Raw genomic sequence first — 72089 nt, 5'->3', positions numbered from 1 at the left:
CTGAACTGTATATAAACTGTGCCGAAACCCTTCTCTTCTTACCTCAGGGGATGTGCTTACTGGTTGAGACTCCTTATTCTGTTAGTGTCATACCCTAAATAAAAGAGGCTCGGAAAGTTTCTAAGTCGGCTGGCCTTTTGGTTCCCGGAAAGGAGCTCCTTCCTCAGCTCGAGTTGTCCGCTCGGGTACACTGTCTAGAACACCGACCCAGGTTTTGAACATAGAATAACGTGACTTCATGTCGGATCCCTAGTAGGAACGTTTATTTGCATCATGTGCATTTGACTTAGGGGACTCAACACAGGGGTTGGGTCCGTCTAGGACAAGCAACCTGAAAATAATAGACCATCTTATGGCATCCTATGTGCTACATGTTGTATTTATTCAAGGGTGAATGGGTCATTTGGCGGACCAATGATATTTGCGGACAAATGACACTCTTTATCATGCTGATCACGTTAAATAAGAAAGTTGCACGATTTTTTTTAGATAAGCATGCTATTATATTAATTAAGCACATGGGGAACATTGTGGAATTCAAGAAGCCTTGGTATTCCACATGTCCCCCACGCTTCATTTTTGGGAAAAGGCACATGGGGAACATTTGTGGAATCCAAGAAGTCTTGGAATTCCCTATGTCCCCCATGCTTCACATGTTGGGAAAAGCGCATGGGGAACATTTGCGAAATCCAAGATGTCTTGGAAATCCTTATGTTTCTCATGCCACATTTTTGAAAATAATAATAAATATAAAAAAATAAAAATACATATAAAAACAAAGCATGAAAATTCAAAAGATTTTGTATGTCTTCATCATTTTCCACGGATTAAAAAAAACGTGAAAAAATGAGAAAATAACTGTGTAGAGATATAACTACTTATTTTTATAAGAAAAAAAAAATGAATGTCCGAGTAGTATCGAAACTCTGCCGAAATTTTGAGAAAATGAAAAAAATGTCTTATTAGTTTGTTATATTAAAAGCAAAGGAAAAATAGAGAGAAAAAATCATCATTGTTCTGTCAAAAAATATAGAAAAGAAAATAGTTTGTTTTGCCATGAAAATGAAAATGAAAAAGAGTCTGGTTTTTAAAATGTTTTATTTTATTTTATTTTGTTTGTCTATGAAAATGCCAAAAATAAAATAAAAAGAGTCGGGCGTTGAACATGATTTTATTATTTGTTCTAAAATAAATATATATATAATCCAAAAAAAATTCAAAAATATTTTGATTCTTCTTTAAAAATTCAAGCATTTCTTTTATTAAAGGTAAAAATTCCAAAAAAAAACATTTTCTTTTTCTTTAGAATAGGAAAAACAAATGAAAAAAGAAGGAATGTTTTTTACGTTAGTTAGTTTGTTTGTTATGAATGAAAAATAATAGTTTGTTTGTTTGTTATATATATAAAAAAAAAGAATAGAAAATGGAAAAGGGTCTTCTCAAAAATAGTTTATTTGCCCGAACTACGCGGGTTTGATTCTCACCGGATGTGAGATACGTAGGAAACCCTCATCGGGTCCAACCCCCCTTTTGCTAAAAAGCCAAAAACAAATAATAATAAAAAAAACATGTCAAGATTTTTTCATAAATAAGTCGGGTGATGTCCAACTTCCCCTTTTACAAAAAAAAATATAGCAAAAATATATATGTCAAATTTCATAAAGAAGTCGGGTGACGCTGTTTTATCAAGACATAGCCGAATGTTCCCGAAAGGGACGCCGGAAGGCTGACTTTGCATAAACAGCCACTTTTGGGTCATTTTTAAGACTTGGTCCAGTTGACCCCCACAGCCTAAAAATCTTCGTCCCCGAGACGTTGAAAGGCCGTGTTTGCAATATTGACTTTTCTAATTTGAAAAACGATAAAAAAGAGTTATAAATAAGTCAGGTGATGCTGTTTTGTCATAAATAGCCGAATGTTCCCGAAAGGGACGCCGGAAGGCTGACCTGGCATAAACAGCCACCTTTGGGTCATTTTGAGATATGGACCCACACAGCCTTAAAAATCTTCGTCCCCGAGGCGCTGAAGGGCCGTGTTTGCAACACCAAGTTTTATTGTAATTTGAAAAAAAGAGTAGGCGGTCAGGTGAATACCATTCAAATTTTGTCATAATAAGCCGAGCCAGCTTCGGCCGCGTCTTAAATCGTTCTTGCTGAAATAGCCTTAGAGTATCTTTCAGTTGTCGAAAGGTTATTTTCGTAAAAGAATGGACAAGTTTGTAAGGCGTCATAAAATAATCCTCCTCGGCCTCAAAATTCATGTGAAAGTTGGAAAGGGCCACGTTTGCAAAAACAACCATTTGGTTAAAATTAGCAAATGGAGGAAGGAAGTTGGCCATTTGTTTTTGAAGTTTGTAAACCTTTTGATTAAAATAGGCGGGTTGTTTGATTTTCAAGTTTGTAGGTCATCTTTAAACCTTTGAAACCCAGTTTGTTTTAATATGAAAAGTGAAAAGAAAAAATGTTCATTATTGTTTATCTTTTATTAGTCCGAACTACGCAAGGTCTGATTCATGCAGGGTCATGATACGTAGGCAATCTCCATAAGATTCGACCACGAAAAAAAAATGAAAAAGAGAAAAAAAAAGTAAAAAGGAAAAAAAAAGGTAAAAAAATAATAATAAATAAATAAATATATATATATATATTGATAATAATAAGGACCGACTGAGTCCATTCTAACATATTTGGTTTTGAATTGTGAAGAAAGTTGAGGTGGTCGGTTTGTGCCTCAAAGAAAAATGACAACTAACGTTGAAGCTGTTACAAGTGCTCCAGAGACTTAGAGTCGGAGGGTTCCTCGTCATGAGTCACAATTTGCGACACAACAAGAGCAGTACCACTCTCCTGAGTACCACTCGTACTCGTTTGATCTTGCTGCAAAAACTGAGAAGCCTGCCCGAAAGATGGTACAGGAAGAAATGACCCAAAGAGTGAAAAGCTTAGAACAATGTTTGGAAAACATGCAAGGGTTGGCAGGCCAAAAGAGTGTTGCCTTCAAAGATCTATGTATGTTCCCCGATGTCCACTTGCCTCCTGGTTTCAAGACTCCCAAATTTGAAAAGTACGATGGACATGGAGATCCCATAGCCCACCTGAAAAGGTATTGCAATCAACTGAGAGGTGCGGGAAGAAATGAAGAATTGTTGATGGCTTATTTTTTGGAAAGCCTTACGGGAGTAGCCTCCGAATGGTTTATGGATCAAGACACGTCTCGCTGGTATGTCTGGGATGACATGGCACAGGCCTTTGTCAGACAATTCTAATACAACATCGACATTCCCTCAGACCGCATTTCCCTTTCAAACCTGAAGAAGAAACCAAGTGAAAGTTTCAGGGAATATGCCATAAAATGGAGAGAGCAAGCAGCTCGAGTTAAGCCACCCATGGATGACCACGAGCTAATTACTGTCTTCCTTTAAGCGCAAGAGCCAGATTACTTTCAAAACATGGTGTCCGCAGTTGGCAAAACCTTCTCGGAAGCAATCAAAATTGGAGAAATGGTAGAGAATGGTCTTAAGACAGGCAAAATTATAAGTCAAGTTGTTCTTAAAGCCGCAACTCAGGCTGTCCGGGTTGAGTCAGATAATCTTAGCGACATAAATGAGGAGATTGAAGAAATCATGATGACATCAGGGTCTAGAAGAGGTCCCAGGAGAACATCTCGAAAGTATGAGCAGCCTCCTCAGATTTTCTATGGCTCCCCTGAGCAGTATTATCCACCTCAGGACACTTAATACTCTGTCGCTCCACCTCAGTATGTTGTCCATCCACCAAAACACCCCAGGAGGTGAGCACGAGCATCACAAAATCTCCAGAAGTCTCCACAAAATTTTCAGGTGCCCTATAACCCACAGTCAAGCCAGTGGTATAAAGGGGAACAAAGGTTGAAAGATAATTTTACACCAATAGGAGAGTCCTATGAAAGCTTATTTGAGAAATTAAAGAATCATGACATGATTGCACATATTCCTCCAAATCGTGTGGACCCACGTGCAAGAAGCTTTGACCCTTCTAAAAGGTGTGAATACCATTCCAACGCCCAGGGGCACAATGTTGAAAGCTGTCGGGATTTGAAAAGAGAAATAGAAAGAATGATCCAAGAAGGGTGGATTGTGATCAATAACAGTGACATGGAGCACTCGAACCCTATCGAGAACTTGTTGACAGAGGGTGACGATGTTGAAGCGGGTAATGGTCTTGGCAGTATTGATGCAAAGCTCAGTGGCTAAGATGCCAATTTTTGATAAAGTGGGAGGACGCTTCGTCCCTTGGTCAGCAAGAGAGAAGTTGTGGTGGCTTATTTTGTGGTCATTTCTGTTGTTCGGATTATTAGGGTTATAATTCGGATTTTGTCTTGTGTCAAACTTTTTTATCTTTCCGTTTTTTCATAGTGGTTGTTTAAATTTTGTCCAGTTTGTTTCAGGATTTTGTTCTGGTTTGTTTTGTTTGTTTTGTTATTCAAACCATTTCACCGGTCTAATGCAAAATCCGGTCTTATATCATATCTAGTCATCTTTTGTTTAGTCCTTTTATCATTTTTGTTCAGTGCCGATTCTAGTGACATGACATGCGCACACAGTTTGGGCCTAACCTTAAAAGTTAATCATAAAACCCTGGAATGGCGATCAGACCATTTAAAGGAAATAAAGACGGTTTGAGATTATTCAGAGCCCGAGTCATATGGAACTGGGGCAAGTTAAACGCAAAGAAAACCGTTAAAAGGCAAAGATTCGCCAAATTGGCATGAGGGTCGTTCAGAATAATGAGAATGGGAGTGTCGCCCAACGGTGCTTTAGAAGTGACAAATGAACAAACAGATGTTGAATATAATTGTCAAGTCCAGCACCATCAGAAGAGACTACAAATTTAATAATGTTATCTCCTTAAACTCGGGTGCACATTTATGTGACCCAAATCCAAATCTCAACGGAATCGAAATGTGTCTCTAATCACGGGTATATTGATTATGGCGTGACCCGAAATGCATTTCCATGACGTTGCAAATTCTTTAATAATAAATGAGACGAGCCTCGACAAACAAATGTACAAGTCGCGGGGCCCTCTAAATGTATATATTAAAATACTTAGAATTCGAGGACAGGCCGTTTAGCGAATTTTACAGGCCTTCCCCAAAATAACAAGACGCTAGTTGCTTTAGGCGCGCCTTTAATAATTTATTCTCCTTAACTCGGGTGTACATTTGTGTGACCCAAATCCAAATCCCAACCGAGTCGAGATATGTCAACAACCACGTGTGCATTGATGTAACGTGGTTCGAGATATGTTTCCACGATGTTGCAATTCTCGTAAGATAATAACAATAATAATGAAAGCAGTAAAAAGTTAAAATTTGCACATAAGTTCATATTTGAGTAAAAATCAGATTAATCAAGCCGAATATAACAGTTGAGCGACCGTGCTAGAACCACAGAACTCGGGAATGCCTAACACCTTCTCCCGGGTTAACAGAATTCCTTATCCGGATTTCTGGTACGCAGACTGTAATATGGAGTCATTTTTTTCCTCGATTCGGGATTAAAATTGGTGACTTGGGACACCCTAAATCTCCCAAGTGGCGACTCTGAAATAAATGAACCAATCTCGTTTCGATTGTCCTTTAATTGGAAAAACTCCCTTGTACCCACGCGGGTGTGTAAAAAGGAGGTGTGACATATACAACCAACTTCCCATAGCCACAAAAGACATACAACTCAAGTCGTGTTCTAAACCGTCATAACTCTTTCGGGACCTATTTACACATAATCAAAACCATCAGAATCAAATACCTCCAAATCAATCAAATTATGAAGGCTGTTAAGTCTGCACGTACAACCACGAAACACTTGTATTGCCTTACCATACTGAAGGAACCGATCATTTTCTTAACTATGTTGATCCAAACCACTACTAGGTTGACTCAGTTTCTTCTGATTTCTTCTTGACTTGCCTTTAGAATCAATACCTCTATTCAATCACATAACGGATCTCAATCAACACTCATCCCGAGTGACCCAAATCACGAGACCACATCGTTTCAATATCCATAATCCATTTCATACCCTCATCATGCAGTCTATAGTAAGTCCAACTGATATATCTAGGCTGATTAGATCTTCTGCGAATCCAAAGTTGTTTCTCCTATTTTTCTAACATTGCACCGCAAACCCATTGATAACATAAAAATGCTTCAAGTACCCTTGACACTCTACTGCAAAACTCAATTCTCAGCCACATAACAAACCTAAAAATCCTTAAGTACCACACCTAAAATCTTGAATCCACTAGAACCATTATTAAGAGTCGCCCACTCTAGTCCAATCCCGATTATTTAAACAAACAACTAGTGCTTCATTAGCACATGAGCACTTCAGTGAAGCAATTGGTGAAATAGTTTGGGTCTTGAAATAGTTCGAGCTCAACAGATTTGGTGATTTGGTTCTTAACGGCGATATACCATCAACATTAATGGAAATTTTACAAGCCTTCTTGTCCACAGATTCTATGCCTTTAAACAATTCAATTCTCTGTTTTCTTTTTGTTGGCCTTAAAGAATGAAGATTTGAGGCTATCGACAAAATTAATTGTTGAATTATTTCTTTTTGTGCATAATTTAGATTGTTATATTGGGTGGAATTGAGGGTTTTGACCTTTTGTAAGTGGGAAGAATAGAGTAGAAAGAAGTGGTTAAATAGAGGAAAAAACTATGAAGAGTGGCAAGAAGTAACTTGTCACCATGTGAGAATTTTGTGAACTTTTAAGAGTGAAAATGATGATGGTGGGTGAAAGACAGAGAGCTCGGAATGTGGAGAGAGGAGAGAAAGGTGTGGGATTCTTTTCTTCTCTTTTTTTCCTTTTGAGAAAAAGAAATTGATTTGAAATTTTTATAAACAATATTTTTTTTTGTAAAAGTAAATTATGATATGGATATTACTTATCCAGTGGATCTGATGTGTCCTCCGTATCAAGGAGAGTGAACAATGCACAAGGTTGGATATGTTTAAAATACAATTTTGATCGAGTTCACATTTCTAAATGAAACTTCGTGGAATACGTAGACTAAACTAAAGAAAGTACAAGTATCTCTCCGGTTATTCTGCCTTTTATTAAACTCATTGTCTGACTAAATAGGTTTACACGAATTAAAATTGTATGGCAATTGTGAGAAACATTTGTCACTACTTTTTTCTTTTGTTTCAAAATTTTCCTCCATTTGTTTGATTTGCGAGAATGCCCGTTTTTCCACTTTAAGTTATATTACTTGTATTAACATAAAATAAGTTGTATTCCACTTGCGAGAATGATCTCTTATAATTGGGAGAGACTTAGAATAATCTTTTAAATATATTTTGAGAAGCTTATTTTTTAAAGTTGTTAAATAGTGCATGTTTAGTCTCCGTACAATATTAACAAACTCTGACTATTAGATTTAACGTGAACCATGAAATAAAAATGACTACTAGTGTCCGTTAAAGGTAACAACATCCAATCAACAAAAAAGAAGAGCAGCAAGTCTATTTTAAACTAGCGGACCAATGATTGGAAAACAGATCATCATACAAATCTGAACTGACAAATAGTATCCTGCCCAAAAGTATTATAATCATCTAACAGAAATGCCATTGCATGGGATGCGCCTGTAAGGGGAGCAGCAAATAATCGGGTAAGATTGCTTTTTAGAACTTCTGATCACATGCTCAAAGATTCTTCGTGCTAACATTCATGGCCAGTTCATCGATGACTGGTAAAGAATTTCTTTCCAGCTCAAACATCCAAATCTAAGGAAAATAAACATAGTACCTTGGAGAAAATTCTACCAAAATTATCCAAATGCATAACACCAACATCCACAACTTGGAACAGAAGAAATTTCAGATCAAACAAATTAGAGGGAAAAGAGAGATTTACTGAACAGAACAATGAATTCAGAATATATTTTGCTTCCTATCTATGAAGCTGAAAATAAAGTACAATGTTATTCTTGCATACAATCTCTAACTCAGTAAAGAAAAAGTACAAGAGACTAAGCTGCAGAAAGCGGTATTGGCTTCACAGCACTTCTAATTCTCCGGTATGCAGTCCTAACTCTCTCCTTGAGACCTTCATTTTCACATTCAACATCACCAGTTTGTTTATCAAGATTAGCCACATTCCCATCAACATTTATTACCAGCTTACCGTCGTTCCCAAATTTCACGTCACCAAACAGAGAAACAAGGAGTGCATGGACTATTTTCTCAGCTTTCTTGGCATCTTCCTCCTCGTTCATCAACGTTTCCGACTCAACTGATACTTTAGGCATCTCCCTGCTGGCATTCAAAACCAATGCCACGATGGAGTCAGATACCATGTCACTAATTGGATCTGCTGTGCAAAGATGATTCTCTGACTCCTGCTTCACTGTCACTCGCTCATGCACTCGCAAACTTGGAACACCAGATTCCTCATCTGTCGAGGACTCTACACTTTCATAGATTTGCTTAAGCCTGTGTTGTATAACGGCGAAAGCACCTGAATATGGGATAGTAATTCTCTGTGTGACATTTGCAGTGGATAGCTGAGAAAAGACATGGAGATCATCAGATGCCATGATCTGGTAAGTGAAACCTTTCTTTACAAGTAAACCACTGACAATTTCACCCACTTCAGGGGTCTTTTCAGCCAGATTTCCAACAGTTTTAGCCATTTTCTCAGAGTTGAAGTGCATTTCAACTGATTGACAGTTCTTGGGCGTAATTATTTTAGTATTTCCATCAGCAAAGAGGGAGGTAAGTTTCTGCTTGAGCCTTCCCATCTCATTAGCCTCTCCATGGACTAGAATTATGTTGGGAGGCATCAGTTCTTTCAAGAAGGTACTAGTCTGAGCATAATCCGTGTGAGCTGATTATGAAATATAATGAACCTGCATATTAAGTGGAGCACTCAAGCCATTTTGTAAGGTGACTTCCTTCGGTTCATTGATGATAGTCTTAGCCAAGGTCCCTTCCACCACATACCCAGGTATAACACAAGCATTTTTCTTGTCAGAGCACCATTTATTGAACAGCTGCCTTGACAAACCACTTTGAAGACTACCTGGGCTTGCCATCACAACACATGGTTTGTTGTCTGTAAAATCTTCAATACTGTTCAGGGAAGAAATATGTTTGAAATTGAATGGATCTGAGCTGGCAAACTGATTGCGGATCCTTTCATTCATGGAATTGATGTAAGCCTGATAGACAGCCATACACTTTCTTGCAAGTGGAGAAGCATAATATATGGGGAAATTAGCAAGTTCAGGATGGTTAGACCAATATTCCTCCAGGATGAGGAGAAGTTCCTGTGCACGTCCCAAGGCGAAAGCAGGAATCAGCACCCGACCGCCCTTGCATGAGTGTTGAGTGTATCACATCAGTGAAAAGCTTCTCTCTTATCTGACGTGGCATATGGAGTTGAACACCATAAGTTGATTCTATAATGCAAATATCTGGAGAAAATTCTGGGGTCTCAGCAGCACGGAGATGCCTGTCTTCTTCACGGGAGTAGTCTCCTGTATAGAGAACTCGAACACCAGCAATATCAACCATAAACATGGCAGCACCAAGGACAAGACCGGCAGTATAACACCAAAAGTGAATGTCATTTACTTCCATAGTCTGATGGAAGTCGACAACCTACAGAACAAGTTTTCACATGTCAAATAACCCTAGCCATATATGTTTGCTAAATCTTTTAAAAAGAAGAGAAAAGGCATAAATTGCCCGTTAAACTTGTCCAAAAAAGTCATTTACACACCCACACTTTACAGGTGATCTAATACCCCACTATTCTAATTTGAAGTGAATTTATTTGCCCCTAAGATATTACAACCAGATCCAGTCCGAAACTCTGGCAGGTTGCTTTTTTCACATTTGTTTTCCATTTTTCTTCTTTTTCAAAAGAACACCTCCCCCAACCAAAAAAATTTCACCCGATCATATCCTTCACTTCTTCCTTCCATCATCTCTTTCTCCCTTTCTACACTAAACATCACAGACCTACGACCTCTCCTGCAAAATCTTCTTCCTTGGATGACAAGCGAGAGTAGGAACAGTTCACAAGAATGAAAAGAGAAAAAACAACAACTACTAGACAGAGAGAAAACAAAAATCAGAGTATTCAAGAAAAAAATTCTAGCAAGTTTAAATTAAATTCCGGTTAAGTTTGAGAGAAAATTTTCAAGCTATTGACTTTATCAGTCGTATGGGTTTTTTTGGGAGATGGGTGGTCCAAGAACTTAGTCCATATTTCTCAAATTTTCATTGATTTTATGGTGTGAATCAGAACAGTTTTGGGTTGATTAATTTTAATGTAAAAGTTTCAAAATCTTAAATATAGTTGTGGAAACAACTTCTTGCAAAATGCACGATAAGACTGCGTACAATAGACCCTTGTGGTCCTGCCCTTCCCCGAATCCCGCGCATAGCGGGAGCTTAGTGCACCGAGTTGCCCTTTTTTACTGAAAAATCTTAATTATTAGGATAATAATTAAACGACTATTTTGTCTAATGTGAACTCTTTTTGAAAGGTTAAAAAAGGCGAACGACATTTTACTAAGGTCTTTCATGCTTTTAATATAACTAGTCTTATGGTACGCGCTTTGCGCGTGTATTTATGTCAAGGGGTACATAAAACCACATAATGTAAAAATAAAAATTTTAAAAGGGTAAGTTGTTTAAAATAATGAATGTTAATCTCATTTATCTAACTCAATCGGAAAAAAACTTGTGGCACAAAAGTCCTTAGATGCCATATTATTGTGCTTTTAAAATTCTTATTTTTTACCCAATGCCGGAAACAAATAAATCACAAAAATATTTTTCAAATAAATAAAATTAAAAGTTAAATCTTTTGGTATATTAGAGATTTGGAAATAAAGAGATTGCCCTGTAGATCATAGAAAAAATTTATAGGTAATGATGCAAAGTTTAAATTTGACTAATGTTGCGTTAATATTTTACCAAAGTATTTTATATATAAAATATATAGGGAGCTACCAAGTGTTGAAATGAAAGTGAAAAGAAAAAAATTAATACCAATAATTCAATTTAGAATGCATTTTATCTACTATTGTTTTATTATTATTGTTTTAAATTTATATTTTTACCAATTTGACTTTTAGTACTATAGAATAAATATTTGATTTATTTTTTATACCGTTCATTACCAATGCTCTTTTTATAAAAACATATTTATGTAGTCAAAGAGTTTATCAACTTGAAATAATATTTACCTATATAATTAATTTGGAAATAAATTTCATTGGATACTTTTAATTGATAATTAGTTAATTAATTTAGACATTAATTATTTGTTTTCAACTTAAAAGGAATGATTTTTTTGTTTATTCAAATTCATATTAGCTCATCTAAGCTTTAAATATTAAAATATAACAATAATTTTGTCCAAGCATTTATAACTTGGAAAATTCCTTTTACCCTTTGAAATTTAATAACAAAGTTAAATTTAGTTAGATATTTTTAATGTTATAATTTAAGTACCTAAAGGTTTGAGTTTGTACATTATTCAAATAAAAAAATGTAATAGTTAAAATTACAGTTAATTTAATAGTATTAAAATAATAATTTGTAATATAAATTTATCTTCAAAGGATTAAAATATTGATCATTTTTGCTATAATTCAAATTAGGAAAAATTAAATAACCAAATTTCAACGGATGTTCTATTTTGTCTAGTGTAAAATATATTTTTAAAGGAAGAACCATAGAGTATCCCTTTAAAATATATTTTGACATTAAAGGTGAAGAAAGAGAAAGAAAAACCAACAAAGGTGATTTAACAAAAATGCTTAGATTAATTTGTTAAGATAGCCACAAAGATTTTTTTTTGTGCTTATACTTTTTTAGTTTTCGTTGGCCTCTTTGCTTTTATATGAACCACTTAAAAATTATTTTTTTGAGAATTTGTGAATATTATGAGAATCAAAAATTTTATTTATCTATAACTTAACGTGAAAGGAGTTGTGAGATGTTATTATTTAGCCCAATAGAAAATTTCGAGGTAAAATCTTACGCAATCTCAAATTCTTAAATCTTAGGAATTTTACATAGATCAAATAAGTAAACTTTAATTAAAAAAATTTATTTGACTTCAAAATCCTAAATATTAGAAAAATAATTGATTACAATATTGTCCAATGTGAACTTTATTTTTAAAGGGCAAAAAAGGCGAACAATATTTTGCTAAGGGTCTTCGTGTTTTTAATATAGTATAGATATAGATTACTTGTGCACCCGCCAATTGTCTCTACAGTGCGTTCAAGTCCTTTGACATGCATATTAACTGATGACCATTTGTTTAGCTGTTTCTTTTTTATCCTGAATTTTTTTGGTCCCTTTCCTTTTTATCTTACTCTAAATGCTTGCACTAACTTGCTCTAATGCTTTGCAATTTTCACTTAGATCATGCTGCCTCCCTTCCTTATTTCCTCGAAAAGGTTTGTTTAGGGGTTCAAAATCTTTTTTACTTGCAACTGTTTAGTACTTCTTTTGTTGATTCATATTAGCTCCTTTTATTTTCAGACTACATTTAAAGGGCGTGTATTTATGACTCATGCAACAAAGGCCATATACAAGTTGCTTTTGTCAAATTATGTTAAAGTGAGCAAAGTCTCGGTTGAAGATATGTTATTTGATGAACATGATATTATTCACTCCATGGACAAAATTGAGGTTCGTTTTTCAACATCCCATGATTGATCTCCAAGCAGTGTCTGATTAGTCGTCATGCAGACGTTTATGAAATTGATTCATCATCATGAAGGCATACCATCACTTTGCATGGGGTTGTTGTATACTTGTAATCTTGTATTTATCCCATAGAATTATACGTTATGGAAATGAAATTGTTATTATTATTGGTGACAATCATGTCATCATGCTGACATTTATGCACCGAAGAAACATCTTTTACCTACTCTGGTATAAGGTTTCACATTGTGTTAAGTACTTTTGGAACAGTGGTATCACAGTCCAACTTACTTGTGGCTATCTGATATATGAAGCATGCCCTTGATATTTTAGAGGAGATTGAGATTATGGAACCAAATGCTAAGTTATTTCTAGGATAAGGGAGCATTTAACAGATCTTGGATGCTGCAGGAGGTTTTGTTGATCAGCCAAATTATCTCTCATCATATGGTTCGATGATATTAGCTAGGATACTAAGTTCCTACAGGATCATCGTAATAGTTATTGTTGCATGCATTTTAATGGTGCATGGACTTGTATACGAAGATTGAGGACATACTAAGATTCAGTTTCTTGCTTATATATGGAATATTGCATCACAGAGCCCCGGACTGACTTGTAGGTATGCTAACTTAAAACGAGAAGTTGAGCCTGAACCTTCATAGATTATAGGTTATTGATGGATGCTCACCTAACAGGAGATCATCATTCAGATATTATATTTTAGGTATGTATCAAAAAGGGGGGAGAAACTGTCTTAATGGGATTTAACCTACCTTATCAAAAAAAATAACTGTCTTAATGGGAGAAATCCCTTTTAAGTATGGTATAGTTACCAATCTCTCAAAAAATAAGAATGATATAGTTACTAATCTCTCAAAAAATAACTTTTTCCTAAAAAAAAGTATGGTATAGTTACTGAGTCAAGTGTAGAGGTTGATTATAAGGATATACATTGATTTCATATTAGCTTTTGTGGTTAAAGTAGTTGGCAGAGGAGGTGAAGTTTAGGACAGCGATGCAGATGAAGCTGATTTAAGATAGTCAAATTGCAGTGCATATTGCTTTTAAGCCAATATTCTCATCTGCAAGAAAATACAGTTTCAATGTATCTCTTCATTATTTTTGTTAGCTTACTTAGTTGGCAGATATACTCCCAAGCTCTCAGTATATGCTCTTCAGGTCATTTTAGAAGGTATTATGTTTGGTGTTCTTTATAGTTTTATGCCAAATCTGTCGAGAGATATTTACTTTTACACGCATGAGGTCTATAATTAAAATGCAAGAGATCTTTGCAGGGTTATTTTCTTCTATTCAAATTGTAAAAGGTTATGTTGAACCGTTTCCTATGTTCAACACCTAGAATGTTAGAAATACTTGTTAGTAATTATGATACTTCCCTTTATTTCATGTACCCTAGATTCCTATATGAGGAGCTCTTTCATATGCGGTTTCTTTACTAATTCAATGGTAGCTTCTCTTTTTCTCATGTAATTAAACATTTTGACATGAAAATAAGTTCAAATGAAGCAACAGGTTCGAACCGTGCCCCAAACAAAAGTTTGGTATTTAAGTGGGGGAGTAGAGGGGTGGGCCCATCATCCACTTAGCTTCAAACCGTGCACCGCTGACCTCGAGAATTTCTCAATTATCAAAAGAAAGTTTGAAATGAATCAATATAAAAACCAATTTGCTAAAGTATTAAATTGTGGTGGAATAGGTGTCGTGGAGGTAGGATTGGGGTGGAGGTGAGGTGTTAGTGGTGGGAAGGTATGGTGGGAGGAGTAGAGTATAGCTAATTGGGGGATGCGATGGAAACATTAACACAAAAAAGTTTCCTTGGCCTATGAACTGGAATATGGAATCAAGGCATGATTTCTTCACCAAGAATGTAGGATTCTGATTGTGTTGTTTGATCTCTTTTGACTATAAGGGGCCGTGCAGTGGAAATTTAAATCTTTTGGACTCTTTTGGTTTCCTTTTGTTTAATTGTCCCAAAGAGTGTTAAATGCAACTTAGAATTAAATGTTTCTTAGAGAAGCAATTGATGATAGATTGTGCTTTTCATTTAGCTAAGAGAGTTTCAGACCTTTGTGTGTATTGCAGCGTCTGGGTTCCATGAAATGAATTAAATTAATCTTCTTACTGATTATCAAAAAATTAATGTTTTCACTGAAAAAATGGATAGATTGTGCCTTAAATATGCCATCATGCCACATTGGACATCAGAGCTAAAATTAAGAATTTGATCAATAAAAAATAAATTATTTTTTTAACATTGAAAAAAAATAATTAATTATTTGAATTAACTAATTAGCAAAAGAATCCAATTCTATTCTTTCCCAAATTCATAAAAGTAAATTCATTTTCAAGTTTGACCCAAATTTTAGAGACCATAAATTTGTTTCCATATGAACAAATCGGTTATATATAATAAAGTATTAAGAGTTAACTTGGTTAAAATTTGCAAACTTGAAGAAATGAGGATGAAATAGTAAAAGATAAAATGTATAAAACTAAAAGCTTACTACAGAGTTAATATTGAAACCTTTGAGGGAAAATAAATTGAGAAGGCATAAGATTCAACTTCAATTTATGTTACTTGACAATATTTTAAGAATCGTAATACAAGTATAGCAACCCTATTTTTATCTTCTCGAATAAACTTTAAAATAGCCTTTTAAGAAAAATTTCATTACAACCCTTAAATGTTCAAGGATTAAGTCTTTGCTAAAACTAAAAAGGAAGTATGATAAACAGTGAAATTAAGCTAATAAAATTGTAAAACTAGCACAAAATTTCAAATAAATATATTAAATGATGATGGAGGACTTCCATGAGACATGGTTTTTTCTTTTATTACAACAACAACAACAACAGACCCGGTGTCCATTGGGGTCTGGGAGGGTAAAGCATACACAAACCTTACCCCTACCTTCTTAAGGTAGAGAGGGTACATAGGATTAGCATTCATCAATTTCAGGAGCTTATGCTTTTATTTTATAAAATAATACTTACGTGATTTTTTAAGAAAATTAATCCATTGCGGTGGAGTACACGCACAACGCACGTACACTAAGACTAGTTCACTGAAAATTAGAACCACATAGAATAGATAATAAGATGAACTAGATTAGTCCACTCTCATAATCCTAGTAGAGGCAAAATACCAGGTGATTTCTCACCATCTATGAACAATGTTACCTAGTACCTGTACCAATGAAAGGTAGCGGGGATTATCTAGTAAAGCTTTTTTGCTCTGAACATTGGCCACTTTGCTTCTAATAACTCGTCAATGGCTCTTTGAAGCATTGGTCCCCTATCTGGACCATTCTAACAATGATGAGCTAGTCCATTGACGACTTCAAACCAATTGAAGTTTGTGCACTTCCAAACATGTGAGTACAATCACAAAAAAGAAATCTTCTTTTTCAACTTCTAAGTATGTAATCACGATAATAAAAAATATGAAAGTCAGCGCAGAGAACGATATAAAAAATTATCTCCTTTGTCCCATTTTATGTTTGAACCTTAAATGAGCAGAACAATAAAGAATTGGAAAATAGCACCTTTGGTCTTTATGTTATCACTTAATTCCAACTTTAGTCCTTGTGATATTAGATGAAGCACATTTAACCTTTAATTAAACAATACGAGGGTTTTTGTTCCCTTCACCAAAGTAACTTAAAAAAACAAGTTAAACAACTGACAGTAGCTACTAAGAGATGCAATTTGGATATTATTGGTACGATTTTCAGCAACAAAACCTCACAAAAGAATAACTTAATTCTAACATTTTAATTTGCATAGTCTCCCAGCAAAGAAACCCTTTTCCTCCCATCTTCCATTTGGATTCAATGAAAGATTAGGTTTTTTAGTTGGTTAATGGCAGTGCCTTTTTTTCCTGACTCCTCTTATATAAGAAGATCCGTGAAAAGCTCTACCAAGAACACATAGAATCACCCAAACATAAGAGCCGATAATATTAATTCTACTTAGTTGTGCATCTTCTTTCGTCTTTATAATTTGTTTTTCTTCTTGCGTTGAAACTTAACCACTCTTCTTGTGGAGCCTTTAGCAACATGAACTTGATAAAGAATCAAATCAATATACAATCAAATAGGCTCCACCATGAATTTAGCTCAGATGAGCTTTGCATCCGTTTAAGCAATAGAACACATTGGGAGAAGAAGTACTGCACTGCAATACCTATTCAATTTATTGCCACTTAATATCAATCTGACTAACCCACTACTTAGCTAAATGGACGCATGGATAAAAAACTTAAAACCAAGCTGAAATTTTTTAAATGTCTGAATTGCGCTTCTTAATATTTAGCTGTCAGTTTGTTTTTCAAATTCCATTAGTGAAGGGACCAAAAACACTCACATTATTTAATTAAAGGTTAAATGTGCTTCGTTTAATATCACAAGGACTAGAACTGAAACAATAACACAAGGACCAAAACTGCTATTTTCCCATAAAGAATTAACACTCAACATTCAAAATCATCCACCAAGAGGAAAACAATAAACAAAAGAAAAAGTTTAAGAAGCCAGTCATGTAATAAAGCTGGAAAAAGAAAATAGAAAGAAAAAAAATAACTTGTGCTGAGATGCTGTATTGAGACACAATCTTTCAAACAATAAAATGAACATTACAGAACTAAGGCACAGAAAACTTACTGGGTAATGAGAAGAACGTCAATGGTTGAAGGATCAATTTCATCAAAATACGGCAAAGCAGCCATGCCTGGGTAAGCTGGATGAATGCCACAGTCAAACTGCCAAAAAACATCAAATGTAATTAATCGAGTTCAGAACTTGTGGCCCAAAAAAAAGATCTTGAAGAAGAATGACAAAGACGTGTAGCCTACCAAGACTGTTTTCCCTTTGAAAGACATGTAAACACAGGACCGCCCCACTTCATTTCCAGCCCCTAAAGGAGTGATAATGAGTTTATCTCCTTCTCTGTTAACTGCAGAACTAGGTCTCTTCAAAGTTGACTGTGGTTGTCCAGTAGATGCCATTCTTGCATCCAAAGAACATATAAAGTCAAATTATGAAAACACTAATTTTCATGCAACAGTTAAATAATCATTTAGATTCATTATGACCAAAACCATAAAAGTCAGTAGAATTCATCTAGTACGCGTCAATCCTAAATTAGTTGACAGCTATAGGAGTCCTCGAATATCCATTCATGCTCTATTCAACATAGTTTGAGGAATTTTAAGCTGACTGCCAACCTACTTCAAAACCTACTTAGGGTCCATTTATCATATTGTGTGGTTCATGAAAAGAAAAGATCAATTAAAATAGGCGCTGAAAGAATTCTACTCAGTAAAATTGAAAACGAAACCCTGAACATACACAATCACGAAAAAGGCAATGTTTTGGGGGTAATTTTTACCAATGTCGTCAAAAAAAAAAAAGGCAAGCGGGAAGAATGCTGAATCAATCAAAAACTTTAATATTAGGTGCAAAAAAAAAATTGAACTCCAATAAGAACAAAGATTCAAGAGAGAATTAGAGTTAGGAACCTGAACCCTAAGTCCTGAACTGAAGACTGAAGATGCTTACAAGGTCTATTCGAGAACTGAACTCCTCTTTGAAAATTTATTTTCTAGAAATATGATATCTCGTGATTTAATCTCAGTAACACTTTAATCCTCTAATTCACTGATGACACATACTCTTTGGAGTATTTTAAATATCTTATAAAGATACATTTCTTGCCTTTTGGACCTAATTTACCAAACTTGCTAAAAAAATCCTTAACATATGCAGCACAACCCCAAGGTCATAAATTATTTAAGTTTGGTTATAACCAGTTCAAAGCTCATAAGGAGTGAAAGAAACTAATTTAGAAGGCACTTTGTTCAATATGTAGGCTGCAGTCAATAACGCATCTCCCCAAAAGGAGATAAGTAAATTTTCTTGCGCCATCATGGATCTTATCATGTCCAATAGTGTTTTACTTCTCCCTTCTTCTACACCATTTTGTTGAGGTGTGCAAGGCATAGTTAACTGTCTGGAGATTCCCTTTTCGTTACACAATTTTCAATTCTTTTGATAGATATTCACGCCTTCTTTCGGTTCTTAGGTCTTAGATTCTTTTGTCTAATTGATTCTCAACTTTATTTAAATATTTCTTAAAGCATTCAAGTGCTTCGTATTTATGAGAAATCAAATAGACATAACTAAAGCGCGTGAAATCGTCAATAAACTTAATGAAATACAAAGCATCGGACCTAGCTCTCACATTTATTGGACCACAGATATCAGAATGAATTAATTACAATAAAAAATTAGCTCTCTTAACCTTTCCAAACAGTTTGTGTGTAATTTTTCCAGCAAAATAATTTTCACAAGTTGGCATTTCAATTTTAGATAAAGAACCTAAATGGCCTTCCTTAGCTAATCTATCCATTCAATCATGTCCTATCTGACCTAATTTTGCATGTTATGTAACGACATTAACACCATTCTTACTAGAATAACATGTCATAACACAACAGTCAACATAATAGTTATACGTAGAAAGATTAAAATCTAACACAATAAAACCATCATAGCGATGTCCAAAACCATAAAAATATTTTCTAGAGTAATTCTAACACCATTGCGACTAAAGTTCATATTGAAATCAAAATCTAGAAGAATAGACACAGAGACTAAGTTTTGTCAAATCTTTGGAACATATAAGACTTCATGCAACATCAAAGATCGACCACCATGCATGTCCATCTACAAGGGCATATCCCTTTGGCTCAAGCTTTGCAATATTTCCCACATGTACATGCCTTGAACCAGGTGAAACTCGACGAAACTCTATAAATGTTTCTCTATCACGGCTCACATGATCGGTAGCTCCTAAGTCAACAATCCACAAATTATAAGATTCAGTTAATAAAACAGTGCTAGAAACATATATAGCATTTATAGATGCGTTTTGAAATACTATCTTTTTCGACTCAATGTACTCACGCCCCAGAACTTGGAAATTGTGGCACTTCATCTTGCTCCTGTCTTTCTTCTAGTAGAATTGCTCTTTCTTGGGATTTAGCTTGTTTCTTTTCTTGGAGGATCCATCTCCATCTTCTTACCCTTTCCATTATTTTCTAGTTTTTCTTACGCTTGAAGCTTGAATTCTTTGTACCACTTGATTCTGCCACAAAGGCACTAGGTACAACTTTAACAGCACCAAGTCGCTCGTCTTAAGCTCCACGTGACGAGCATCATCATCAAAAAATTTTATCTTGTCGTTGTAGGTCAAGTTAACCTTCACATGTTCCCAATTATTGGGAAAAGACCAAATTACTGCCTGAACCTGCTCCTCATCGTAGATAACATGACCAATATTTTTTAGTTGAACAATCGTATTCGACATCACCTTTAGATGTTGCTTGACACTATGATCATGACACTTTTTGTATGTGTCGCATTGGATTGTCATTTTTCGAAGGCGAGTCACATTTGTACCGCCATATGCCTCTCTTAAATATGCCCACATGGCTTGAGCAGAGGATATTGCTCATATTCGTGGATGAGATAATCAGCAACTGAACTTACAATAATTTTACGTGTAGTGGAATTTTTCTTTTTCCAAATATTGTAAGTTTTCAGATCCCTCCTGTGTTGGGCAATGTTACCCTCCTTTGGGTGACTCAAAACATGGTTAATGCATTCAAGAGCATCTTGCTCTTCGAGTACATACCACATCTTATGACTTCAAAGTAAGTGGCACCAGACCATTCAACTTGCCATTTGCACTCTCCTAGGGTGCGATCATAGGAACCTCTATTACCGAATGTAATTCCCCGCCCAATAAGACTAATCATGCCCTGTTGCGTAGCATTGGTCCTGATAAACCCCAATTTAATGCGTCATCTCCTCCAATAACGCCTACGCCTTCAACTCGTTCTAAAAAAATAGGATTCCCGGTAATAAGTTTTTGATACTCAGCAACCCTTGTTAATCCTGCTAGGATTGGAAATCCTGTATTTTACATATCCATATGATTGAGTCCTTGGGTTTCCAAAATAGTGTAAAAAGAAGTGCTTCGAATAATTGCTATTTGACTCGGGCCTAAAGAAGTCGAGGTATTTTGAATTGTTTGTTGACACAGACAAAGTCAGAGAAAACCTCTATCGTAATTTTCACAGTTAAATTTGACCCCTGTTCAAGTCAACAATGATACTTTTTGATGTCATATTTGTTATTAGAGGCAATATTAAATCAATATATACTTCAGTCAATTTATGCATGTACACTCAATCAAATTAATTATAATATTAATTCTACATTTAGTATATGATCGAAAGATCACTACGCATTCATTTATCATCTATATCTAATATAATTTTAATTAATATTAAAATCACTTCTTAGTGTGTTCTTCATTTCAAGTCTCAACCCATTATAAAATAAAATAATATGTAATACATGTAACTAGTGAGGCAAACAAATAAAAATTCAATTTTATTAAAATAAAATACGTAATAACAACTTACATGATTGCTAGGACATACATATATCAACTTAATATTAACTCTTGCACATATACACTAAAAGGTGTACTAGGCCAAATACCATAATAAATATCAATTAAAACTTCACCCCAAGGCTCTCGAAGAGAGTCTGCTAAAATAGTTAACGCTTCCCAATCAGTAATCTCTATGTAATTAGGCAATTCTTCCTTCTTTTTTTTAACTGAAAAAGGTAAACAGGTTCAAGAATGGGAGCATCAGGGGCCATTTTGAATTTCTTAACTCCCTAAGTTTCTTTTCTCCTTCCCTTTGCTCAGCTTTTGATCCTTGACTCATCTCGCATCGCTCTCGAAACATTCTTGATGACTTCAGGCTCCGAGTCTGATATTATTATAGAAATAAATCATGTGATGATGCATTCTTCTACGTTGTCTCCTTCCACAACTTCGAGAATTGTCACTTGGAATAATTCAAACTTGTCCCTGTTCAGCCATATTTGAAATAGGACCAAGAAAATAATAAGAATAGGTACAACCATTCAATATGACTAAATATGTTACAATAACTTGTAGAAGAATAGGGATAATTGGGACTATTCTTAATATTAAAATATTCAGAGAAGCACTTAAAAGAATATGTGTGTAAGTCTACATAGCCAGTGGTATAATTATTTCCTACAGATTCACACTAAAGTCAAATGGAGACAAAAAAAAAAAAAAAAAAAAATAAACACACACACACAACGAACATAATGAGTTTGAAAGTCATAGCGACTGTTCTCCTCTTCAACTTCTTATATTGGAACCAAAAGAAACAAGACTTCAAATAATTTCTAAACTGAAGTCTTCGATAGTTTTTAATCACAGAAGTTAGTGCATCTTCATAAAGTAATCTATTCATTTTAACTTCTAGTGCCCTTGCTATGAAGACATTTTTAATGGTTGTTCAAACAAAAACAATATAGAACAAATTTTATTCCAACCAAAGAGATGAAAGCAATTTCAATTCCAATACTAGTTCTCTCAGTTGCAATGTAAAGACCCCTTCAAATCAGAAGAGAAATTCACATAAATAGCATACACAGTTTCTTTGTTAGACAGTATTTTGTCTTCAAAACGCGGGTCTGTCCCTGGGGTAGAGGGGCTATTTTCGATAGACCCTCGACATCGGACACTTCAAGAACTTCCTACCTTGCTCCTGACTCGAACTCACAACTTCTAGGTTGGAAGTGGAAGGTGATCACCACTAGAGCAATCCACTCTTGTCCTACACAGTTTCTATCAATTTATGATAATAACGCTAAAACACCGCAACTAATTAAAGTTTCCAATAATGCTAAGCAACTATGTTTCAACTAGAATTAAACACTGTGTTTGCTTTCCATGCTCAAATTCCAATAGTGAAAGAAAAATAATATGGTTAAATTCTCCATTTTCTTTTCGCTGGCCTTAAAGATTATAGAATCGTGGCTATCGATAAAATTAGTTGTTGAATTGTTATATTAGATGGATTTGGGGGTTTTGACTTTTTGTAATTTAGGAAGAATAGAGTAGAAAGAGGTGGTTAAATAGAGGTGAAAACGATAAAGGGTGGCAAGAAGTAGCTTGTCACCAATCACCATGTGAGAATTTTGTGAGCTTTCAAGAGTGAAAATGATGGTAGTGGGTGAAAGACAGAGCGCGGGGAATGTGAAGAGAGAAGAGAAAGGTGTGGGATTCTTTCTTTTTTTTTTCTGAGAAAAAGAAATTGATCTGAAATTTTATGAACAATATTTTTTTTTTGTAAAAGTAAATTATGATATGGATATTACTTATCTAGGTGGATCTGATGTGTCCTCCATACACTACTAGAAAATAGGCCTAGGGGAACAGTTTTTCTGGCAACGGTTACTAAATCGTTGTAATAGATTAGATACGGTAACGGTTACAACCGTTACAATAGAATTTGGATGAAACCAGCACACTTTAGATACTAAACCGTTCCAGTTGACAGTTCACCGTTACCATAGGTCTTTTTTATAGGAACGATTTTGTCAACCGTCCCAATAGGCCTATTTGTAGTAACGGTTCTGAAATTTTTGTAATATCGGAACGGGTATTTTGTTCCCTCCTCGTTTTCCCCCCTGAATTTTGCTAAACCCGCCAATATAACCCCTTTTTCCTTTTATTTCTTATATATTTTATTTATTTTGATAAATATAATTTCTTATATATTTTATTTTGATAAATATAATAACTAAATTAAAGTTGCTTTGACAATGCTATCATCCTTCCCAAATCACCTTCCTCAAATTCACTGGCTGCAAATTAACATTCCAAATCACCAGAATTCTCACCTTCCTCAAGAGGTCTGTTCCATTCTCACCTAAATTCTCACCTTCCTCAAATTAAATCACCAGCAAACCTCAAATCACCGTCCCAAATCCCTCGTTCGCAAATCACCAGCAAACATTCCTCAAATCTCATTGTTGTTGGTGATTTACTTTCATCTCATCTGCATTTAAGTTTATCAAACCCATGTCCTAAACTCTCAAATCCCCAAATCTATTTGTTAACAAAAAATCCTCAAATCTTGATTGCTAACCCAAAACTCCCAAATCCCCAAAGTCCCAAACTCCATTTGTTTCACTCGAAGGATCTGAAGAACAGAGGAATAATTTTGAAGGCAGCAATTACAGTGTAGAAAATATTTTAAATCGCGAGAAAGTTTAGACTCAAAAGGCAATCAGCGAGAAATCAACTTCAGGTAATTTTTCCTTTGTAATTTGGGCATTATCTTCTATAGTCGTTCTTTTTTTCTTTAAGCTTTATGGTATGAGCAGTGTATATGATTTCACTTCAGGTCAAATCTGCATTTGATCATCTCTACCTCATGAATGTAGACGATTTCCAATTTTGATTGTTTTTTGACATGGATTTTATAAATAAATAGGACTCTAAAATGTAGCGAAACCCAGATTATCTTATGATTTAGGTTGTTCTTATTACAAGTCTCACTACTAATTTGGCTGCATCATCGCCATTTAGTTTATCTGGTTGGCTACTGTGTGGATAAAGGACAGCGCATGTTGATCTGTGGTATCATGAGTAATGGTAGTTTGGAAAACCTTTTCTACAGTAAATATTTACTTTTTTGTTGATAATACCACTTTTGCCTGTGATAATCACTGATAAATACCACTGATGAATTTTACATATTATTCCTTATTGTGGAGAGTTCTTCATCCATTTGTCTTGTCCTATAATATACTATATAAATTCAAAATCTAGGCAATTGAATTGTCAATGTAAACATGAAAATGAATGCACACAGATAATAAGTGAATGTTGTTAGCACAAGACTCTGTCATGCGCTAGTGGAGTTTCAGTTTGCCCTTCTAGACCACAATGAGTATTCAAGTTTAGTGCTGAATCACTGACTTTTAATTTTTTGGGAAGATTCTGCAATATTAAAATAGTAGAAGTTTATCATAGAAATGAGATTTTAAGACTGTAAAAAATTCAAGTTTGAAATAATCATCTTCTTTGAAGCCTATATGATGCTATAATTTCAGATTAAGGCTTATAGCTTTACCCCTACATATGACATGAATTTGTACATTAGACCACTAGCATATTTTAAAAGGGTAAGAACAAGTGGCTAGATAATTGATAAGTAGTGTCTGATATATCAGTTCTTTTGTTCATTAAACAACGTGATACAAATTATAATAAGACTATAAATAGGGCTTCTACCAAGCTTGGCCACAATAGCCCAGATTTATACTATTGGTAATGGACTTGAAACATGAGTACCAAAAACAATATATAATAGATGAACTCTAGCAATTGGATGTTGTAAGTTGCAGTAACATCAATATCTGGTGTACTTATACATCTTCTCATTAGTTCATGGACTTCTTTTTTTGTTTTGTTTTCTTTCTTAAATCTTATAGGAGGTAGAAATTTTAATTAAATTCTTTTTAAATGTACCCATGTCAATAATTTGGAGAATGAATTTTTCTCATTATGTTACATTACATAAAAGTAATTATGTCTTTCATGCCAAAATTGTTTTACTGTTTGTAACTTTCTGGAACGTTCCACCCTTAAAAGAAGTGGTCAATGTCAAATTAGTATGCTTTTGGTTTATTGTTGATTTACTTTTATCGTATAGGATATCTATGGATAATGGTGATAAAAGTTGGATGAATCTCCTGAGATGGACGGATGAGTATATCCGTGGAGTGAATGATTTTCTTGATAAGGCATTTGAACGAGCCGCCCAAGGAAATGAAATATTATGCCCTTGCAAAAAGTGCATGAATCGCTATTGGTATTATAGAAATGTGGTGGAGGATCATTTGGTTGTTCATGGATTTGTTGATGGTTATACCAAATGGGTTTTCCATGGGGAAGGATTTTCCTCGAGAAATACACCTCATTCAAGCAATGATGATGAAGGTTCTACCATGCGTGACGATATTGATGGACTACTTCATGATACATTTAGCAATGATGATGAAGGTTCTACCATGCGTGATGATATTTCTCATTTCTTACACTAACCCAGTTGCACTAAATTTGTAGGAAAAATATGACATTCCTGACGAAGCGAAACAATGGGTTTTTGAATTAGTTTGTAGTGCTTGGAGAAAGTATAAGAGTCAATTGAAGATAACTCAATTCACAGCTTATGAGAATGATGAGCTTCGAATGGAGAATAGGCTAGTAGATATTCGGGAATCTCACTTTAAGGATCTTCTTAAATATTGAAACTCCGATCCTCACAAGGTAATTACATTTAGAATCTCTTGTCTTGTTTTAACATAATTGTTTTTTGGTGCCTGAGTCAAAAGAATCAGAAGTAAAATAGTACCGAACATGAAGGCCTCAGTCCTTTCAAGAATAAACTAATTCTACAGTTTTACTATTGTTTAACTAGGGGTGGGCATAATACGTTTAAATTTGTTGCCTTCCGGTATAAGTTGTGATCTATTGCAAGTTTTTACTATTCGATAGATAAATTTTGTCATGTGTTCTGTTACCTATTTTGTATCAACTTCTACTTGCTATTAGCAGTTGTTGGAGTATACCTGTGCTTTTTGACTTTCTGTGATTTTGTGATTAATACCACATACTTTGGTTGGAATACATACTGTATTATTCCAAGAGAAGAAAGATGGTTTGGGACGATGTTACTCTCCTAGGCTTTGGTAAATCTGTTTGCCACTGCTGAAATATTTAGGTGTTATGTTTGCACGTTCTCTGTGTGCTTGTTCTCTATAATCTATTATTGGTTTCATTTGTAGTATAGTTACCTTTGTATGTGATATTGTATGTTGAGCTTACTTCTCTGCCCAGATTCACATTAAGTGCAATTAGTCTCGTTCAGGAACTCCAGGAAGGCACCAATGTATATAATCTACTTTTAGACCACTCTTCTTTTTCAATTTCTGAATGGCCACTTCTACCAATTTCATCATCTCTGAATCTGATTTTGATCCCCAATACTCTGCATTAGAAATTGGTTCTGTTTTATTGTAGCAATTCTGACCATTTGCTTTTCCCCAATCTTCTGCCCTGCCATGTTATGTTTGAAATGTTTCTATAGTAAATTAGTGCTACTACTAGTCAGTTTGTGTAAACCCTAAAGTATTTTGAAATATAAAATCCAACTAGCTGTATACAAGCTCAAAGTCAAGAATAAAAGATGATCCATGACATGATCTCATAGACTTGTTCCTAAATAGAGCTTAACATCACTCAAACTTATTTATTCTTAATCAAGCAAGCTTTAATATTATGAGTGTAGTCTTGGGTCTTGATGTGGGTAATAGGCATAACTGTTGGTTGCTATTGGTTGTCTTATTTATTTGCAGAAAATGTCCGAAACCAATGCAGAGAATTGAAATAAGTTGAAGTGTCCGCACACTGCTGGCAGAACACCTTTTGCTCTAATTCGCGAGGTTTGATGTTTTATCTTTCTTTTTTTCTTTAAATTATGAACTTGCTAACTTTATATGGAAAGATTCTTATACCTGTTTTTATGTAACTAGGAAAAAAATAAGGAAATCTCTGATACTTCAGATACTCTATCAAGTAAGGACATCTTTGTGGCTACAAGAAAAATAAAACTTGGCCGAGTATACAAAAGCTCATATGACAATACGATTAGTAAAATTGTACAAAATTTCTAATTTAAAGTTTGTCGTGATTATTTATTTGTTCTTAATTATTGATTCAATTTTAGTTACTTAAAACTCTTTTCTCTCGTATTTGGTTTGTAGGCTGAAATGGAGAGAATACAATCAACTCAGGAAAGTGAAGATGGCAGTCATTCAGTTGACGTTTTTGCTTCAGTCATGGGACCTAGACATCCAGGTCGCGTGAGATTATGGACGAGGGGTTACCAAGACTTTGTTAAAAGGGCAAAAAGGGAATCTTGGATCTTCATTAGATGCTGATGAGAGAATGCAGCAGAAAATAGAGGAAATGGAAGAGAGGATGCAACAAAGAATGCATGAAAAGTTGAACGAACAAAAGGATGTCATGGAACAAAATATTACAATGAACGTCATTGCACGACTTCAGCGTCTGAACTCAGATTTGCGACTTGATCCTGACATGCTAAGGTTCAATTCACGTTCACTTATAGATGCTTCCTCTGTACAACAAGCTGCTATTCAACTAAACAATCGACCATCTGCTGGTAGTAACAATCAAGGTCAGTACGTACCAAATGTTATATATCTTCTTCTATTTCTTCTTTTCCTCCTTCCTTGCTTGGGATTTTGCTTTGGTTCAAGGCAGAGTGGCTATGATAATATCTTTTTTTCTATTTAGTAGGAGTATATGATTTCTTAAGTGCCAAGTATTCTCCTATGTATAGTAATAATACCTGAGTAATACTGGCAGTTCTATGATAGCTGAACTTTGAGAATTTAAAATTGGAATAGATTATTAATAGATCGATTTTCCTTTCTTTATATACAAAACCTTCATGCTCTTTTATTAGTCTTCGTGGTTAGTTGATTAATTTGACTAAACAATAATGGAGAAGGGACCTGGAAAGAAAGAATAGGTTGAAAAACCACTCCTCAATCCTACAGGTAGATCATAATGGGGTTGGGGTTACAGGACAATATTTAGTACTTTAATTGTATGTTTATATGTTTGATCTTGCAAGATACTAAAAATGGAATTTAAGTACGTTCTAAGTTTTCTATTTTTTGTAGTTTTTCTCTTTATTTTCACAGGCCAAGTACCTTACCGTTTTAGCTAAATTATCTGCTTTTCACTTTTAATTGCATCTTCTTCATTTCTAACTTTTAGCAAATACTTTGTTACTTAGTAATTTATTGTATAGTATTTGTTTTCCTTACCAAATTTATTTTGGCAGTTCTCTTGGTTGTATGACAGGTTCTTACATTTCTTTTGTCGAATATTGCTGCAAAATAAGACTTAGGTTCTAAGGTTTTGTTTCCTTCATACTAGACAACTCTATTCGTGAGTCCAACGACGACATCAACAATTTCTGGGATTATGTCATAGCTATAATAAAAGAAGCAGTATGTTGTATCTCTTCACTTTGTTTGGCAGAGGATTCGGATGAGGATATGTCTGATTGCATTTATTTCATCCCTGTAGATCTGCTAAAGAGCAGTAAACCTTATGTTGAAGCCTTGAAAGCTTTACCCTCAGTGCTAAGCTTCAGTTGGGAATTGGATGCCTTTGTAAAGGACTTTGTTTGTTAGGCATGGAATTGGCAGATTTGATTATTTAGTGTTGTTGTCTTTTGCTTAATGCTTAGGCTCTTAGCACTTAGTAGTACATGACACATGAATATGTATTAATAGTTGTGTATAGTTTGTTGAGAAGGGCTTTGCCAGAGACTCTGAATGATAATGTTGTGTATAGTTTGTTGAGATGAATAAGTTGGATTAATAAAAGAAGAACGAAAACAGTTAAATGCTTGAGTATTCTTAGACCGGATTCTCTTGAAGGGTAATAACTTTATTTGTCCTCTTTTATAGATGGGGTAGATCAAGAAATGGATGATGAAGATGATGAAGAACTAGACCTTACTTGAAATGAATTTTGAATTGCTATAGATTAATGTTCTAGGAATCTTTTGTTACCAATATTTTTGAACTTATTTACTCTTTTGAAATGTACTAAACTTATGCACTCATGGGGTAGAACATTTGCTTTATGGATATTATTTGTTTGATGGATAATTTTGTATTATTAATAGTTTATTTTATGATGTATTTAAATTTTAGTGTTATTATAATTTATTATATGTATAAATATTTATTTATAACAGGTGCTATATTTTGGTTTTAATTGAACTGATACAATAGCCTACCAGAACCGTTGCAATAGGATACAAATGGCATTCCAGTAGACAATATAAACCGTTGCAATAGGTCCCATAAACTGTTCCAAAATGATCTACAAACCGTTCCAAATACAAATATAACCGTTACGATAGGCTAAAGAAACCGTGGCTATATCCAACATAACCGTAGCAATAACTTACATAAGTGTTGCTTTAAATAATATGGTAACGGTTAAACACCGTTGTATAAACAATATAGTAACGGTTTAAAACCGTTCCAATTGAAAAAAATAACCGTTCCAACAGAGAAAGGAACAACCATTGCGATAGACGTATCTACTGTCACGACGATGCAAACCGTTGCAAGAACCGTTCCAGTAGACCTATGGGTACGCCGGCTGATGTGACGGGCTTTAAACCGTTCCAATATCCCTATGGCAATGGTTTGGCAGTCTGTGGGAATGGTGTTTCAACCGTTACCGTAGACCATTTTTTCAGTAGTGATACAAGGGAGAATGAACAACGCACAGTGTTGGGTGTGTTTAAAATACTAGTTTTGATCAAGTTCAGGTGTTTGACTGAAATTTCGTGGAGTACATGAACGGGAATATCAAATTAGAACAAGTACAAGTGTCTCCTATACTATTCTGCCTTTTCTAAACTCATTGTTGGGCCAAATATGTTCACACGAATTAAAATTGCATGTTAATTACGTGGTACATTTGTCTACTTTTTTCTTTTGTTTCCAATGCGAGAATGCCTATTTTTTCACTTTAAGTTATATTATTTGTAATAATATAAAATAAGGTATATTCCACTTGCAACAATGATCTCTTATATTTGGGAGAGACTTAAAATAATCTTTTAAATATATTTTTAAGTAGTTAATTTTTAAAATTTGTTAAATAGTGCATGTTTTAAATATTAACAAACTCCTCCTATTAAATTTAACGTGAACCATGAAATAAAAATTTGGCATATTTTTGTTAAAGATTACTAATTAATTATATATACTCCCTTCTGTTCACTTTTATTTGTTAATTATACAAAAAAAATATTTTCACTGTTATTTATCCATTTTAGCCAATCAAGAGAAAGACAAATTTTTTCTTGTTTGACCCTTATCATTAACTACTCATTCCTCAAATCATTTCCCAATATTTTTTGAAAATTATCATTATTTTGGGTAAAATTGTAAAATACATACTTTATTTATTTTTTCTTAAAAGGGATGCTAAGTCAAAAGTGGACAACTAAAAACGAAAGGAAGCGAGTATTTCATGCATAAAGTGATCAAAACACACATTTCAATTATTAAAAGGTTAAATGTGCTTGATTAACAAATACTAAAGTACTATTATCTGAACTGCTAAAATAGACTTTATGTAGATCAATTAAGATCATAATACATTATAAATAAATGTGTGTGCGCGCGCTTGTGCTGATAAAAAGGCTAACCAATAGGAGTAGTATTTACATTTTAGAACCTAGCAACCAACGTAAATAGGCCATAAATTGACTATAAATAGGCCATTTCAACTGACTGGCAGTTTTTGGGAGTAATTATTTTAGTATTGCCATCAGCAAAGAGGGAGGTAAGTTTCTGCTTGAGGCTTCCCATCTCATTAGCCTCTCCATGGACTAGAATTATGTTGGGAGGCATAAGTTCTTTCAAGAAGGTACTTGTCTGAGCATAATCCGCGTGAGCTGAGAATGAAATATAATGAACCTGCATATTAAGTGGAGCACTCAAGCCATTTTGTAAGGTGACTTCCTTCGGTTCATTGATGATAGTCTTCGCCAAGGTCCCTTCCACCACATACCCAGGTATAACACAAGCATTTTTCTTGTCAGAGCACCATTTATCGAACAGCTGCCTTGACAAACCACTTTGAAGACTACCTGGGCTTGCCATCACAACACATGGTTTGTTGTCTGTAAAATCTTCAATACTGTTCAGGGAAGAAATATGTTTGAAATTGAATGGATCTGAGCTGGCAAACTGATTGCGGATCCTTTCATTCATGGAATTGATGTAAGCCTGATAGACAGCCATACACTTTCTTGCAAGTGGAGAAGCATAATATATGGGGAAATTAGCAAGTTCAGGATGGTTAGACCAATATTCCTCCAGGATGAGGAGAAGTTCCTGTGCACGTCCCAAGGCGAAAGCAGGAATCAGCACCCGACCGCCTTGCATGAGTGTTGAGTGTATCACATCAGTGAAAAGCTTCTCTCTTATCTGACGTGGCATATGGAGTTGAACACCATAAGTTGATTCTATAATGCAAATATCTGGAGAAAATTCTGGGGTCTCAGCAGCACGGAGATGCCTGTCTTCTTCACGGGAGTAGTCTCCTGTATAGAGAACTCGAACACCAGCAATATCAACCATAAACATGGCAGCACCAAGGACATGACCGGCATTATATATAACACCAAAAGCGAATGCCATTTACTTCCATAGTCTGATGGAAGTCGATAACCTACAGAACAAGTTTTCACATGTCAAAATAACCCTAGCCGTATATGTAGCCAAATCTTTTCAAAAGAATGATAAAGTGATAATTCATTGATATGGTGGGGAAAATCCAGTATACAAGTGTCATGAAAAATGTAACAAAGTGGTGAACCTGCACAAAAACATGGTTCTCTACAATATGAAATTAGAAAAGAAAAACAATAACCATAAAACTGGTCTAATCAAAACATGAATTAGTGCCTATATTCTCTGACATTCATAAACTGCATGTATTTCTCCCAGATTGCAGATGTCCAATGGGGCATGATGGCATATTCAAGGCACAATCTATCCTTTTTCTTGGTAAAAATATTAATTTATTTGATAACCAGTAAGAAGATTAATTATATTCATTTCATGGAACCCACACGCTACAGCGAATACACACAAAGGTCTGAAACTCTCTTAGCTAAATGAAAAGAACAATCTATCATCAACTGCTTCTCTAAGAATCATTTTATTCCAAGTTACATTTAACACTCTTCGGGACAATTAAACAAAAGGGAAACCAAAAGAGTCCATAAGATTTAAATTTCCACTGTAGATCCCCTTATGGTCAAAAGAGATCAAACAACACAATCAGAATCCTACCTTCTTGGTGAAGAAATAACATATTGCCTTGATTCCATATTCCAGTTCATTGGCCAAGGAAACTTTTTTGTGTTAATGTTTCCATCGCATCCCAAAATTAGCTATATTCTACTCATCCCACCAATAACACCACACCTACACCCCAACCCCGCCTCCATGCCACCTATTCCACCACAATTTAATACTTTAGCAAATTGGTTTTATATTGATTCATTTTAAACTTTATTTTGATAATTGAGAAATTCTCAAGGTCAGTGGTGCACGGTTTGAAGCCAAGTGGATGATGGGCCCATCCCTCTACTCCCCAACTTAAATACCAAGCTATTGTGGGCAGGGTTCGAACATGTTGCTTCATTTGAACTTATTTTTATGTAAAAGTATTTAATTACATGAGAAAAGAGAAGCTACCATTGAATTAGTGAAGAAAGCGTATAGGAAAGAGCTCCTCATATAGGAATCTAGTGTACATGAAATAAAGGGAAGTATCATAATTACTAACAAGTATTTCTAACATTCTAGATGTTGACCATAGGAAATGGTTCAACATAACCCTTTACAATTTGAGTAGAAGAAAATGATCCTGCAAACATCTCTTGCGTGTGAAAGTAAATATCTCTCGGCATATTTGACATAAAACTATAAAGAACACCAAATGTAATACCTTCTAAAATTACCTGAAGTGCATGTACTTACCACAAATATACTTGTCTCAAGAGAGCTTTGGGGGTATATCTGCCAACTAAGTAAGCTAACAAAAATAATGAAGAGATACACTGAAACTGTATTTTCTTGCAGATGAAAATATTGGCTTAAAGGCAATATGCATTGCAATTTGATTATCTTAAATCAGCTTAATCTGCATCGCTGTCCTAAACTTCACCTCCTCTTGCAACTACTTTAACCACAAAAGCTAATATGAAATCAATGTACATCCATATATTCAATCTCTACACTTGACGCAGTAACTATACCATACTTTTTTTAGGAAAAAGTTATTTTTTGAGAGATTAGTAACTATATATACTTATTTTCAAGAAAAGGGATTTCTCCCATTAAGACAACTACTTTTTTGATAAGGTATGTTAAATCCCATTAAGATAGTTTTTCTCCTTTTTTTGATATATAACTTAAAACATATATCTGAAAGAAGATCTCCTTTAGGTGAGTATCCATCAATAAACAATAATCTATCCTCGCTTTACGTTAGCATACCTACAGGTCGGCCCACGGCTCTGTGATACAATATTTATTCCATATATAAGCAAGAAACTGAATCTTAGTATGTCCTCAATCTTCATATACGAGCCCAGACACCACTAAAATGCACGTCCCAATAACTATTATGATGATACTATAGGATCTTACTAACTATCCTAGCTAATAGCATCGAGACATATGATGAGAAATAATTGGCTTATCAAAAAAATCTCCTGCAACATCCAAGATCTGTTAAATGCTCCCTTATCCTAAAAATAACTTAGCATTAGGTTCCATAATCTCAATCTCCTCTAAAATATCGAGGGCATGCTTCATATGCCAGATAGCCACGATTAAGTTGGACTGTGCTACCTCTATTCCATGAAAGTACTTAACACGATGTGAAACTTTATACTAGGGTAGGTAAAAGATGTTTTTTCAGTGCATAAATGTCAGCATGATGACATGATTGTCACCAATAATAACAATTTCATTTGCATAACTCTGGGATACATACAAGTATACAACAACCCTATGCAAAGTGATGGTATGCCTACATGATGACTAATCAAATTCATAAGTGTCTGCACGACGACTAATCAGTCACTGCTTGGAGATCAATCATGGGATGTTGAAAACGAACCTCAATTTTGTCCATGGAGCGAAGAATGTCATGTTCATCAAACAACATATCTTCAACCAAGGCTCTGCTAACTTTAACATACTCTGACAAAAGCAACTTGTACAGGGCCTTTGTTGCATGAGTCATAAATACGCTCCCTTTAAATGTAATCTGAAAATAAAAGAAGCTAATATGAATCAACAAAAGAAGTACTAAACAGTTGCAAGTAAAAAGATTTTGAACCCCTGAACAAACCTTTTCAAGGAAATAAGGGAGGGAGGCAGCATGATCTAAGTGAAAACTGCAAAGCATTAGAGCATGTTAATGCAATCATTTAGAGTAAGATAAAAAGGAAAAGGAATCAAAAAAATTCAGGATAAAAAAAACAGCTAAACAAATGGTCAACAGTTAATATGCATGTCAAAGGGACTTGAACGCACTGTGGAAAAAATTAGCGCGTGCACAAGTAATTCACTGAAAATCAGGACCACATAGAATAGATAATAAGATGAACTAGATCCGTCCACTCCCCTATGCCAGATTCACAGTGGAGACAAAAATACTAGGTGATTTCTCCCCATCTATCCAAGTTTTGATGGACAGAGTTACCTAGTATTTGTGCTGGTGGGAGGTAAAATTAGTCAAGGTCCATGCAAGTTCGCCCGGACACCGTGGTAACAAAAATTATCAATAATAACAAAAATTATTTCAAATAATGATGAGTTAGTCCATTGATGACTTCATACCATTTGAAGTTTGTGCACTCCCAAACATGTGAGAGTATAATCACAAAATGAAAATCTTATTTTTCAACTGATAGGTATTTTTTTTATAAGGTAAATTATATTAATCAAAAGGGAGAGAACTACTGTATACAAGAAGTATACCAAAAAGTAGAGAATTTACATCAGAACATGATTCTATACAAAAGACGTCCAATTATCTATACAAATAGGGGCTATATGAGTGCACCAAAAAGCGATCAAAGATAAAAGAATATTCTTAAGATGTGAAAAAGGAGACTCAATCCCCTCAAAAGCTCTCCTATTTCTCTCCCCCCAAACTATCCACATGAGAGCTAATGGGGCGAACTTCCACGCCTTGTGCTTTCTTCTTCTACGGAAACCGGCCCAACTATATAGCATTTCCTTTACAGTGCTTGACATCACCCATTGAACACCAAAAAGGTTCAGGATCGCCCTCCATAAAGCCGAGGACACAGGACAATGCAACAAAAGATGATCAACTTCTTCCCCTGAGCTTTTACACATATAGCACCAACTAACAAGTGTAATTCCCCTTTTTCGCAGATTCTCAGCATCCAAAATCACTCCCCTCGCCGCTAGCCATGCAAAAAAGCCCACCTTCGTGGGCGCCTTAGGAATCCAGATCGAGGAGTATGGAAAAGAGGCCTCATCTCTCACTAACATACTCTGGTAAAAGGACTTCACGGTGAACAAATCATCGCCACACAAACCCCATCTCCAAGAATCACAAGATGACTGAGGCCCGTCTTTCCCATATAGCAGTGTCAATAAATCTTGGAGCTCCGCAATCTCCCAATCTTGCATGTTCCTTCTAAATGAGAGGTCTCATACTACCCTCCCCCCTTCATGCTCCTTACGAATCTGTTGGACCATCAATTCCTTCTGGTTTGAAACTCTGAAGACGTGGGGAAGGAGACCCTCAGAGTATCCTCTCCACATCACCTATGATTCCAAAAACTGATTCTCCCTCCATCTCCCATCCTGTAAGAGATGTTGCCACTGAAGGATTCCCAATTCTTCATGATGCTCCTCCACATGCCACACCCGAAAGGTGTTGTGATTGCCTTGGTCCTCCAACCCCCTCCCGTGGAATCGTACTTTTCTACTATGACCTCCCTCCATAGAGCATGCTCTTCTACCCCGAATCTCCATAGTCATTTCCCCAACAAAGCTCTGTTATTCTTAGGGCTGTTCAAAACCGATCCGAAACCGAAAACCAAACCGAACTGAAGCTTAATGGCTTACTGGTAACGGCTTAACGGCTTAACGGACGGGGAACGAATTAAATTTTTTTTATTAACGGCTTATCGGTTTGGGGGCGAATTATTCAATTTTCTTAACGGATAATCCGTTAACCCGTTAAGAATATATATATATTAAAGATCAAAAACCCTTCCACTTCTTCCACTACTCTATCTCTAAGTTCTAACGCCTAATTCCTAAAACTTGAATAATAAAAAAACAAACCTGTCTCTATCTCTATAGTCTATTCTCTAAGTTGGAAAATTTTAGTGTGCTGGTAGGACAAAATGCTCAACATATTTAGTTGCAGAAGGCTATTCCTACACTCTTTCCTTTTGCCCAATGACTTAAGTCGAATAAACGTTGATTTTGGAAGGATACTGTGATTGGGCTTGTGAGGGCGGCCTAAGAAGTATTGAAGAAAGGTGATCAGACAGGACATGGTGAGGCTTCAGATTATCGAGGACATGGCCCTAGACAGGAAGTTGTGGAGATCGAGCATTAAAGTTGTAGGTTAGGAGGTAGTTGAGAATATCTGTATGGCGCCGCAGAGTGAGGCTAGTCTGTTAGGACTTGATCTTTGACTGTTAGTGTTTTATGTTGAGTCCACACTACTTTTTCGTTCCTCTTTGATGTGCTTTATCTACTGGTTATTGTTTTGCTTTTCACTTATTTTCTGGTTCTGGTGATGCTGTTCTTTGTTCTATGGTTTCTGTTGAAGGTACTGATAGATTGCCTCTTTTCGCCTTCTTTTGTCTTCTTGAGCTGAGGGTCTTTCGGAAACAGCCTCTCTACCCCCGCGGGGTAGGGGTAAGGTCTGCGTATACACTACCCTCCCCAGACCCCACTAGTGGGATTTTACTGGGTTGTTGTTGTTGTTGTTGTCTTGGCCTTGTAAGTATCTCTACCTTTGGTGCAAGATGTGGATTACTAATTTAACTGTTTGACTGTGGTCTTGGTGGCTATCATTTAACGGTTACAAATTAGATGAGTTTGAGCAGCAGTTGTTGGATCTTAAAAGTTGGTGTTTTCAGAATAGACAGTCCGTGTTGTTCGTTAAGTTTGTAGAGAAGGTGAGTCAGTCCTACTGCGTTGAGTGATTAGTTCCCACATTGTAGTTAAGCCTAAGATGTTTTCATGTTGACATTTTATTTTTGGTATCTAATGAGATTGGTTCCTTAGCTTAGTTGGACATGTATATTGTTGGTACAATTACCTAGAAGGAACTATTATTTTGAAGTAAGTTGCTTTGAAGTGAACCAAAAGATGAAAATCGATGGATAAATATTTGAGATTTGAATGACTTCAGTATGGTAGTACCTAGTTGAGGATAATTTCGATTTGTGAATCTAGGCCGATAAACCGCCCGATAAGAGCTAAACTGATACCAATCCGCCCGATATCTTATCGGGTGGCTAATAGATTAATACATTTAAAAACCGATAACCGTTAAGTCAAATCGTTAAGAGTAAATAACCGCCCAATCCGCCTGATAAGCAGCCCTAGCTGAATACCCTAAGATCTTTTACTCCAAGTCCACACCATTTCTCTGGGGAAGTGACTGTCTGCCAATTCACTAGATGATACTTTCTAGTTCCATCCGCTGCATCCCAAAGAAAATTCCTTTGAAGCCGCTCCAGTTTTTCTGTGATGCTCACATGAGCTTGCAACAGGGACAAGTAATAAGTGGACATACTCGATAAAGTGCTTTTGATGAGCACTTCCTTTCCGCCTTTTGACAAGTACCGTTTTTGCCAGCCTGCTAATCTTTTTGAACCATTTCGATCACTGGATTCCAAACCGTAGTATCCTTATGCGAAGTGCCCAATGGGAGACCCAGGTAAGTAGTGGGAAGGGAGCCCACCTTACATCTGAGAACATAAGACAAAACATCAATGTTAGCAACCTCACCCATCGGGAAAATCTCACACTTGCCGAGGTTGATTTTGAGACCTGATACTGTAAGTACGTGATTTTTGCCCTATATGAAATACTCCTATAAAATCCAAGAAGATAGATTTTTTTTATAATTATTTGCCATTTTTAGGAATTTTTATAGATGTTATTAATTGGTTGCATTTTTCTTGCATGTTTAATTTTATTTAAATCATGAAAAAATACCAAAAAATGTCGCGCATTGCATTTAGGATCTAGTTTTATATTTTTAGGATTAACCAGTAATTATTTGTTTTATAAAAATCGAAAATCACAAAAATTCTTCATTTTTACACTTTTCCCTTTTATTGATTTTTTCTCTTTTAATTTGATTAAGTAGTTTTTATAATTTTTATAATTGGTTAATTAGTTTAATTTCACATTTTTAGATAATCTAAGATTTTAATTTCTAGAATTTTTAATTAAAAAAAAAGAGAAAAAGAAAAGGAAATAAGGAGTTTATTTAACTGGGTTTAAATTCGAAACTTGGGCCATTTTAAAGCCAAAATCAGCCCAATTAAATGACACCAAAATCTGTCCAACCCAAACCCAATCTCTCGCCCCAAATACTCATTACCCTTTACCCTACCCCTACCTATAAAATGACAATTTGGAAACCAAATGGAGGAGACCCTTAGCAAATACAGACGAAACGGCGCATCCCTTCTCTGATTAAATTAAAAGAATAGATCAGACCTCCATTTTGAAAAAGAGAAAAACCAATTAGAGCGAAAAAAAAGGGTTTGCTTCAGTCTTTCCCGGCTCTTCTCCAAAAAGCAGAAGAACGTTAACCCCCCCCCCCCACCTCTCTCATTCTTCTTTCTTCTTCCTCTAACCCATTTCGTACATGCTCTTCAAGAGCTGTTTGAAGAAGATTTTCGAAAAGAAAAATAAATGAAGAAAAAATCCCAAAATCGGATCCAAAGAGCTAAAGAGGAGGAGCTTTCTGAAATTTAGGCTTCTAGGTGTCTCTTGGAGAGTCAAAATCACTGCTGCTCAACGTTGAAGTTGCTGTTATTTGCATGTCTGATTTCTCTCCGATTTTCTGACTTCTGTTTGGGTTTATTTCCTTCTCCTTGTCGAAGTTTAAGGTAAGTGTTCTAAATGTACTGAATCATTTGATTATATATCTACTTCTTTCTTGGTTCGAAAATTGAGTTGTATTCCTGGAGTCATGTTTGTTATTTCAGATCTGTTTATTGGGTTTGATTTGTTAGTGAACATATTCGAGATCAGATTCAGTCAGATTTGAAATATGGACATCTTGGGATTTTTAAGTCAGATAAAACTGCATATTTGCTTAAGAATTGCTTAAATGTTTAGAAATATTCTTCAAAGTGAATTGCAAATTTGTTTTAAGTTTTTTTTTTGAATTGTTCTTAAGATATAACCGTGTGCAAAATCTCACTGTTGTTAATCATTTTAGGACTTCATTTGTAATGCAACAAATCTGTTCTCAAGTAGGTTGAAGTATGGATAGTTTTTCTTTAATTTATTTTTAGAGTTTGATTCGATCTTTTCCTCAGTGCATTGGGCTTCAACGTAAGCCCATTTGCAGCCATGTTTCGGACCCTTTTGGAGGTCATTTGTTTTTGACCCACAGTAACGTTATCTTGAAATGAATTCTTTTTTTTTTTAAAAAAAATAATTGAAAGAATCCCACTCATTAATTTAATTCAATTGAAGAAGAATTCTTAAGTGTTCAACATTCTGGCAATTCATATAAGTCAGTTTCCAAATTTGCCTTGATTGGTGTACTTTATTTCCAATAGTCCATGGCCCTCAAAACAAAATTTAGAAACCCTTTTGTTAGAATAATCTGAGGCGCGCCATGCCAAATAAAATCTCAAAACCCATGGCCCTCGCTTAATTTTCTTCAAAATCCTTAGAACTCGAGGCGTGCCATTTAGCGAATTTTCATGGCCCTCGCAAAGTTGCAAACGCGTAATTGCTTTAGGCGCGTTATTTTAATAATTTACCTTCTTAAACTCGGGTGCGCATTTATGTGACCCAAATCCAAATCTCAACAATGTTAGATAAAATATGTCGAAAACCGTGGGTGCATTTATGTGACGTGGATCGAGACGTATTTTAAATAACGTTGCAATTTTCCTTAAAAAATAATGAAATAAAGCGGTTAAAGTTTAAAATTGCACCATAGGTTAGAACAACAACAACAACAACAACCCAGTATAATCCCACTTAGTGGGGTCTGAGGAGGGTAGTGTGTACGCAGACCTTACCCCTATCCTGGGATAGAGAGACTGTTTCCAAATAGACCCCCGACATCCTTCCCTCCAAGAACTTCCCACCTTGCTCTTGGGGAGACTCGAACTCACAACCTCTTGGTTGGAAGCGGAGGTTGCTTACCATCAGAGCAACCCCTCTTGTCTTAAAAGGTTAGAACATATATTAAAATCAGATAATGAGCCAATTATAATAGTTTAAGCGACCGTGCTAGAACCACAGAATCCGGGGGTGCCTAACACCTTCCCTCGGGTTAACAGAATTCCTTATTCAGAATTTCTGGTTCGCAGACTTCAAAAGGAAAGTCGAAATTTCCTCGATTTGGGATTTAAAATAAACCGGTGACTTGGGACACCAGATAAACTATCCCAAGTGGCGACTCTGATAAATAAATAATCCCATTTCGAATAATGTCACTTAAATTGGAAAAACTCCCTTATATACTATCCTTCGGGGTGGTGTGTAAAAAAGGAGGTGTGACAGATACTATCTGAATCCACTGCAGGACCTGCTTCAGGTAGGTCAATTGATCCATATCGGCATCACAAAAAACCAGGGTGTCATTCGCAAAAAAGGAAATGAGAGACTCTTCGGGCACTGGGCACCCCGATCGGAGCTGAGAATCCTCTCAAGAAGCCTCCGCCTGCCGCACGATCCATCATTTTACTCAAAGCATCCATCACTAGAATGAATATCATGGGGGATAGGGGGTCTCCTTGCCTGAGACCCCTGGAGTTGCCAAAGAAACCACACGGGCTACCATTAACTAGGACAGAGAATCTGACTGAGGAAATGCAGAACTTGATCCATCCCCTCCATCTTGCCCCAAACCCCATCCGCTTCATAATGAAATCCAAGAACTCCCAATTGACATGGTCGAAAGCCTTCTCAAGGTCCAGCTTGCATAGTAAGCCGGGATCTCTATTTTTCCTTCTGGAGTCTACAAGTTCATTTGCCACCAAAGCGGCATCTAGGATCTGCCTACCTTCCACAAATGCATTCTGAGAGGACGAAACAGACACGTCAAGAACCTTCTTGAGTCTATTGAAAAGCACTTTAGAAATAATCTTGTAAATGCTCCCCACGAGACTAATAAGCCTGTAGTCACTAATACAAGATGCACCTTCTTTGTTAGGCACAATAGTAATAAAAGAAGCATTGATACTTCTCTCGAAAACACCATTCACATGGAAGTATTCAATGGCTTCCATCAACTCCCCCTTGATGGTGTCCCAACAGAACTAGAAGAAGGCCAAGGAGAAACCATCGGGGCCGGGGGCCTTATCGCCAGCACAACTCGACACAGCCTCGTGCACCTCCTCCTCCTCGAAAGCCCTTTCTATCCACTCATTGTCTCCCTCCCCTATGTGGTTGAACTCTATCCCCCCAAAGTCGGCCTCGAACTAACTTCCTCTTTGTATAAGTTCTCATAAAACCCCACTATCGCCCTTTTTACCTCCTCCTCTCCCTCAATCCTCACCCCATCCACCACTAAGGATTCTATGAAGTTTCTCCTTCGATTTGCAATCGCCACCATGTGGAAAAATTTGGTATTCGAATCCCCTTCCTTTAACCATAGCGCCCTCGATTTTTGTCGCCAACTAGTCTTTTGAGCTATTGCTAAATCGACTATTTCCCTCTTAACCTCCCCCAATCTCTCTTTCTCAGATTCATCTAACTCCCTCGCCCTTTCCCCTCTCTCTAGATCCCCCGATTCATGCATAAGCTCCCTCATTTTAACCTCTACCCTCCCAAAAAGCTCTTTATTCCACCTATTAATATCTCCTTTGAGCAATTTAAGTTTCTTCGAAAGACGGAGTGAAGGTGTCCCTGATACCCCGTAGCTTGTCCACCCCGTGATAAAAGCAAGAATCGTCAAAAAGGAGTTATGCAAGAATTCAAGGCAATACGAAAGATCGAATCTTTTGTTTTTCTATTTTCTTTTTAAAAATATTAAGCAAAACCATCTTCAAGTGACTATAATGGACAAGAACTAAGTTTACAAATCTCATTCTTTTGGAGTCTAGCATCAAGCTCAATCACAATTAAACCTAAAATTAACACAGTACATTGGATATCATTTTGGCCAATACTCCTAAAATTAATCAATCATTCGAGAGTAATACATCATGAGTAAACTATACAAAAAAAGTTTGTACAAATCATAAGTTAATATAGTTAGACAGACGCACATTTAAAAGTCCAACATGGGATTTTAATATATAGGGAAATATTGTTCACGAGGTTTTTGGGATACTAGATACTTTAAGTACGTAGCTAACAAAAAATTGATAGTTTAAGCATGTTTTAGAATGAGTTAAATAGCTATGTGTAGAGTTACATGCCATGTTTTTTAGATAATTAGCGGGAGAAATTCAAAAATAGGCAGATTTACAAGTGGTCGTTCAAAAATAGCTCAGTTTCAAAAGTAATCGAAATTTAGCCACTTTTCATGTAAAGATAAATCTGAACGAAAATACTGTTCAAAATCTGGAAAAATACTCCAGCATAATCTACTGTTATACTGGAACTCCAGTCTAATATATTGGAGTTCCAGTATAATATACCGATCCAACATAATATACTGGAGTTTGGAGCACCGGTGCTCCAGTCTCCAATATATTATACTGGAACCAGCAAAGTATACCGGACCAGCATAATATGCTGGAAGTTCATACACAGGTGTACCGAACTCTAGTATATTATGCTGGATCGGTTTCTGTTGCAGCAAAATAGTGGCTATTTTTCATTGACTTGATAAATGCTGACTATTTTTGATTGACCAGTCCAAAAAATGGCTAGACCGTATTATTTTTATATAATTAGGGGCGTGTACTAGAACACACCTCTAGAAATACAATGAGGGATTTTTTAATATGAAGGTGAATAGTTCTGAGGCATATGATATAGGTTAACTGGATTTTAGGGTATTAACTCTTTTCCAAACACACCCAAGGTGAAAAAGTTAAAAGGATAGCATGTAAGCACAATTTCAATTCCAATGTTTATTGCAAAACAACACTTCCTCTCACTCTCTACCTCGGCCGGCGTTCCTGTGAAAATCCGACGAATCTCCGAGCTGACTTCAGCGGTCTCCGAGCATATCTCCAGCCGGAAGTTATTGATACTCGAATAGACCTTGTAAGCATCTTCAGTCTTCAGCTCAGGACTTAGGGTCAAGTTCCAACCTCTTATTCTCTCTTGAATCTTTGTTCTTATTGGAGTTTTATTTTTTGTATGCACCTAATATTAAAGTTTTTATATGATTCAGCATTCTTCTCGCTTGCCAATTTTTTGTTGTTGCTGACATTGGTAAAAATTACCCCATAAACGTTGTGTTTTTCGTGATTGTGTTTGTTCAGGGTTTCGTTTTCAATTTTACTGAGTAGTATTCTATCAGCGCCTATTTAATTGATCTTTTCTTTTTTTTGAACCACACAGTATGATAAATGGACCCTAAGTAGGTTTTGCAGTAGGTTGGCACTTGGCAGTCAGCTTAAAATTCCTCAAACTATGTTGAATAGAGCATAAATGGATATCCGAGGACTTCTATAGCTGTCAACTAATTTAGGATTGATGCGTACTAGATGAATTCTGTTGGCTTTTATGGTTTTGGTCATAATGAAGCTGAATGATTGTTTGACCAGTTAAAATTTGGATTTCTTCTTATTATTTAACCCTTGCATGAAGATTAGTGTTTTCATAATTTGACATTATATGTTCTTTGAATGTAAGAATGGCATCTACTGGACAACCACAGTCATCTTTGAAGAGACCTAGTCCTGCAGTTAACAGAGAAGGAGATAAACTCATTATCACTCCTTTAGGGGCTGGGAATGAAGTGGGACGGTCCTGCGTTTACATGTCTTTCAAAGGAAAAACAGTCTTGGTAGGCTACACGTCTTTGTCATTCTTCTTCAATTTTTTTTTGGGCCACAAGTTCTGAAATCGATTAATACATTTGATCTTTTTTGGCAGTTTGACTGTGGCATTCATCCAGCTTACTCAGGCATGGCTGCTTTGCCGTATTTTGATGAAATTGATCCTTCAACTATTGATGTTCTTCTAATAACCCAGTAAGTTTTCTCATTTCTGGCCTTAGTTCTATAATGTTCATTTTATTGTTTGAAAGATTGTGTCTCAATACAGCACCTCAGCACAAGTTTTTTTGTTGTTGATATTTTAGCATAACTCATTGATTAAGAATTTAGGTACTTAGTGAATTTAGTTAGTACCAAAAGCCCCTCTTGGCGAAAAGTCAAGAAATCCACAAAAAGTAAATTGAATCTAATTAGGCTAATTTAAGGATAGAGAATACGAGATAGGGAATATAGATTCTTTTGCATTTTTTTTGTCTTTCTATTTTTCTTTTTCCAGCTTTATTCCATGACTGGTTTCTTAAACTTTTTTCTTTTGTTTATTGTTTTTTCTCTTGGTGGATGATTTTGAATGTTGAGTGTTAATTCTTTATGGAAAACAGCACTTATGGTCCTTGTGTTATTGCTTAATTTCAGTTTTAGTCCTTGTAATATTAAACAAAGCACATTTAACCTTTAATTAAATAATGTGAGGTTTTTTGGTCCCTTCACTAATGGAATTTAAAAACAAACTGACAGCTAAATATTAAGAAGGGGCATTCAGACATTTAAATTTTTTATTTATTTAAGTTTTTAATCCATGCCTCCATTTAGGTTAGTAGTGGGTTAGTCATATTGATATTAAGTGGCAGTAAATTGAATAGGTATTGCAGTACAGGTACTTCTTCTCCCAAAGTGTTCTATTGCTTAAACGGATGCAAAACTCATCTGAGCTAAATTCATGGTGGAGCCTATTTGACTGTATATTGGTTTGATTCTTTATCAAGTGCATGTTGCTAAAGGCTCCAGAAGAGGAGTGGTTAAGTTTCAATGCAAGAAGAAAAACAAATTATAAAGACCGAAAGAAAATGCACGACTAAGTAGAATTAATATTATCGGCTCTTATGTTTGGGTGGTTCTATGTGTTCTTGGTAGAGCTTTTCTCGGATCTTCTTATACAAGAGGAGTCAGGAAAAAGGGCACTGCCATTAACCAAATAAAAAAACTAATCTTTCGTTGAATCCAAACGGAAGATGGGAAGAAAAGGGTTTCTTTGCTGGGAGACAATGCAAATTAAAATGTTAAAATTAGGTTATTCTTTTGTGAGGTTTTGTTGCTGAAAATTGTACCTATAATATCCAAATTGCGCCTCTTAGTAGCTACTATTAGTTGTTTTTTTAAGTTCCTTTGGTGAAGGGAACAAAACCACTCATATTGTTTAATTAAAGGTTAAATGTGCTTCATCTAATATCACAAGGACTAAAATTGGAATTAAGTGATAACATAATATGGGACAGAGGAGATAATTTTTTAAATCGTTCTCTGCGCGGACTTTCATATTTTTATTATTATCGTGATTACATACTTAGCAGATGAAAAAGAAGATTTCCATTTTGTGATTATACTCTCACACGTTTGGAAGTGCACAAACTTCCAATTGGTTTGAAGTCGTCAATGGACTAGCTCATCATTGTTTGAAATTATTTTTGTTATCATTGATAGAATGGTCCAGATATGGGACCAATGCTTCAAAGAGCCATTGACGAGTTATTAGAAGCAAAGCGGCCAATGTTCCAAGAAAAAAAAAGCTTTACTAGATAATCTCTGCTACCTTTCACCGGCACAGGTACTAGGTAACATTGTTCACCAAAGCTTGGATAGATGGTGAGAAATCACCTAGTATTTTGCCTCCACTGGGATTAGGGGAGTGGACTAATCTAGTTCATCTTATTATCTATTCTGTGGTTCTGATTTTGAGTGAACTAGTTAGTGGACGTGCATTGTGCATGTACTCCTCCACAATGATTAATTTTCTTAAAAAATCACATAAGTATTATTTTATAAAATAAAAGCATAAGCTCCTGAAATTGATGAATGCTAATCCTATTAGCCTCTCTACCTTCTTAAGATAGGGTTAAGGTCTGCGTACACGCTACCCTCCCAGACCCCACTAGTGGGATTACACTGGGGTGGTTGTTGTTGTAATAAAAGAAAAAACCATGTCTCATAGAAGTTCTCCATCATCATTTAATATATTTATCTGAAATTTTGTTCTAGTTTTACAATTTTATTAGCTTAATCTTACTGTTTATCATACTTCCTTTTTAGTTTTAGCAAGACATAATCCTTGAACATTTAAGAGTTGTGATGAAATTTTTCTTAAAAGGCTATTTTAAAGTTTATTCGAGAAGATAAAAATAGGGTTGCTATACTGTTATTACGATTCTTAAAAAAATTGTCAAGTAACATAAATTGAGAAATTGAATTTTATGCCTTCTCAATTTATTTTCCCTCAAAGGTTTCAATATTAACTCTGTAGTAAGCTTTTAGTTTTATACATTTTATCTTTTACTATTTCATCCTCATTTCTTCAAGTTTGCAAATTTTAACCAAGATAACTCTTAATGCTTTATTATATATAACCGATTTGTTCATATTGAAACAAATTTATGGTCTCTAAGATTTGGGTCAAACTTGAAAAATGAATTTACTTTTATGAATTTAGGAAAGAATAGTATTGGATTCTTTTGCTAATTAGTTAATTCAAATACTTAATTATTTTTTTCAATGTTAAAAAATTTTATTTTTTATTGATTCAAATTCTTAATATTAGCTCAAATCAAATTTTAAATATTCAATTTTAACTTATATATATTTAATAAAGAATTCTTTTCTCAAATGATTAAAAAAATCGTGTTTTGCACTTTGTGTTTGTTGAAGCATTAGCGCTATTAACTTTTGCAATCATTTTCTTTCTCTTTATTTCTCTTTTATATTATAAATGTTTCTTAGTTGTTTTTGTTGAGTGTAATTTTTAAATATATAATTATAATTTTATGTTATTAATACTTATACACAAGGAAAAAAACATGAAAAATAGTTTTGTAAATGATTATTAATTATTTTGTTGTTAATAATTGGCCCAAGTAGCTTTTGACTTCGAGTAGAATAAAATCTATAGTACATTGTTCTTATAAGATTAATATAACTATTTTCCATTTTTTTCTTCTTTATGGAATTGTTCGTATCATGCATCCTATATTTTAGTAGAAGTAAATTCAAGATGATAATAATTTATTACAGGCAAAATCTTAATAATTTTAAAGGTCTAAATATTAGAAGTTCTTATCTAGTTCAAATAACGACAGGTTTAGAAATTCAAAATTTTAGTTAATTTCAAAATCTTAAATATAGCCGTGGAAATTGCCTCTTGGAAAAATGCAGGGTAAGACTGCGTACGATAGACCCTTGTGGTCCTGCCCTTCTCCGGACCCCACGCATAGCGGGATCTTATTGCACCGGGTTGTCCTTTTCCCCCTCAAAATCTTAAATATTAGGATAATAATTGAATGACTATTTTGTCTAGTGTGAACTCTTTTTTGAAAGGTTAAAAAAAGTGAACAACATTTTACTAAGGTCTTTCGTGCTTTTAATATAATATAGATTACTTGCGCCCCCTCTAATTGTCTCTGCAGTGTGTTCAAGTCCTTTGACATGCATATTAACTGTTGACCATTTGTTTAGCTGTTTCTTTTTTATCCTGAATTTTTTTGGTCCCTTTTCCTTTTTATCTTACTCCAAGTGCTTGCATTAACTTGCTCTAATGCTTTGCAGTTTTCACTTAGATCATGCTGCCTCCCTTCCTTATTTCCTCGAAAAGGTTTGTTTAGGGGTTCAAAATCTTTTTACTTGCAACTGTTTAGTACTTTTTTGTTGATTCATATTAGCTCCTTTTATTTTCAGACTACATTTAAAGGGCGCGTATTTATGACTCATGCAACAAAGGCCATATACAAGTTGCTTTTGTCAGATTATGTTAAAGTGAGCAAAGTTTCAGTTGAAGATATGTTGTTTGATGAAAATGATATTAGTAGCTCCATGGACAAAATTGAGGTTCGTTTTTCAACATCCCATGATTGATCTCCAAGCAGTGTCTGATTAGTCGTCATGCAGACATTTATGAAATTTATTCATTATCATGCAGGCATACCATCACTTTGCGTAGGGTTGTTGTATACTTGTTGTATTTATCACATAGAATTATATGTTTATGTAAATGAAATTGTTATTATTATTGGTGACAATCATGTAATCATGCTGACGTTTATGCACTGAAGAAACATCTTTTACCTACTCTGGTATAAGGTTTCACATTGTGTTAAGTCTTAATTGTGGCTATCTGACATATGAAGCATGCCCTCGATATTTTAGAGGAGATTGAGATTATGGAACCTAATGCTAAGTTATTTCTAGGATAAGCGAGCATTTAACAGATCTTGGATGGTGCAGGAGGTTTTGTTGATAAGCCAAATTATCTCTCATCATATGTCTCGATGATATTAGCTAGGATACTAAGTTCCTACAGGATCATCGTAATAGTTATTGGGACGTGCATTTTAGTGGTGCATGGACTCGTATAGGAAGATTGAGGACCTACTAAGATTCGGTTTCTTGCTTATATATGGAGTATTGCATCACAGAGCCCCGGACTGACCTGTAGGCATGCTAACTTAGAACGAGAAGTTGAGCCTGAACCTGCATAGATTATTGGTTATTGATGGATGCTCACCTAACAGGAGATCTTCTTTCAGATATTATGTTTTTAGGTATGTATCAAAAAAGGGGAAAAAACTGTCTTAATGGGATTTAACCTACCTTATCAAAAAAATAACTGTCTTAATGAGAGAAATCCCTTTTCAGTATGGTATTGTTACCAATCTAAAAAATAAGTATGGTATAGTTACTAATCTCTCAAAAAATAACTTTTTCCTAAAAATAGTATGGTATAGTTACTGAGTCAAGTGTAGAGGTTGATTATAAGGATATACATTGATTTCATATTAGCTTTTGTTGTTAAAGTAGTTGGCAGAGGAGGTGAAGTTTAGGACAGCGATGCAGATGAAGCTGATTTAAGATAGTCAAATTGCAGTGCATATTGCTTTTAAGCCAATATTCTCATCTGCAAGAAAATACAGTTTCAATGTATCTCTTCATTATTTTTGTTAGCTTACTTAGTTGGCAAATATACTCCCAAAGCTCTCAGTATATGCTCTTCAGGTCATTTTAGAATGTATTATGTTTGGTGTTCTTTATAGTTTTACTGCCGAGAGATATTTACTTTTACACGCATGAGGTCTATAAATAATACGCAAGAGATCTTTGCAGGGTTATTTTCTTCTATTCAAATTGTAAAGGGTTATTTTGAACCATTTCCTATGTTCAGCACCTAGAATGTTAGACATACTTGTTATAGTAATTATGATACTTCCCTTTATTTCATGTACCTTTGATTCCTATATGAGGAGCTCTTTCCTTTACTCTTTCTTCACTAATTCAATGGTAGCTTCTCCTTTCTCATGTAATTAAACATTTTAACATGAAAATAAGTTCAAATGAAGCAACAGGTTTGAACCGTGCCCCAAACAAAAGCTTGGTATTTAAGCGGGGAGTAGAGGGGTGGGCCCATCATCCACTTAGCTTCAAACCGTGCACCACTGACCTCGAGAATTTCTCAATTATCAAAAGAAAGTTTGAAATGAATCAGTATAAAAATCAATTTGCTAAAATATTAAATTGTGGTGGAATAGGTGTCGTGGAGGCAGGGTTGGGGTGGAGGTGAGGTGTTAGTTGTGGGAAGGGATGGTGGGAGGAGTAGAGTATAGCTAATTGGGGGATGCGATGAAAACATTAACACAAAAAAGCTTCCTTGGCATATGAACTGGAATATGCAATCAAGGCAATATGTTATTTCTTCACCGAGAAGGTAGGATTTTGATTGTGTTGTTTGATCTCTTTTGACTATAAGGGGCCGTGCAGTGGAAATTTAAATCTTTTGGACTCTTTTGGTTTCCCTTTTATTTAATTGTCCCAAAGAGTGTTAAATGTTTCTTAGAGAAGCAATTGATGATAGATTGTGCTTTTCATATAGCTAAGAGAGTTTCAGACCTTTGTGTGCATTCGTTGCAGCATCTGGGTTCCATGAAATGAATTAAATTAATCTTCTTACTGGTTATAAAAAAAATTGATGTTTTCACTGAGAAAATGGATAGATTGTGCCTTGAATATGCCATCATGCCACATTAGACATCTGCAATCTGGGAGAAATACATGCAGAAATACATGCAGTTTATGAATGTCAGAGAGTATAGGCACTAATTCATGTTTTGGTTAGACCAGTTTTATAGTTATTGTTTTTGTTTCTAATTTCATATTGTAGAGAACCATGTTTTATGTGTAGGTTCACCACTTTGTTACATTTTTCATACCACTTGTATAGTGATTTTTTCCCACCATATCAATGGATATGGGTAAGGCTGCATACACACTACCTTCCCCACCCTCCCAGACCCCACTTGTGGAATTACTGTGGGTTTGTTGTTGTTGTATCAATGGATTACTTTATCATCTTTTTAGAGAAAAGGCATAAATTGCCCATTAAGCTTGTCCAAAAAAGTCATTTATACACCTAAACTTTACGGGTGAGCTAAAATCCCACTATTCTAGTTTGAAGTGAATTTATTTCCTTCCTGAAAACTGACTTGGCAAAGAATGTGTTATCAGATTCTTACATGCGCGTGGAAAGAAAGAAAAAAGTTAAAAACTGAGTTAACTATACACGTGTCATATTTTGTGTTTGGATGTTGTCAACTAATTAGACTTAATTATTTATTCTTAATATCTTTTTTATTTTTTATTCTTTACTCTTTCCTTTCTTTTTCTTTCTCTTCTTTCTCTTCTTTCTCTCTTCTCCTTAATCGTCTTCCATGTTCGTGGTCTTTAATGGCAAACCAAATCATTTCTGTCCGATCAAGATTTGGCCAGTGTTTGGCCGAAAAATTGTCGTCGCCGCCAAAAACCCCATTGTCCCTCGCCAGAAAACCCACCTAGAATGACCTTCTTTGTCATCCGTGAACCAAGGACCATGTTATCAGAAATTGATTGAATTCCAGCAAAAAATCTCTGTTTTGGTTCAATTTATCGAACAACACAATATATAGCAGGGTTGTCTCTATGCCCGCTGAAATAAACTTAATGAAGTATCACTATCTTACATAACTTTCAAGGCTTGCATAATATAAGTCATATTTAGTAAAAATTGGAGCTTGTCCAGTTGGGTCTTCTTCTGAAAACTGTAGTACCAACAAAAGAAAGTACCTTTTGCATTGAAATTAATCAACCCAAAACTGTTCTGATTCGCAACATAAAATCAATGAAAATTTGAGAAATATGGACTAAGTTCTTGGACCACCCATCTCCAAAAAAAAAAAAAAACATACGACTGATAAAGTCAATAGCTTGAAAATTCTCTCAAACTTAACCGGAAATTAATTTAAACTTGCTAGAATTTTTTTCTTGAATGCTCTGATTTTTGTTCTCTCTGTCTAGTGGTTTTTTTTTCTCTTTTCATTCTTGTGAACTGTTCCTACTCTCGCTTGTCATCCAAGGAAGAAGATTTCGCAGGATAGAGGTCGTAGGTCTGTGATGTTTAGTGTAGAAAGGGAGAAAAAGATGATGGAAGGAAGAAGTGAAGGAAATGATGGGGTGATTTTTTTTTGGTTGGGGGAGGTGCTCTATTGAAAAAGAAGAAAAATGGAAAACAAATGTGACAAAAGCAACCTGCAGACTGGATCTAGTTGTAATATTTTAGGGGGCAAATAAATTCACTTCAAATTAGAATAGTGGGGTATTAGATCACCCGTAAAGTGTAGGTGTGTAAATGACTTTTTTGGACAAGTCTAGTGGGCAATTTATGCCTTTTCTCTCTTTTTTTTTTTAAAAGATTTAGCAAACATATATGTCTAGGGTTATTTGACATGTGAAATCTTGTTCTGCAGGTTGTCGACTTCCATCAGACTATGGAAGTAAATGACATTCGCTTTTGGTGTTATACTGCCGGTCATGTCCTTGGTGCTGCCATGTTTATGGTTGATATTGCTGGTGTTCGAGTTCTCTATACAGGAGACTACTCCCGTGAAGAAGACAGGCATCTCCGTGCTGCTGAGACCCCAGAATTTTCTCCAGATATTTGCATTATAGAATCAACTTATGGTGTTCAACTCCATATGCCACGTCAGATAAGAGAGAAGCTTTTCACTGATGTGATACACTCAACACTCATGCAAGGCGGTCGGGTGCTGATTCCTGCTTTCGCCTTGGGACGTGCACAGGAACTTCTCCTCATCCTGGAGGAATATTGGTCTAACCATCCTGAACTTGCTAATTTCCCCATATATTATGCTTCTCCACTTGCAAGAAAGTGTATGGCTGTCTATCAGGCTTACATCAATTCCATGAATGAAAGGATCCGCAATCAGTTTGCCAGCTCAGATCCATTCAATTTCAAACATATTTCTTCCCTGAACAGTATTGAAGATTTTACAGACAACAAACCATGTGTTGTGATGGCAAGCCCAGGTAGTCTTCAAAGTGGTTTGTCAAGGCAGCTGTTCGATAAATGGTGCTCTGACAAGAAAAATGCTTGTGTTATACCTGGGTATGTGGTGGAAGGGACCTTGGCGAAGACTATCATCAATGAACCGAAGGAAGTCACCTTACAAAATGGCTTGAGTGCTCCACTTAATATGCAGGTTCATTATATTTCATTCTCAGCTCACGCGGATTATGCTCAGACAAGTACCTTCTTGAAAGAACTTATGCCTCCCAACATAATTCTAGTCCATGGAGAGGCTAATGAGATGGGAAGGCTCAAGCAGAAACTTACCTCCCTCTTTGCTGATGGCAATACTAAAATAATTACGCCCAAGAACTGCCAATCAGTTGAAATGCACTTCAACTCTGAGAAAATGGCTAAAACTGTTGGAAAGCTGGCTGAAAAGACCCCTGAAGTGGGTGAAATCGTCAGTGGTTTACTTGTAAAGAAAGGTTTCACTTACCAGATCATGGCACCTGATGATCTCCATGTCTTTTCTCAGCTATCCACTGCAAATGTCACACAGAGAATTACAATTCCATATTCAGGTGCTTTTGCCGTTATACAACACAGGCTTAAGCAAATCTATGAAAGTGTAGAGCCCTCAACAGATGAGGAATCTGGTGTTCCAAGTTTGCGAGTGCATGAGCGAGTGACGGTGAAGCAGGAGTCAGAGAATCATCTCTCCCTTCATTGGACAGCGGATCCAATTAGTGACATGGTATCTGACTCCATCGTGGCATTGGTTTTGAATGCCAGCAGGGAGATGCCTAAAGTATCAGTTGAGTCGGAAACTTTGATGAACGAGGAGGAAGATGCCAAGAAAGCTGAGAAAATAGTCCATGCACTCCTTGTTTCTCTGTTTGGTGACGTGAAATTTGGGAACGACGGTAAGCTGGTAATAAATGTTGATGGGAATGTGGCTAATCTTGATAAACAAACTGGTGATGTTGAATGTGAAAATGAAGGTCTCAAGGAGAGAGTTAGGACTGCATACCGGAGAATTAGAAGTGCTGTGAAGCCAATACCGCTTTCTTCAGCTTAGTCTCTTGTACTTTTTCTTTACTGAGTTAGAGTTTGTATGCAAGAATAACATTGTACTTTATTTTCAGCTTCATAGATAGGAAGCAAAATATATTTTGAATTCATTGTTCTGTTCTGTAAATCTCTCTTTTCCCTCTAATTTGTTTGATCTGAAATTTCTTCTGTTCCAAGTTGTGGATGTTGGTGTTATGCATTTGGGTAATTTTGGTATATTTTTCTCCAAGGTACTATGTTTATTTTCCTTGGATTTGGATGTTTGAGCTGGAAGAAATTCTTTACCAGTCCTTTATGAACTGGCCATGAATGTTAGCACAAAGTATCTTTGAGCATGTGATCAGAAGTTTTAAAAAGCAATCTTACACGATTATTTGCTGCTCCCCTTTCAGGCGTATCCCATGAGATGGCATTTCTGCTAGATGATTACAATACTGCATTTCTGTTAGATGATTACAATACTGCATTTCTGTTAGGTAGGATACTGTGTGTCACTTTGCAGATTTGTATAATGAATTGTTCTCCAATCATTGGTCCGCTAGTTTAAAATAGACTCGTTGCTCTTCTTTTTTGTTGATTGGATGTTGTTAACTTTAACGGGCACTAGTTGTCATATTCCTTGATTGATCAATTCTAAGTTTCATTTTTTGATTGGAATTATGTTGACACGAATGTTTTCTCTTTCTTCAGGGAAGGGACAAATAGTTCAAATGACAAATTAGACCCTTAATCCCTTATCATGAATGTTCAATAAAGTTGCATCTTTTTACTGCAGATATACTTCATAAGCTCCATCACCTAAATTTGATCCTTATGTTGGTTTGAAGTTGGAGCATTGCTATCATCCTTGCACTCTCACTGCAACACTATATGTACCTACTCGTCAAAAATCACGAATTTGATGGGCCCAGGCTTTGGTTATATAATGTAAGATTACAGTGCGTGATATTTGCATTAGGCGCATGTCTACTACAACAAAAAACTCAAATTACAAACGAATTTTACTAACCATCCAAATACATTGGTAAATACTAGTAACAATTGCTAACAAATTACCAACCGATTTTTTTCCATAAATTTAACAATCGATTACCAACAGATTACTTATCAATTTTTAAAACCGATAAATTCAGTTCGTACAGAGGCCGGGGGGGGAGGGGGGGGGGGGGGGAGGGGGGAGGGATTGGAGCGTACTTACGACAACAAATTCGTCGGTAAATATTGCGAAAAAGTGGCGCCTTATTTAGTAACAAATTACTAACGGATGGCCGACGGATTTTACCAACTGATCATAAGCTGTTGTTAAAATTGCTGACGGAACGAAATTCGTTACTAAAATTGCCAACGGATCCTCAATCGGTTGAATATTTTCCAACTGACTTTTGTTCATTTTGTAAACTTTGCCAATTTATTTCGAATAATTAATAAGTCATGGCAAATGTGAAAACTTCAATTTATAATTTTTAGAATAGTTAATATTTTAAATTAAATATTATTTTTTTGGAAAGTTAGAAAGTAATTGTTGCCTACAGTTAAAGGATTCATGTAGCTCCAAATTCTAAAAATAGGAGTTCCAATTTTTTAAACGCTTAAACTAGATTTATGTTTAAAAAAAAATTAAAACTCTAAAGTTCTTATAATTTTTTATAAAAGAATTATTAATAATCGTAATTAGTATGCAAATTAAGATTACTTAGTTTCAAAAAGTAAAATGTAAAAATTCCAAAACATCCTCCAATAATAGGTCAAATTTAAACCTCCTAGTGATTAATTAAATTTATCTACCCAGCATATTGAATTCATCAAATTGTGCATATAGACTCCTCGTGAGTGCTTTCCACCCATGTACGGTGACTTAAGTGTAAACTCACAGACTAGGGAGAAATTAAAAAATAGTCAGATTTACAAGTGGTCATTCAAAAATAGCCACGATTTCAAAAGTATTCAAAATTTAGTCACTTTTCATGTAAAGATAAATTTGAACAAAAACACTGTTCAAAATCCGGAAAATACTCCAGCATAATATACTAGAGTTCCAACATAAGTATACTGGAACTCCAGTATATTATAACAGAGTTCTAGCATAAGTATACTAGAACTCCAGCATATTATAATGGAGTTCCAGCATAAGTATACTGGAACTCCAACATAATATACTGAGGTTCTAGTATAATATACCGGTCCAGTATAATATGCTGGAATAAGTTCATACACAAGTGCTCCAATCTCCAGTATATTATGCTGGAGCTTTTCGCGTGTTGGAGTTCCAGCATAATATGCTGGAAGTTCATACACAGGTGCACCGATCTCCAGTATATTATGCTGGACCGGTCACTGTTGCAGCAAAATAGTGGTTATTTTTCAATGACTTTGCAAACACTGGCTATTTTTGAATGACCAGTCCGAAAACTGGCTAGCCCGTGCTATTTTAACCACAAACTAGACTAGAGATTAAATTACATAGAAATAACACACACACATATGTATATATATAAGAAAATGAAAACAATGACATAAAAAAATATTGTTATACATTTACTTTTACTTTTCAAAGTCAGAAAAACTTATCACGCAATTTTTTCATCCAAGTTATTGAAAATCAAGAATGTTAATCAGGACCATTTTCAATGTAAAATTAACATTATTAAAAGATATTTTTAGGATAATTTACTTTCTGAATTTATAGAATTTGACTTCTCTATAAACTGGAAATGTAAAACTTACACTAGGATAGGGTGCTAACTGCTAAGTAAAAACTAAACTTTAAGTGGTCTATCTTAATTATATATCAGAGTATTTAAGTTTTACATGTATTTAAAATGCATTTATTTAATTAATGTATTACTTAGAAGATACCTTTTTTTTGGGGCCGTATACTTCAAAGATACTTTTAAAAAAAATACTTTTCAAATAAGCTAATTTTAGAAGCTTAGCCAAACTTGCTATTAGATTTTCACGCACACTATGATTTGGTCCTAATATGAAGGGGTATTTGGGGTTGGTTGTGGTGCAAAGCTCATTCTTTTTAAAGGTTGGGGCACAAATTATATCAAGAAATCTCGAATGCGTTTGAAATAAAAATTACTACTATGAAATTACATCGGTTACTAAATATAAATTTTACCAACAAATTTTATTGGAAAGCATGATGTAAAAGAACAATTGAGAAATTTTTTTGTGTATTGAATGAATTATTCTCTGGACAGTCCGTGTCTTTATACAACTAGAAAGAATTTATGTATAACCACCTATGACACATGTCCCTATGCTATTGGTAAAAGAATAACTAACTATGAGATAAATACAAGAATAACAAAAACTCTATTTACAATTAAATCAGTAAAGAATCTTCTAGTATCCAGAAAGGCCAAGTGAAAGTCTCGGCCCAAAGTGTAAGTCCAAATGCAGCCCACTTCATTATAGGCCCAATATCAATTACCCGACTTAGACCATTATATTGGAGCCTTGTTCAGACACAACCTCGATGACTCCGAAAAACCATGTTCGTTGCCTCTGAACCTTGTCGTCTATAGCCGACTTTCTCTTCTACAAATCATTATTATCATCTCAGAAAGTCGAAATCCTTGTTCCAACATCCCCACTCAAGAGAGGGAAATGAGCCCAGCAAGGTATTGCTATCTCAAACAATGACAATCGAGGTCGACATATTTGGTGTGTTTATGAAAAACCGGATTTTTGGCAATGTGGATAGCGGTTTGGCTATCAAGTGGAGGGAAACTGGAAGAGAAGGAGTGAGAGATAGATCTTTAAGTAAACGCAACAACCAGGTGATCTCAGCGACAACCCATCGCATGGATCGATATTCTGCCTCCGCAGAAGATAAAGAGACTAAAGCATGTTTCTTGTATTTCGAAGAGATAGGAGAAGAACCTAAAGTTATGAAATACCCACTAATCAACCGGCGAGTAACAGGGCAACGACCTCAATCAGAACCACAAAAAGCAAGGAGATTGAATGAGGAAGTGGAACACAGAAAAATGCCTAACCCAGGATCAATGAGTAAATAATGGAGACAACGAAGCGCAACATCAAAGTGAGGAAGGCGAGGGGACTGCATGAATTGGCTGAGGTGTTGAGTGGAAAAAGATAAATCAGGGCGAGTGTGGGTAAGATAATTTAGCTTCCCTAAAAACTTTCTATAGATGGTGGCATCCTACAAAGGTTCACCTTCATTGATGCAAAGATGAGAAGTAGGGTCAAGAGGAGAGGAGACAGGTTGAAGATCCAAGCAACCAAACTCTGATAAGAGATCCAAGGTAAACTTTCTCTGACTCAAAATAATCCCTTGTGGTTCTCTGATGATTTCTAGACCTAAAAAATAATGTGCTTGCTCCAAGTCTTTGATTTTAAATTCATAGTCAAGAAAATTCTTAGGAGCTCCAAGCTCAACTGGATCATCATCTGTTAGGAGAATATCATCGACATAGACAACAAGGATAGTGATGCGACCTTCTGATTTTAAAAAAAACAAAGATTAGTCATTAAGTGAATGTTAATATCCCTTAAAATTGAGTGCGGCAGTGAGACGAGCATACCATTACCGTGAGGCTTGCCGCAACCCATATAATGACATTTTGAGCTTACATATATGATTAGGAGTAGGAGGAGAAAGACCAACTTGGAACAATATAAACTTCCTCCTATAAATCACCATAAAGGAAGGCATTGTTCACATCTAACTGTGAGATGTCCCTGTTCTTTTTAACAGCTACTGCCAGTAAACACCTTATGATAGTCATTTTGTCTATAGGAGAATAAGTTTCAGTAAAATCAATCATTTCCCTTTGAATATCACCCCTTATAACCAAACAAGCCTTAAACATTTCAACTGAAGCAACTTGCATGTATTTGACCTTATAGACCCATTTGAAAGGTAGGGCTTTTCTGTCTTTGGGCAATAGAACCACCTCCCAGGTTTTGTTAGCTTCAAGTGCAGCAAATTCCTTATTCATGGCCTCTTGCCAACCAAGGTGAAGAGAGGCTTGGGGATACGAAGTAGATTCAGAGATGTAAGAAATAGAGTTGAGGAGAGACTGATTGGAAGAAGACAATGCAGAAAATGAAAAAACAAGAGGGGAAATAGGGAGGTCAAATCAAGAGGGAGTCAGATTGGTTAGCAAGACTGAATTACAAATGTAGTCATTCAAATAACTAGGAATATTGTGTTCTCTAGTGGATTTTTTGAGAGTTGGTGTGATAGTATGCGAAATAGGACTAGAAGAGATAGACATGGAATGAGAAAGTGAAGGAGGGGAAGAACTGGTAGGTGCAAGATGTGTATGAGAAAAGATGGAAGGTGAGGAGTGAAGAGTAGAGGGCGAAGTGGAGATGACAAGTATGGTAGTCTTAGTAGATTTTGGAGTAGAGGCAAAGGTGTTCGGCAGTGAGCTGGGAGGAATGGAATGATAAATAGAAGGGGTAGGGTGATCAGTAGGAAAAATGGAGGAAGAGCCAACAGATGAGACAAAAGGGAATATAATTTCATGAAAGACAACATCCCTCGAAACAAAAACTTTGAGAGTGTGTAGATTGAACAATTTGTACCCCTTATTCCTAAAGGGGTACCCCAGAAATATACATTTATGAGACGTAGGATCCCTTTTAAATCTGTGAAGAGGAAAAGTAAAATCATAACATAAGCAACCAAATTCCCCAAGATTGGCATAATTAGGAGCCTGACCAAACAAAAGCTCATAAGGGGTCTTCATTGTAATGACTTTGGATGGAAATCTATTGATTAAAAAAGTGGTTGTTAATAAATAATCTCCCAAATATTGAATAGGAAAATTAGACTAAAATAATAAGGCTCTACATGTTTCAAGAAGATGCTTGTGTTTCCTCTCAATAACACCATTTTGTCGAGGAGAGGAGACACATGTGGTCTGATGGATGATGCCTTGGGAGGCAAAAAACTGAGATGTAGTGTAACTGGTACCCAACTCAAGGGCATGATCTGATTAGATCACTTTTTCCTTGGTGTTACATTGTCTTTCAGTCATGGCTAAAAACTGTTTGAGAACTGGGAATGCATTGGATTTAGTGCCGAGAAGGAAAGTCCATATACCTCTACTATAATCATCAACAATGGTGAGAAAGTATCTATACCCATCATAAGTTTGAGTTTTGTAAGGTTTCCATGTGTCTATATAAAGATCAAATATATGCTTAGAGAAAAGATAGTTTTGCCTGTCTAGCTTTTTCACAAACATCACAAGGATAAATATGTAGGCGGTAAAGAGATAGAAGGAATACATTTCATATGAGAAAATGGCATGGCCCAGTCTATGGTGTCAAAGTCTTACATTAGAAGAAACAACCCCTAAACATAAAATAGAAGAAGAACTTAGTGCAACAACACTTTGATTACAAATAGAAAGACTAATAGCCTTGATTAAACTGGAAATAACTACTCTAGACTTGACTTAACTTGGAAGAGCAGAGTTGAAAACATAGATCCCTCGAGTGACTTTATCAAGCACCACTAGCCTCTTTAGTTGCAAAGTAGCACCAAAAGAAGAAAAATTTAGGATGTGAAGGTGTTGGTTTATGTTTAGTCAACAATGGCATGCCAATTGGAAGAGTTGGTGGAAAGAGTTGGTGTGGATGCTAGGAGGAAGCTTTCTCCTTTGATATCACCTATGACATCAAGAGGAGGTAGTTTGATGTCACCAATGACATCAAGAGGAGGTCTTTACCTCTATAAATAGATGCACTCCTTCATTTGTAGAAACCATCTCAAAAATAATACAACACATTGTAGTGAGTAGAGAGTTAAGAGAGAAATTATCTTAAGTGTAATTGGGAACTCTCCCCTTCCTTTGTTAATATTAAAAAGGCAACTGTTCTCTAGTGGACGTAAGATTATTTTGATCTGAACCACGTTAAATCTTGTGTTCTTTCTTTTACGTTTCCGCTAACAATTGGTATCAGAGCAACGGGATTCTTTAACGATCCAAGGAGGAAGAACAAGCAAAGATGAGTTCCATGAAGTTTGAAATTGATAGATTCAGTGGACGCAACAACTTCAATATCTGGAAGATCCAGATGATGGCATTACTGCGGAGGGAAGGTTCAATCCATGCTATTGACGGAAAGTATCCTAAGGATATATCAACTCCCGACAAGGAGAAGATTGAAGGGGATGCATTGAGTGCAATCCAACTATCCCTTGCACCTAACGTGCTTTGTGAAGTGAGTACGAGTACCGAAGAGACGGCCAAACAGTTATGGGAAAAGCTAGAAGGGCTATACCAAGACCGATCAGTGACAACAAGGATGTTGTTACAACGACGTCTCACATTTAAGATGGGGTCAGGTACTTCATTACAAGATCATTTAGGTGCGTTCAATAAACTTGTCATGGACTTACATATTGCAGGAATTAAAAAGGAGGAGGAGACGCTTGCATGTGCTTTGCTATTTTCATTGACTTCAGGATATCGTGATATTGAGAATTAAATGATGTATAGCAAGGAGCCTATCAAGCTTGAGCAAGTGCGGCAGACACTTAATCTAGTGATGTGCAGAGGCACATTGAAGGAGATAGAGATGACCAAGCAAGTGGGCTCTTTGTGAGAGGCTGGACTAGCCAACAGGGAAAGAGCAAATCAAAGCACAAATTAAAGTCTTGTGTGAACAAGAAGAATACATAGTGTTGGGGTTGTGGCAAGAAGGGACACTTTGAATGAGACTGCCCAATGTCAAAGTCCAAGGAAAAGGCGAGTGCATCCACAGTTGAACAAGTACATGATTTTGATAATGATTATGTACTAACAACATCGTGTAATAATAATAGTAGTTATGGAAACAAATGGGTGTTAGACTCTGCTTGCACTCTGCATATGACGTTCCGAAAAGATTGGTTTAGCAGCTATGAGAAAAGTGGAGGAACCGTAGTAATGGGCAATAATGCAACTTGTACAATAGTTGGCATTGGCTCAGTTCGGGTTCACTGCCATGATGGAGTCGTGAGGACTATTACACAAGTCCGTCATGTTCCTGATCTGAAGAAGAATTTGATCTCCCTGAGTACTCTGGATGAATAAGGCTACAGGTACATTAGCGAAGCAGGAACTATAAATGTGACTAAAGGTTCTTTAGTCATGCTGAAAGGCAAGCTGGAGGACGGCTTTACACATTGGCCGGAAGCGCCATTGTTAGCTCTGCAAATGCATCTACAGTGCAGTTATCTAATGATGACAAGGCAAGACTATAACACATGAGACTGGGTCATATGAGCGCACGTGGACTGGAGATGTTGAGCAATCATAACCTTTTGGAAGGTGAGAAGATCAACACACTTGACTTCTGTGAGCAATGCGTTCTAGGGAAGCAAAAGAAGGTCAGCTTCAGCACTGGCAAACACAAGATAAGAGAAGTGCTAGACTACATCCATTCAGATTTATGGGGTCCCTCTAAACTTCCATCGAAGGGCAAAAAGAGGTATATTCTCACTTTTATTGATGATTTCTCACGAAAGGTTTGGGTGCATTTTTTGAAGGCAAAAAGTGATGCTTTTGAAGCATTTAAAGAGTGGAAGATTTTGGTTGAAAATCAAATGGAGCGGAAAATCAAGTATTTCGCACAGACAATGGCTTGGAGTTTTGCAATGAAGAGTTTAATTAATTCTGCAAGGTTCATGGGATCTCAAGACATAGGAATGTCAGGCATACCCCACAGCAGAATGGAGTTGCCGAGAGAATGAACAGAACTCTTCTTTAAAAGGCTCGTTGTATGCTCCTACAAGCCAAAATGTCCAAAGTATTTTGGGCTGAAGCAGTTCACACTGCTGCTCATATTGTCAATCGATCTCCAGCATCGGCAATTGACTTTAAGACTCCGAATGAGGTATGGTCAGGTGAACCCTCTAACTAGTCATACTTACGAGTATTTGGGTGTCCAGCTTATTATCACGTTAATGAAGGAAAGCTTGAACCAAGGGCTAAGAAGGCCATATTCGTAGGGTATGTGGATGGAGTAAAAGGGTACAAACTTTGGTGTTTGTCTTTACTCAAATTTATAGTTAGTAGAGATGTCACCTTTGATGAATCCTCTATAATTGATCCCCGTAAAGTTTTCGTGGAGTTTTCAGGAAACAAGTACGACGAGCAGGTGGAGCTTCCGGTGGAGCTTGCCAAGGAAAAGGATCAAGAGACTCAGGTTAAAGATAAGTCAGAAGATGTAGACCTTCAAGAACTTGCTGTCAATGAACCATACACAATTGCAAAGGGGAGGGAGAATAGGCAAACACGAGAACCGGAACGCTTTATAGATCAAGCAAACTTGATTGCATATGCGTTCGTAGCTGCACAAAAAGAGATTAAGGATCTGGAGCCCTCCTCATATATTGAAGCAACTTCTTGCAAGGATGCTGTACAATGACGGTTAGCCATGACTGAAGAGATGGAGTCTCTTCACAAGAATCAGACATGGGTCTTAGTGAAAAGACAAAAGGGGAAGAGGACAGTTGGATGCAAGTGGGTCTACCGAAAGAAAGAGGGAATTCCTGAAGTGGAAGATGCTAGGTTCAAGGCGAGATTGGTTGCAAAAGGATTCAGTCAGAAGGAGGGAATTGACTACAATGAGATTTTCTCTCCAGTCGTGAAGCATAGCTCAATTCGCGTGCTACTATCATTGGTTGCCCAATGTGACTTGGAGCTTCAACAGCTTGATGTCAAAACTGTTTTCTTACACGGTGATCTAGAAGAGACAATCTATATGGATCAGCCTGAAGGTTTCCTAGCTGAGGGAAAAGAAGATCACGTATGCCAACTAAAGAAGTCTTTGTATGGTTTGAAGCAATCCCCTAGACAGTGGTACAAGAGGTTTGATGCATTCATGACTACACATGAATTATCAAGGAGTGCATTTGATAGCTGTGTGTATCACAAGAAGATGTCTGGTAACTCAATGATTTATTTACTGTTGTATGTTGATGATATGCTTATTGCTGCTAACAACATTACAGAGATAAATGCTTTGAAGAAACTGTTGAGTAAGGAATTTGACATGAAGGATTTAGGAGCTGCAAAGAAAATCCTTGGTATGGAGATTTCAAGAGAAGACGATGTTGTACATCTTTCTCAGAAGAGGTATATTGAAAGGGTTCTCAAGAGATTCAATATGCATACGTGCAAGCTTGTAAGTACACCATTAGCTCCTCATTTTAAACTTTCAGAGTTACAAATGCCTCAGTCCGAGGATGAGGTGGAGCATATGTCAAAGATTCCTTATGCCAGTGCAGTTGGTAGCATTATGTATGCTATGGTATGCACACGTTCAGATATTGCTCAATCTGTAAGTGTGGTAAGTAGATACATGTCCAGCCCAGGAAAGAGGCATTGGGAAGCTGTCAAGTGGATATTGAGATATCTCAAAGGAGCTTCTAGTGTTGGTCTGCCTTTCGAAAAAAGTGGTAGAGGTATTTTAATTCTCGGTTATGTAGATTCTGACTATGCAGGAGATCTTGACAGAAGAAGGTCCACAACTGGATACATCTTTACCCTCGTTGGCAGTGCCATTAGTTGGAAGTCGACTCTGCAGTCGATTGCCGCTTTGTCTACGACAGAAGCAGAATACATGGCAGCAACGGAGGCAGTGAATGAAGCTATCTGGTTGAAAGGTTTAGTAGCGGAATTGAGTTTGGTTCAGCTGGAATCAACTCTTAGATGTGATAGTCAGAGTGCTATTCATCTAATGAAAAATCAGAGATTTCATGAGCGCACTAAGCACATTGATGTCAGATTTCATTTTATTCGAGATGTTGTTGAAGAGGGAACTATCAAGGTCGTAAAGGTTATCACAGACGATAATACTGCAGATATATTGACCAAGATAGTCTCACTCGCTAAGTTTGCACACTGCAAGGACTTGGCGGGGGTGTGCATCAACTGATGCAACTCCGAAGAGAACAGTTGTTAGGTGGAGGTGGTATGTTCAACAATGGTTTGATTCTTCTTGTTTCTTACAACGGGGTTGCCCAGTAAGCTTAGAAGTTTTGGCCAGAGTTGTTCACACGCACGCTCGAAACGCAAACCAAGGTGGAGATTGAAGGTGTTGGTTTATGTTTAGTCAACAATGGCATGCCAATTGGAAGAGTTGGTGGAAAGAGTTGGTGTGGATGCTAGGAGGAAGATTCCTCCTTTGATGTCACCCATGACATCAAGAGGAGGTCTTTACCTCTATAAATAGATGCACTCCTTCATTTGTAGAAACCATCCCAAAAATAATACAACACATTGTAGTGAGTAGAGAGTTAAGAGAGAAATTCTCTTAAGTGTTATTGGGAACTCTCCCCTTCCTTTGTTAATATTAAAAAGGCAACTGTTCTCTGGTGGACGTAGGATTATTTTGATCCGAACCACGTTAAATCTTGTGTTCTTTCTTTTACGTTTCCGCTAATAGGATGGATTGGAATTGTACACACAATTTGTGCAGTTGTAGTTAAAGCTAAGAACAAATAAGACATGGCTAGGAGTAAAACCAGGCAGAATAGTAACACATCCTGAGTTAAATACCAACACTTTGGCAGAGTTAGGTAACGTGACATATACAGGTTTTGGAAGAAGCTGCACATTAAATAGGAGAGCTAAATTGAAAGTCATGTGTTATGAAGCTCCTGAATCTAGGATCCAGGAAATTGAGTTTAAAAATCTAGTTTTTAGAAGAAGGAGAAGAAAAGGATATACCAGCACAATTTGCAAAAATTGTGTCATCGGGAGGCTGATATGTCTGAGTACCAAGCTTGACAATCTGAAGCAGCTGGTATAGATTGTGAAATTGATCTTGGGTCATTGGTTATGCTTCTGTGGTGACAGATTGGGATCCTGATTCCTTAACATAGACAGTTGCCTTGCTTATAGGTCCAGTAAACTTCTTGGTCTTGCTAATTTGAAATCAGCTGGAAACCCAATCAGCCTATAACAATTCTCTATGCTTTGATTTTGTTTCTTGTAATAAGCACAAAATTGATTACCCTTCTTTGCTTCTGTGTTTGGCTTCTTATCAGGTGAGTATTTGCAACCAACTCCATAAGGCTGTTGAGATGCAACATAAGCACTCTGAGAAGGAACATGCTGAGAGATCTACACTTCCCTTTGTTTCCCATCCTTGATCAGTAGGGAATAAGCATGATTGCCTAAGGGTAATGGAGACAGCATGAGCAGGCTGCTTCTAGCAGCGGCATAGGCATCATTGAGCCCCATGAGAAATTAGATAAGTCTCCCGTTTTGTTTAGACTTGCAGTGTCTCTTCTTTCCTCTACATGAAGAATCACATGTACAATGCTGTGTAATGTCCAAGCTGTCTAACTCATCCCAAAGTCGTTTCAATTTGGTATAGTTACCAGCAATGTCCAGATTTGCTTGTGCTAATTCTATCATTTTTTTTACAGTTGTTAGAGCTGAGGACCATTACTCTACCCAAATCGCTCCTCAAGTTCAGTCCAAATGTCCCTTGCAGTTTTGGAATAAAGAACACTTTCTACTATTTTCTTAGAGAGAGAGAGAGAGAGAGAGTTCAAAACCAAAGAAATGGCCATGTCATTGCACCTTGTCCATTGTTTAAAAGAATCAAACGAGATATTGGGTTGAAGAAATGAACTATCAATAAACCCAAGTTTGTTTTTAGCTGACAAGGCAATGAGAATGCCCCTACGCCACCCACCATATCCCTTTCCATAAAAAATCGAGCTGACAAGCACCATCCTAGGAGAGTCTGATAGGTGGAGATAGACGGGGTGAGATGAATCGAGCATGACTGTTGCTACTGAAGAATCAACAACCTGTGTCACCTGAGGAGTACGAGTTACAGAAGCAGAAGCATCTTCAACTGTATCTCCCATGGTGAATAATGAAGATGAAGAACAATTGAGAAAATTTTCTTTGTATTGAATGAATTATTCTATGTACAGCCCGTGTCTTTATGAAACTAAAAAGGAATCTGTGTGTAACCTATGACACATGTCCCTATGCTATTGGTAAAAGAATAACTAACTATGAGATAAATACAAGAATAAGAAAAACTCTATTTATAATTAAATCTGTAAAGAATCTTCTGGTAGGCAAAATTTTATTTTGTGTCTCATACAACTGACACTAGTTGTATGAAGCGCTCCTTTTTGTCTCACAATTTTGTGGACCCAGAAATGTAAGATTGGGGTTCATAAATTTGTGAGACAAAAAGAAGCCTCATACAACTAGTCTCAGTTGTATGAGACACAAAATAAAACTTCTCCTTCTCATAGTATCTAGAAAGGCCAAGTGAAAGTTTGGGCCCAAAGTGTAGATACAAATGCAGTCCACTTCATTATAGGCCCAATATCAATTACCCGACTTAGACCATTATATTGGAGCCTTGTTCAGACACAACCTCGATGACTCCGAAAAACCTTGTTCATTGTCTCTGAACCTTGTCGTCTTTAGCCGGCTTTCTCTTTTGCAAATCACCATTATCATCTGAGAAAGTTGAAATCCTTATTCCAACAAAAATTTATATTCATTATCAAATTTACCAACTGACTGGCAGCCGAATAAAATTTGGTAATGTTACCAACGAAATTTTTTCCATCTAGTCAAACAAGTTACTAATGGGATTTTTTTGCTATTTACCAATCGAATTATCATTGGTAATTTTACTTAGAAATTCAAATCGGTTGGTAAATATTACCGACTAGACTATTAGCGACAAATTTAAATCCGTTGGTAACCCAATTTATCAACTAATTTGATCAATTTACCAACTGATTTTTTTGTTGGTAGTTCAATTTTTCTTGTAATCGGATATTTAAATGGAAAAATATAAATGTGCAGCCCTTTATCCACTAATTTTTTAATTCGTAAATATAAAGGTGTAGCCCTTTACCAACCTACCAATCTCTCCTCAGGATTCTCCTTAGTCATTTGAGATTGATTTGGGTAAGACACAAATAATACAATGAATAACAAAATATATGACTACCAAAGGATGTGGTGCAGTGGATAAGACTATTTTTCCCTTAATTAGAAATTCCGGGTTCGAGCCTTGGGTGTGGAAAAATCCTTGATAGAAAGCGCTTCCCCCGAATGGGGCCCTACGCGGCCCGAATTCAAATATAGTCGGGATCCAGTGCGAGTAACGGACGCCCGATGAAAAAAACCCCAATAAAACAAATTCTATATACATTGTTGGAACTTCCCTTTACTTGAGTTGTAGAATCCTAAGCAGAGATTGGTAGGTTGGTAAAGGGGGACCATGTGACAGCTCTCTCCAAATTCCACAAACTATATTTGAGGCTATAAAACTCACTGTTTCCATAAACTATGGATACTTATTTTATTCACATAATAATTGAAGTATTGCACTGAACTAATACAATTCTTGTATTCTAAAGATTTTATTTATTATTTATTTATAATCTTTGAAGCTAATAAAAAAATTAGTGATATTGTAAAGTACTTCTTGTCATATTAGACTTTGTGACTCATAAGAATTATACTATGTACTTAGTTATTTGTGCGTTAGTTGACATAAAGAAAACTATAATATGTATTTCTTGCGTGTACTATTAATACGAACTGCATATATTAAAGGAGTTTAAATTTTGCTAACACATGAATAATTTGTTGAAGTTGGTCAAATTACTTTTATCAAGTACTAAATATTTTACAAATGAGCTATTAAAACTTAATTCTTTTAAGAATGCACTATTATGTGGTAGTATAGTAATAGCTGTAAAGATTCTGTCACAACTCACTACAACATTAGTTAGTGGGTTATGAGCCATCCTCGTCGTATATGATTGAGACAATTCTTGACAACAGTAATATTACTTAAACTAGTGGCACAATCTTTCCTTCATAAAAGAATTCTCATTAATATATTCATTAATACCATGAAAACTTGAAAAGCTCAAGAAATTCCATAAGTTATTAAATGGAAAAAAATTCTTCGACATCATAATAGTGTTCGGATCAACTTGTACTTACCTTGATTATTTAATTAGGTATTTCAATTTTCTATCGGCACAAATATTGGGTGATTCTGCCCATCAAAACTTAGTCAGATGAAAAGAAAATACCTAGTGTTCTTTTATCTTCATTGAGATTTGAACTTGAAATATGATAAGAAAATGAATCTTGGGTCCAACTTAAGCCCAAAAGTTAGGGCGAACGGCACAAATAGCCACTAAAAGTTGTGGCTTTTATTTTAAAGCCATTGTTTTCAATGTATTTAGACTTTAGCCACTCCTTTTAAAAAACTTATACCTGACTGGACGAAAATACCCTTCTGGTATAACTTATACCTATGCTATCAACACAAGCAGCAGTTACACAAAGAGAAGAAGCGAGCAACAGCAGCAGCGGCGATCAACTGAGGACGAACCGCCATTTCTCTTCCCGATTTCAAAAATTCAGCAATCTAATCCAAAAAAACAACATAGATAAACAGTAAGTTGTAATTTCATGTGTTTCTATCAATTTTTATTTCGCTATAGTTATACTTTTTTAGATCTGTATTGATTTGATTATATATTAGATAAGAATTTGATTTTTTTTGAATTTCTGGATTGATAAATTTATAGACACCGCCTCCTATGATAATTCTGTATTCCGGACATAGTGTCTTCATTTTGGAAATTGAATTCAAAAAAATAAGAACACTATGTCCTTAACTTTGATTCTACTGGCCTCATTTTGCAAATTGAATAAAAAAACTTAAGGACAAAATGTCCTTCACTTTGTTGTTGTTCTTCTGTATACAAAGTCCTGTAGCTTGAGTTTCAAATTGTATGTTTTAATTTCTGGTTCAAATGTTAAGGACTGACAGTCCTTAACTCTTAAATACATGTTTAAATGTTAAGGACTAGCAGTCCTTAACTTTTAATTCCATGTTTAAATGTTAAAGGACAGGCAGTCCTTAGCTTTTAATTTCTGGTTCAAAAGTTAAGGACTGGTAGTCCTTAACTTTTAATTCCATGTTTAAAACTTAAGGACTGGCAGTCCTTAACTTTTAATTTTAATTCCATGTTTAAATGTTAAAGGACAGACAGTCCTTAGCTTTTAATTTCTGGTTCAAAAGTTAAGGACTAGCAATCCTTAAGTTTTAATTCCATGTTTAAATGTTAAGGACTGACAGTCCTTAACTTTTAATTCCATGTTTAAATGTTAAAGGACAGACAGTCCTTAGCTTTTAATTTCTGGTTCAAAAGTTAAGGACTAGCAATCCTTAAGTTTTAATTCCATGTTTAAATGTTAAGGACTGACAGTCCTTAACTTTTAATTCCATGTTTAAATGTTAAAGGACAGACAGTCCTTAGCTTTTAATTTCTGGTTCAAAAGTTAAGGACAAGTAGTCCTTAACTTTTAATTCCATGTTTAAATGTTAAAGACTGACAGTCTTTAACTTTTAATTCCATGTTTAAATGTTAAAGGACAGACAGTCGTTAGCTTTTAATTTCTGGTTCAAAAGTTAAGGACTAGCAATCCTTAAGTTTTAATTCCATGTTTAAATGTTAAGGACTGACAGTCCTTAACTTTTAATTCCATGTTTAAATGTTAAAGGACAGACAATCCTTAGCTTTTAATTTCTGGTTCAAAAGTTAAGGACTGACAGTCCTTAACTTTTAATTCTATTAAGGACTGGCAGTCCTTAACTTTTAATTCCATGTTTAAATGTTAAGGACTGGAAGTCCTTAGCTTTTAATTTCTTGTTCAAAAGTTAAGGACTGTCTTTAATTCCATGTTTAAAACTTAAGGACTGACAGTCCTTAACTTTTAATTCCATGTTTAAAACTTAAGGACTGGCAGTCCTTAACATTTAATTCCATGTTTAAATGTTAAGGACTGGCAGTTCTTAACTATAATTACATGTTTAAATGTTAAAGGACTGACAGTTCTTAACTTTAATTACATGTTTAAATGTTAAAGACTGGCAGTCCTTAACTTTAATTACATGTTTAAATGTTAAGGACAGACAGTCCTTATCTTGGTCTTGCACTTACAGTATACCTGTTCTTAATTCTACAAGGATTGCTTTATAACGTATGTCCTTTGTTTCCCATTCTCTTGACTTGTAGGATGGAAACAATATGCATAATAGTTGCTTTTAATGGTAGATGGACTGAAGACTATAAATATCTTGATCATCAAACAAAGCTTTTCCTAGCACCTGAGTCAATTCAGTTTGAAGATTTCGTTAAACAGATTTTTGAGCTTATTGAATTGGATAGAGAAAAGTTTGAAATAGTGATATGGTTTGATATCAACCTTGGAACAAGCAAAGGAATGCTTGTATCCAAAGATTTAGATCTTCACACATGTATAGAGTTGCTAAAAACTCATTCACTCTTCAAGAGCTGTCGTTTCATAGTTGATATTTCGGAAAGAGTTTTTGCATCAACAAGCAATGAACATGCCAACACAAAAACTCAACATGACAATCAAGAGCGATGCCAACAGATAGTTGAAGTAGATATGGTTGAAGCTCAACCATTAAATGAAGAGGTGCATCAAACATTTGATTCTATTCAAGTAGAAGGACAAAGCATTATAGAGATTGACAACGAACAAGCTTTGGGTATTCAAGTCTTAGAGAGTGCACCGGTAATCGAAGTAGTTGCTGACAAAACCTGCACTCAAATAACTAAACGAAGATCAAATTTGAAACAAAAAGAATCCCCAACTACGATATTAAGAGAAAATGCTTCTTTGGATCAAATAAAAGTCAGATCAGTATTTGACAATAAGAAGAGCATAATTAATTGTTTTTCTAATGTAGCAATCAAAGGACATTTTGAATTCAAAGTTGTTAGATCAAGCTCAACAAGATATTCGTTGACATGCAAAGGCATGCTACTTCAAAGTTGATTAGTGGTTACATTA

General features: G+C 35.7%; 3 protein-coding genes and 2 pseudogenes across 13 annotated transcripts; 2 read left to right on the top strand and 3 right to left on the bottom strand.

The window, feature by feature from the left end:
• Positions 1-7962: 7962 nt before the first annotated feature.
• LOC142165194 (cleavage and polyadenylation specificity factor subunit 3-I-like) lies at positions 7963-10011 on the bottom strand (annotated as a pseudogene).
• Positions 10012-15551: 5540 nt separating this feature from the next.
• On the bottom strand, positions 15552-18331 carry LOC107824261 (cleavage and polyadenylation specificity factor subunit 3-I-like). Its single transcript, XM_075223008.1, has 3 exons — positions 18273-18331; positions 17607-17760; positions 15552-17513 (listed from the first exon to the last, which is right to left on the bottom strand). The coding sequence occupies exons 2-3, from the start codon at positions 17757-17759 to the stop codon at positions 17412-17414; spliced, it is 255 nt and encodes an 84-aa protein (XP_075079109.1). The 5' UTR covers position 17760; positions 18273-18331; the 3' UTR covers positions 15552-17411.
• A 5145-nt stretch (positions 18332-23476) lies between these two features.
• LOC107816415 (uncharacterized) lies at positions 23477-29472 on the top strand. Of its 11 annotated transcripts, none has more exons than XM_075223004.1 (6): positions 23477-23966; positions 25377-25726; positions 25839-25993; positions 27082-27168; positions 27490-27926; positions 28697-29099. In XM_075223004.1, the coding sequence occupies exons 5-6, from the start codon at positions 27674-27676 to the stop codon at positions 28954-28956; spliced, it is 513 nt and encodes a 170-aa protein (XP_075079105.1). In that variant the 5' UTR covers positions 23477-23966; positions 25377-25726; positions 25839-25993; positions 27082-27168; positions 27490-27673; the 3' UTR covers positions 28957-29099. The 11 variants fall into 11 exon arrangements, 9 of the variants coding, with proteins under 9 accessions (XP_075079105.1, XP_075079102.1, XP_075079103.1 ...); XM_075223001.1 differs by adding an exon at positions 27259-27301 and having other exon boundaries at positions 25377-25993; XM_075223002.1 differs by adding an exon at positions 27259-27384 and having other exon boundaries at positions 25377-25993.
• A 1461-nt stretch (positions 29473-30933) lies between these two features.
• On the bottom strand, positions 30934-34883 carry LOC107816414 (cleavage and polyadenylation specificity factor subunit 3-I-like; annotated as a pseudogene).
• A 4147-nt stretch (positions 34884-39030) lies between these two features.
• LOC107816413 (cleavage and polyadenylation specificity factor subunit 3-I) lies at positions 39031-54426 on the top strand. Its single transcript, XM_075222999.1, has 6 exons — positions 39031-39509; positions 44401-44554; positions 44644-44741; positions 48357-48402; positions 48486-48635; positions 52577-54426. The coding sequence occupies exons 2-6, from the start codon at positions 44402-44404 to the stop codon at positions 54215-54217; spliced, it is 2088 nt and encodes a 695-aa protein (XP_075079100.1). The 5' UTR covers positions 39031-39509; position 44401; the 3' UTR covers positions 54218-54426.
• Positions 54427-72089: the final 17663 nt, after the last annotated feature.

The sequence above is a fragment of the Nicotiana tabacum genome, chromosome 10, assembly GCF_000715075.1.
Source record: "Nicotiana tabacum cultivar K326 chromosome 10, ASM71507v2, whole genome shotgun sequence".
Classification (NCBI taxonomy): Eukaryota; Viridiplantae; Streptophyta; class Magnoliopsida; order Solanales; family Solanaceae; genus Nicotiana; species Nicotiana tabacum.
Note: the sequence above shows the minus strand (reverse complement) of the source record. Positions and strands in the feature narration are given on the sequence as shown.

What these genes read in the sequence shown, in the direction of transcription:
- LOC107816415 (XM_016642134.2), top strand. Translation starts at nt 27,674, where the DNA reads ATGCAGCAGAAAATAGAGGAAATGGAAGAGAGGATGCAACAAAGAATG. An exon ending in TGCTGGTAGTAACAATCAAG is followed by an intron (nt 27,927 to 28,696) that starts GTCAGTACGTAC and finishes CCTTCATACTAG; the next exon opens with ACAACTCTATTCGTGAGTCC.
- LOC107816413 (XM_075222999.1), top strand. Translation starts at nt 44,402, where the DNA reads ATGGCATCTACTGGACAACCACAGTCATCTTTGAAGAGACCTAGTCCT. An exon ending in TCAAAGGAAAAACAGTCTTG is followed by an intron (nt 44,555 to 44,643) that starts GTAGGCTACACG and finishes CTTTTTTGGCAG; the next exon opens with TTTGACTGTGGCATTCATCC. An exon ending in GATGTTCTTCTAATAACCCA is followed by an intron (nt 44,742 to 48,356) that starts GTAAGTTTTCTC and finishes AATGCTTTGCAG; the next exon opens with TTTTCACTTAGATCATGCTG.
- LOC107824261 (XM_075223008.1), bottom strand. Translation starts at nt 17,759, where the DNA reads ATGGCATCTACTGGACAACCACAGTCAACTTTGAAGAGACCTAGTTCT. An exon ending in TCAAAGGGAAAACAGTCTTG is followed by an intron (nt 17,514 to 17,606) that starts GTAGGCTACACG and finishes GTTTTTTGGCAG; the next exon opens with TTTGACTGTGGCATTCATCC.